General features: G+C 49.6%; 3 protein-coding genes, 1 long non-coding RNA gene and 1 other non-coding gene across 5 annotated transcripts in view; 3 read left to right on the top strand and 2 right to left on the bottom strand.

The window, feature by feature from the left end:
• AXDND1 (axonemal dynein light chain domain containing 1) overlaps positions 1-2,935 on the top strand; it is a 39,353-nt gene extending 36,418 nt beyond the window's left edge. The window contains 1 exon segment of the mRNA XM_049777585.1: positions 2,752-2,935. Within this exon segment, the coding sequence (XP_049633542.1) occupies positions 2,752-2,935 (184 nt within the window).
• A 2,969-nt stretch (positions 2,936-5,904) lies between these two features.
• NPHS2 (NPHS2 stomatin family member, podocin) lies at positions 5,905-18,334 on the bottom strand. The gene is given in 9 exon segments (XM_049776547.1): positions 5,905-6,192; positions 7,681-7,759; positions 8,948-9,003; positions 10,740-10,943; positions 13,601-13,683; positions 15,028-15,100; positions 17,114-17,131; positions 17,133-17,218; positions 18,043-18,334. Coding segments are annotated over 9 exon segments (1,179 nt in total).
• Positions 6,126-9,391, top strand: LOC126013559 (uncharacterized). Its single transcript, XR_007497536.1, has 2 exons — positions 6,126-6,243; positions 8,978-9,391. It is a non-coding gene; the product is annotated as an uncharacterized LOC126013559 (long non-coding RNA).
• Positions 18,335-28,078: 9,744 nt separating the features above from the next.
• TDRD5 (tudor domain containing 5) lies at positions 28,079-54,851 on the top strand. Its single transcript, XM_049777584.1, is given in 19 exon segments — positions 28,079-28,310; positions 29,000-29,407; positions 30,277-30,470; positions 33,064-33,147; positions 36,132-36,188; positions 37,801-37,954; positions 40,471-40,643; positions 41,902-42,099; positions 42,101-42,129; positions 42,802-43,014; positions 44,403-44,457; positions 44,967-44,996; positions 45,217-45,402; positions 46,519-46,616; positions 47,066-47,084; positions 50,916-51,002; positions 52,129-52,280; positions 53,403-53,457; positions 54,528-54,851. Coding segments are annotated over 19 exon segments (2,748 nt in total).
• LOC126015048 (U6 spliceosomal RNA) lies at positions 34,487-34,593 on the bottom strand. Its single transcript, XR_007497952.1, has one exon. It is a non-coding gene; the product is annotated as a U6 spliceosomal RNA (small nuclear RNA).
• Positions 54,852-55,908: the final 1,057 nt, after the last annotated feature.

Here is a 55,908-nt window from a genome sequence, read left to right as displayed (position 1 = left end):
TAGCGCCACCTTGCCAGCCCCCCTTTCTCTTTCTTTCTTTCTTTCTTTCTTTCTTTCTTTCTTTTTTCTTTCTTTCATTCTTTCTTTTCTTTCTTTCTTTCTTCTCTTTTCTTTCTTTCTTTCTTTCTTTCTTTCTTCTTTCTTTCTTTCCTTTCTCTTTCTTTCTTTCTTTCTTTCTTTCTTTCTTTCTTTCTTTCTTTCTTTCTTTCTTTCTTTCTTTCTCTCTTTCTTTCTCTCTCTCTTTCTTTCTCTCCTTCTTTCCTTCTTTCTTTCCTTTCTTCCTTCCTTCCTTCCTCCCCTCCCTCCCTCCCTCCCTCCCTCCCTCCTTTCTTTCTTCTTTCTTTCTTTCTTTCTTTCTTTCTTTCTGTCTGTCTTTCGTTCTTTCTTTCTTTCTTTCTTTCTTTCTTTCTTTCTTTCTTTCTTTCTTTCTTTCTTTCTTTCTCTTTTTTTTCTGTCACACCCAGCAGCGCTCAGGGGTTACTCCTGGCTCTACACTCAGAAATCGTTCCTGGCAGGCTCGGGGGACCATATGGGATGCCAGGGTTCGAACCACCATCCTTCTGCTGTGCTATCTCTACAGCCCCTGTTTTTTCTTTTTTCTTTTGGTTTTTGGGTCACACCCAGCAGTGCTCGGGGATTACTCCAGGCTCCATGCTCAGAAATCACTCCTGGCAGGCACAGGGGACCATATGGAATACTGGGATTTGAACCAGTGACCTTCTGCATGAAAGGCAAATGCCTTACCTCCATGCTATCTCTCCAGGCCCATGTTTTTTTTTCCTTTTAAGTTCTGTCAATACCTTGTTATTTTTTTAGATATTCGCACCCTCATTTGATGGGTATTGGGTGAATAATTCTCCCATTCTGTGGTGACTTTTGAATCCTAGGCACTATTTCCTTTGAGGCGCAGAAGCTTCTCAGCTTAATAAAGTCCCATCAGTTTATCTCTGCTTTGAATTATTTGGAGAGTGCTGTTTCCTCCTTGAGATGCCTTTAGTCTCAATGTCATGGAGTGTTTTACCTACAAGTTGTTCTATATACCTTATAGTTTCAGGCCTGATATCAAGGTCTTTAATCCATTTAGATTTGAGCATACAGCTAACCTTGGTTCAATCCTCAGCACCCCATAGAACCCCCTAAGTCCCGCCAGAGGTGACCTTTGAGTGCAGGGCCCAGAGTGAGTCATGAGTATCACCCCGAAACATAAAAATAAAAGAAAAAGAATAGAACCAGGAGAAAGTGCTGTGGGCTGAGTGAAATGCCACCCCATGACCTGGGGTCTAAGGGCAGCAGAGATCAGTGTGGCCAAGGAACTGGATTAGGAGGGCTGGTTCAGACACACACACACACACACACACACACACACACACACACACAAACGCACACATGCACATATACACACATACACACACTCAAGTATAAACACACATACAAACATGCATACACAGACTGTCATTGTCTCAGTGTCTCATTTAGGAGCATAGCTTAGGCTGGTTTTCTTTTTTTTTTTTTTTTTTTTTTTTTGGTTTTTCAGGCCACACCCTTTTGATGCTCTGGGGTTACTCCTGTCTAAGCGCTCAGAAATTGCCCCTGGCTTAGGGGGACCATATGGGACGCTGGGAGATCGAACTGCGGTCCTTCCTTGGCTAGCCCTTGCAAGGCAGACACCTTACCTCTAGCGCCACCTCCCCGGCCCCTAGGCTGGTTTTCTTGATGGACTGGAGTGATAGCACAGTAAGAAGGGTATTTGCCTTGTCAATGGCTGATGTGGGTTCAATCCTCAGCATCCTATATGGTCCCCTGAGCACTGCCAGGCATAACTCCTGAGCACAGAGCCAGGAATAATCTCTGAGCACCACTGAGTGTGGCCCCAAATCAAATAAAAAAAATAAAATATTTTTGTTTGTTCATTTGTTTGTGGGCTATACTGGTGGAGCTCCAGGCTAAGTGTGGACCATCATCAGTGCTAAAGACTGAAGCTGGGCCTCCTGTGTGCAAAGCCTGCCCACTGAGCTGTCTCTTGGGCCCTCACATTTATCTGCCTTGCTGGGTGCTGCAGAGAGGGGACACATTTGGGATGAGTTGTCAGGTGACATCCATGAAGAGAACCCAAAAATTAGGGAAAGAGGTACCTGAGTTCTTGTTCTCTTTGCTTGTTTTTGAGGCCACACAGCAGTAAGGCATTTGCCTAGCACACAGTCAACACAGGATGAACCCCAGTTTGAATGCCAGCATCCCATATGGTCCCGAGAATGCCAGGAGCGACTTCTGAGCACAGAGCCAGGAGTAACCAACCCCTGAGTGCCACTGGGTGTGACCCCAAAATAGAAACAAACAAAATAAAGTCTGATTTCATTAATAATTGGGGGGGGGGCAGAGATAGCATGAAGGTTAAGGCATTAGCCTTGCATGCAAAAGGACAGTGGTTTGAATCCCAGCATCTCATATGGTCCCCCGAGCCTGCCAGGAGGGATATCTGAGCACAGAGCCAGGATTGACCCCTGAGCACTGCCGGGTGTGACCCAACAACAACAACAACAACAACAAATAATAATAATAATAATAATAATAATAATAATAAGGGATTTTAGCCATAATACTTGACTCCAGAACCCCCAGACTTCCCAATTTGGGGGCTGCCTCCCCTCATGAGCCCTCTAGGGCTTGTCTACCCCTTTCTTCTGGGCACTGTCTTTCCCTCACTCTTCACAGGCTGCCCTCTGACCCCCACCCCCACTCTGCCCACTTCAGGCAGGTGGAAAACCGAGCCAGACAAGCTGAGGAGAATTTCGAGGAGGCGAACGAGAAGCTTCTTTACACCCTCATCAGAATCCAGGAACTGGAGAGTGAGCTGCGGGCACAGGCGAGGTGGTCGATGGAGAGAGAGAGAGAGGAGACTGAAGAGGATGCATGGAGCTGGTTGCCACAGCCCTGAGCCATGGTGAGGCATGCTTTCTCTGGGCCACTTTGGGCTCTGAATCCATCCCAGGGAGCAGTTCATGCCAGGAGCAGTATTTTATGGAAGAACATTGATATCTTTTGTGCAAGTGATTTCAGCATTTTCTTTCTTTGCTTTTTGGTTTTTGTTTGTTTGTTTTTGTTTTTGGGCTACACCTGGTGATGCTCAGGGGTTACTCCTGGCTATGTGCTTAGAAATCACTCCTGGCTTGGGGGACCATATGGGACACCGGGGGATCGAACCGTGGTCCGTCCAAGGCTAGCGCGGACAAGGCAGACAGACGCCTTACCACTGTGCCACCGCTCCGGCCCCTGCTTTTGTTTTGTGTCAATACCCAGGGCTGACTCCTGGCTCTCCACTCAGGAATTCCTCTTGGTGGTGATAGGGGGACCCTGTAGGATGCTGGGGATAGAACTGGGATCAGTGCCCTCCCTACTGTGCTATCCCTCAGGCCCCTTTTCCAGGAACCAGCCCCAGGTTGAACAGAGATGAAGCAGGGCCACTATAAGGATTAAAAAAAAAAAACACATGAGGGGCTGGAGCAATAGTGCATAGTGCCTTTCACGAAGCTGATCCAGGACAGACCTCGGACAGACCTGGCATCCCATATGGTCCCCCAAACCAGGAGCAAATTTCTGAGTGCACAGCCAGGAGTAACCCCTGAGCATCACCAAGTGTGGTCCCCCTGAGCATCACCAAGTGTGGCCCAAAAAACAAACAAACAAAAAAAAAAACCATAAGAGACAGAGAGAGAAAAGGAGGAATCAGGAAGCTCACAGCCTCATGGACTGATAGCCCTAACTGTTCTCCAAGTACACTATTATTTAGTACCAGAACCACTGGATGAAGAAGGGAAGAGGATAATTACTTGTCTATGCTAATCTTTCCTGGTCAGGATTTTCTCTTATCAAAGCTGCAGTTGATACTAAGTCTCTGGACCTTCTTCATCTGGGAGAAGGTGCAGATAAAAGAGTGATTACAGGAATCAAGCAATAACACAGTGGGTAGTGCATTTGCCTTGCAAGCAGCTGACCTGGGTTCTATCCCCGACATCCCATATGGTCTCCCAAGCCTGCCAAAAGTGATTTCTGAGAGCAAGCCAGGAATAACTTCTGAGTGCTGTTGGGTGTGGCCCAAAACAAAACAAAACAAAACAAAAATAATGATTACAGCATCCCACCAAAAGCGTGTTCCCTATGATGCCAGCATTCTGGTAACTAGAAATTTAGGGTCCCTTAGTCACGTCTTTTTGTTTGGGGGACATACCTGGCAGCACTTGGGTTACTCCTGGCTTTTCACTCAGAACTCACTTCTGGTGATGCTCGGGGCATTATATGGAATGCCAGGGACCAACCAATTTGGGGTCAGCCACAGGCAAGGCAATTTTGTTGTCCTGCTATGCTATTGCTCCAGCCCCTAACTCACTTTTTTCCACTGCTCTCCTGATACTATCTGAAGAGTCACATTCTCTAGGAGATAGATTGAGGTTTGATTCCTACCAAGCTCCCAGACAGGAAAGAAAGTTTCCATTCCTCTGTCCAATTGGGGCAGGGGGAATAATTCCAGTTGTAGAGATCCTCAGGAAATAATTCACACAGTGAAGAGGTACAAGAATGGGTTTAGGAAATTCAGTGCTCAAGCAAGAAATTCAAACCACCCAAGCTTTCTGTTCCTAAGAAGGAACACAGCTCCGTGAAAGAAGACCGAAGAATGAGCCCCTGCCTTCCTCAGACCCCTGCTTGTATTGACAAGAATCAGGTCCCACCCTAGGGTGGGAGAAGAATACCAAATAAGGAATAATCCCATATACTATCCTAGGGTAGAGTACAAATATTGATTAGGGTAGGATCAGTAACCCAACAACTATCATCTCTCCAGCTAAGCTTATTTTCTGGATGCCTGTATATCTAAGAGCATTGGAACATTTGTTTTTGTTTTTGGGTCACACCCGGTGGTGCTCAGAGATTACTCCTGGCTCTGTGTTCAGAAATTGCTCCTGGCAGATTTGGGGGACCATATAAGATGCTGGGATTCAAACCACCTTCCGTCCTGGATAGGCTGCATGCAAGGCAAACTCCCTACCATTTTGCTATCTCTCTGGCGCCAGCATTGGAACATTTTAAATGGAAAAATATCCTTCACAAGACTCTCCTGAGGAATGGGTGGACAGCCACTGGCAGAGGGCTGAGCAGCCTGACCAACTGTACTGGGAGTAGCCCCAGAGCACAGGCAGGGACAGCCCCCAAACTACAAGGAAAAGAGGGGCTGGAGGTTAGTATAGCTGGGAAGGTGTTTGCTATGCATATGCTCAGTGAATACAGCTTTTGCCAAGTTTGATCCCTGGCATCCCACAGGGTCCCAAGCCCTGCCAGGAGTTATTCCTGAGTGCAGAACCAGGAGTAATCCCTGAGCACTGCTGGGTGGGATCCACCAACCTCCCCTGCACAAAAAAAAGACAAGTACAAATATAGTCTCTGTGAAAACCATCTTTTAGGGATTCTTTCACTGGGTGAGTTTTTGTGCCATGTCTGGTGTGTGGGATACAGTTGTCCATATGGGGGGATGAAAGGGCCTCAGGATGGACCCCACGAGGCACTTGGAATCCCTGCAGAGGACTATGGGCCAGAGCCAGCCCTGGAAATTCGGGCCATTTATTTCCAAGACCAAATGGCACTTCCACAAGCCCTGCCTAGAATATTTCTTTCTTTCTTTCTTTCCTTCCTTCCTTCCTTCCTTCCTCCTCCCTCCCTCCTTCCCTCCCCCCTCCCTCCCTCCCTTCCCTCCTTCCCTCCCTCCCTTTCCTCCCTCCCTCCCTCCCTTCTCCTTCCCTCCCTCCCTCCCTCCCTCCCTTCCTCCCTCCTTCCCTCCCTCCCTTCCTTCCTCCTTTCCTCCCTTCCTCCCTCCCTCCCTCCCTCCCTCGCCTCCCCGCTCCCTTCCCGACCCCCCTAGAGCATTGGGGAGTCCTTCCTCCTGGCTTTCAGGGGCCCGATGAGGGGTGTGGAGGGACTGGGGAAGGGGAGGCTGTCGGGGCCCGTTGGTCTGTTTCCGGGCGCCGCGAGGCTGCTGCGCAGGTCCAGGGGCAGAGGCAGCACCAGCGTGGCTGGAGCCTGCGCAGAGAGAGCCTGCAGGGCCTGCAGACAGCGCAGCTGCACGGCCGCCGGGGAGCTGGCCAGGGTCTCAGCTGCCAAACGCAGGGACTCGGAGGCTACTTTCTCCCCTTCGGCCGCGATGACCTGTGAGGAAGGGCCGCCGTCAGCACGCAGGGGCCGGCACCGCTCTTTACTGTATTTTTTTATTTTTTGGATTTTTTTGGGGGAAGGGGTCAACCCGGCAGCGCTCAGAAGTTACTCCTGGTTCTATGCTCAGAAATCGCTCCTGGCAGGGCATATGGGATGTCGGGATTCGAACCACCGTCTTTCTGCATGCAAGGCAAACGCGCTACTTCCATGCTATCTCTCCGACCCCTCTTTACTGTATTTATTTTACTTGGGGGAGCCACACCCCAGTGGTGCTCAGGTCACATGGGATGCCTGTACCCGAACCCAGGTCAGCTGCGTGCAAGGCCAGCTCCCTCCCAGCTGTGTTATAGTGCTGGCCCCTCCGTCATTCCACTTTAGTTGGACACAATCCAGGGGTGCTGTGTATCAGCTGCAGTTGTCGGTACCCAACCTTAAAACCAAGGGGAAGGGGCCGGAGAGATAGCATGGAGATAAGGTGTTTGCCTTTCATGTAGAAGGTCATCGGTTCAAATCCCGACATCCCATATGGTCCCCCGTGCCTGCCAGGAGCAATTTCTGAGCATGGAGCCAGGAGTAACCCCTGAGCACTGCCGGGTGTGACCCAAAAACCACACACAAATAAATAAATAAATAAATAAATAAACAAATAAATAAATAAATAAAGATAACAAAAAAATAAAACCAAGGGGAAGAGGGCAGGAATGCAAATGCCCAGGGAATTATTAATCCTGTCTTATGGCCCTGGAAGACTTGGTACGAGGGTCCACTTCCAGCCTTCTAGAGAAGAGACTGGGGATGGTCCAGAGGCAGGCACTCCCACCGCTTCCTGCATACCAATTATGCCACGTGTGACCTCTGATACTACAGAAGGTAAAAGTTCTGTAGCAACAGCAGAGGGAAGCTGTAAGGAGAAGACCCAGGTTTGGAGCTGTCAAATCCCCAAAGAAGTGGGTTTTGGGGGTTCAGCTGGAGCCAAAGCACACAGGGAGGGTCCTGGCCCTGCATGTGAACAACCCAAGTTTGATCCCAGCATCACTTAAGGTCTTCAGTAATGCCTTAGCGCAGAGCCAGAAGTAACCACTAAGCACTATGTGGGGAGGGGTATGGCTCAAAAACAGAGAGGGAGGAAGGGAGGAAGGAGAAAGAGAGAGATGGGGTTTTCAATGCAGAATTTTCTAGAAAAAAGATGAGTCACCAGTGCAGCAAGGTGGTGGCGAACAAGTACACCATGAAGGGCCAAGTCTGTCAGAAAGGAAGGGAGCACCCCACAGACTCTCCTTCAAGTGCTCCAAGTACCCACCTTCCATGTGTGAAGCCCTGGGTTCAGTCCCTGGCACCACCTGAAGCATGTAGAAGGGTGGTCTGGAAATCCAGTGGGTCTGTTGTGTAGGAGTGGCTAGCTCTAGGGTTCTTGGGGCTAGTGGGACAACCCAAATGCAGGAGTGCTGGGGTTTGGGGGCCTGCGCACATCAGCATACTCACCCGCACTTTGGCCTGTCTTTGCGCTTCTGCTTCCACAGCCAGCGAGTGCTGGAGGCCAGCAGGCAGCCGCACGTCCTTACTGAAAGGGAAAATGGGGGGCTGAAGAGCTGGCCCAGTGACATAAGGCTATCAGGGACACACACTTGCCCTGCCTCTCCCCACCATGGGCTCCAGAATCCAGCAGATTCCCACTCTGTCTTGGAATGGGAGGCCAACCTGGGTTCTATCCCTGGCATCCCAAATGGTCCCCTAGCATTGTCAAGAGTGATTCCTTAGTGCAAAGCTAGGATTAAACCCTGAGCATCACTGGGTATGACCCCCCAAAAAACCCAAACCAAGCAAACAAACAAAAAAAAGATATTCAGAGCCTGAGAGATAGCATAGAGGTAGGGTGTTTGTCTTGCATGCAGGAGGACGGTGGTTCGAATCCTGGCATCCCATCCCATATGGTCCCCCGAGTCTGCCAGGGGAGTGATTTCTGAGCATAGAGCCAAGAGTAATCCCCTGAGCACCACCGGGGTGTGACCCAAAAACAAACAAACAAACAAAAATATTCGTATCTTTTTTTCTCCCCACACTCTCAACCATGTGGTACCAAGGATTAAACCCTGGGCCTTCTGCATGAAAACATGTGCTCCAGCCCTTTGAGCCGCCTCCCCTGCCCTACCACTGCAACTTTCAAAATATACAAGTGAGGGCTGAAGTGACAGTACAGTGGGTAAGGTGCTTGCCTTACCAGTAGCCAACCTAAGTTTGATCCCTGGCATCCCATATATTTATTTCTCTGAGCATCTCTAGGAGTGATCCTTGAATGCAGACTAAGTCCTAAGCATCTCTAGGTATGACCCCAAAACCAACACCCAAACAAGCAAAAAACAATATGCAAATGAATGAGAAATTAGAAAATCAGTAAATTGTTTTTCCTCTTTTCTCCTCTCCCCTACATTTCTGCAAATGTAACTCTGGGCCTCATTCACTGAGGATTTTTTCCCAGCAAGAATTTTCCCCTCTGGGGCCAGAGAGATAGCACAGTGGTGTTTGCCTTGCAAGCAGCCGACTCCAGGACCTAAGGTGGTTGGTTTGAATCCCAGCGTCCCACATAGTCTCCCATGCCTGCCAGGAGTTATGTCTGAGCAGATAGCCAGGAGTAACCCCTGAGCACCGATGGGTGTGGCCCAAAACACCCCCCCCAAATTTTTCCCTCAAATTTTCCCCACTTGCTCCCTCCATGCTTCCTGGCATCCTCTGTAGCCAGTCTCCTACCCACATTTCGGCTCTCTCCACTTTGATCCCCCAGGTACAAGCCACCGAGTCCAAGGCAACCTGTGGAGAAAAACTGGGCATCAGTGAAGCACTGCAGAGGAGACCCTGCGCTTCAGTATGAAATTCCTCTGCTTTGCCCTTAGTGAACGTTCCCTGACCTGTTCCTTCCCTGTGAGCCCCGCTCCACCAAGTCCCACTCCACCCAACCCTGCAGGCAACTCTCTCTGTTCATCAGACCCTGGACTAGTCAGTTCTGTCCTTTCTCCACCTTCTGTCTGCCCATCTTTCCATTCCTGCTTGGCAATTCTGGCTCCCCAATAGAAGGAAATGCGTGGCCTCTGACCTGCACCCCATCCTTGCCTTAGTCTCCCCAGAAACCTCTTTGTGACCCAGCACTGTGTGCTGATTTTCTGGGTCAGTGTAAGTAATAAACTTTGTTCTACTTTCAGCTCCTCATTCCTTCCCTTCTCCTAGGAGCCCACAGTATTTTTCCTAGTAGCAAAGTTAGCGCAGTGGCTCAGGTCTCACACAGTGGGTCAGTTTTCTCAGCTAAATGTCTGCTCCAGCCCAGCCAGGGCCCATCAACCCCACCAAGGCCTTGGGTCCTCTTGTGAGGGAGGGGTCCCCTTAGCTGCCTTGTTCCCTCCCAACCTAGCTTGGTGCCAGGGCACCCATGGATGGCCTCTAGTATCGCCCACGTCACCCTGGAATAACTGCCATGTGGCAGCTGGGTGCCCCTTGGTTCTCACCTGTCCTGGGTCCCCATGCCAGTGTGCAACAGGCAGCAGCACCAGGCCCACCCATGGGTGAGGCTGCTGAGAAACCCCTATCCCCCCCCTTCATTCCGGTCCAGTCAGTCTCAGTGGCTGGTTCCCCTTTTTTTATTTTTGTTTTTGTTTTTGGGTCACACCTGGCAACACTTGGGTTGCTCCTGGCTCTATGCTCAGAAATCGCTCCTGGCAGGCTCAGGGGACCATATGGGATGCTGGGATTCGAACCGCTGACCTTCAGCATGCAAGGCAAACCCCTTTCCTTCATGCTATCTCTCCAGCCCATGGTTCCCCTCTTTTTATAGAAAGTTTTATTTCAAAGGCCCGGGATGGGCTCAGAGCTGTTATTTTGTTGGGGAGGTACATCTGGCGATACTCAGGGGCTACACCTGGGTCTGTGCTCTGGGTCATTCCTGATGGTCCTCAAGGGGCCCATGTCATGGGTAGGATTGACTCTGAGACTTCCCACAGGTCAGAAACCTGCACTCAGCCCCTTGTGCCCCCTTACCCGTCTCTCTCATCATTTAACTTTGCTAATTCCCTATTTTTCTTTGGTTCTATTTTGGGGCCACACCTGACAATGCTCAGGGCTTACTCCTGGCTCTACGCTCAGGTATCACTTCTGGCGGTGTTCAGGGAACCATATGGGATGCCGGGGATCGAACCCAGGCTGGCCATATACAAAGCCTGTGCTCTCCCCACTCGACTATCCCTTGGCCCTTATTTCCCTTCCTAGACCAGAAGCTCCCAGGGTCTGGCCTCTCTTGTTGCTCTAGATTTACCACCCCACCCTGCTCCTCCTAGCTCCATCTTATACCACCACATGCTGCTACATGAACACTTAAGAATGAGTCTGAAAAAAATAAATAAAAAGAATGAATCTGAAACCACTGTGTCAAGGATGGGGGCAGACATTCCCTGAGAGCCCCCCCATGCTGATGTCTAGGATGGGCTGAGAGGGTGGTTTGATGACCTCTTCCTGAGCCTGCCCCCATTTGCACCAATCTCTGTTGGCTCCCCCAACACCTTCACTTCCTGGGCGATGCTCTTCCGCTCCAGCAGAATCTCAGCAAGAGTCCGATGGGCCAAGAGGCGCTTCATGGTGGTCTGTGCCAGGAACTGGACTGCCCTGGGGACATGGGCCAACCCTCGGAGCAGTGCGGAGGCGTTCTCCATCCGGTAGTAGCAGACGGCATCCACTTCCATGATCAGCAGGTCTTTGGTCACCACCTAGATAGGAGAACACGTCTTGGTGGCAGAGCCTCCTCCAGAGCGTCCTTGCCCTGTCTGGGCAATGGAATGTCCAGTATCTTCCCAGGGAGTCTCTCCAAGACAGATATTAGAGTAAGCAAGAAAAATAGGAGGAGACCAGAGAGATAGCACAGCAGGGATGGCGCTTGCCTTCACACAGCCAACCCGAGTTCCACCCCCGGCATCCCATAGGGCCTCCTTCCTGAGTCTGTCAGGAATGATCCCTGAGCACAGAGGTAGGACTAACCCCTGAGCATTGCTGAGTTGGCCCAAAGATCAAGAAAGTAATAAAGGGGCTGGAGAGATAGCATGGAGGTAAAAGCATTTGCCTTGCATGCAGAAGGTTGGTGGTTTGAATCCCAGCATCCCATATGGTCCCCCGAGCCTGCCAGGAGTGATTTCTGAGCACAGAGCCAGGAATAACCCCTGAGCGCGGCCGGGTGTGACCCAAAAGCCAAAAAAATAAACCAAAAAAAAAAAAAAGAAAGTAATAAAATAGGGAGAGAAGGAAACATCCCCAAGTAAGTTTGTAACAAACCCACAGCCAGTATTACACTAAACAGTGAGTCTCCAAACCTTCCCTCTGACACAGCACAAGGTGAGGATGCCCACTGTCTCCACTACTATTTAGTAAAGGACTGGGGGTCCCGGTGAGGCCATGAGGTGTGAGGCCACCTTAAAGGCACATTAAAGATTCAGCCAAGGGCCTGGAGAGATAGCACAGTGGCGTTTGCCTTGCAAGCAGCCGATCCAGGACCAAAGGTGGTTGGTTCAAATCCCGGTGTCCCATATGGTCCCCCGTGCCTGCCAGGAGCTATTTCTGAGCAGACAGCCAGGAGTAACCCCTGAGCACCGCCGGATGTGACCCAAAAACCAAAAAAAAAAAAAAAAAAAGATTCAGCCAAGGGCCGGAGCAATAGCTCAATGATAGAGCATATGCCTTGCACGTGGCTGATAAGGACGGATCCCCAGTTCGATTCCCAGCATCCTATATGGTCCCCCGAGACTTCCAGGAGCAATTTCTGAGCACAGAGCCAGGAGTAACCCTTGAGCACTGTCAGGTGTGGCCCAACAACAACAACAATAACAACAACAAATAAGGTTTGAAAAGGCACTTCAAAATACCAACATCTCTATTTGGAATAGGATTGGGTGCAAGTTTTATTTTGTGTGTTTTGTTTTGGAGCCACACCCAGCAGCACTTGGGTTACTCCTGATTCTGTACCCAGTAATCACCCAGGAATCACTCCTGGCAGGCTTGCAGGACCACATGGGATGCTGGGGATTGAACCAGGGTCAGCTGCATGCAAGGCAAACTCCCTGTTATGCTATGGCTCAGGTGCCTTAGAGGTGTTTAGATCCAGTTGAGCTCAACTGCCTGCAAAGTAAGTGCCTAACCCTCTGTCCTATCTCCCAGGGACCATGAAATTTCTTTCTTTTCTTTCTTTCTTTTTTTTTTTTTTTTTTTTTTTTGGTGTTTGCTTTTCAGGTCACACCCAGCGGTGTTCAGGGTTACTACTGGCTTGAGCTCAGAAATTGCTCCTGGCAGGCACAGGGGATTCAGACCACCGCCATCCTGGATTGGCTGCTTGCAAGGCAAATGCCCTACTGCTGTGCTATCTCTCTGGCTCCCCTTTTTTTTTTTTTTTTTTTTTTTTTTGGTTTTTGGGCCACACCCAGTAACGCTCAGGGGTTACTCCTGGCTATGTGCTCAGAAGTTGCTCCTGGCTTGGGGGACCATATGGGACACCGGGGGATCGAACCGCGGTCCGTCCAAGGTTAGCGCAGGCAAGGCAGGCACCTTACCTTTAGCGCCACCGCCCGCCCCCCCCCCCCTTTTTTTTTTTTTTTTTTTTAGTTTTTGGGCCACACCCAGCAGCATTGAGGGTTACTCCTGGCTCTGTGCTCAGAAATCCTGGACCGGTGGCACAAGTGATAAGGTGTCTGCCTTGCGCATGCTAGCTAGCCTAGGATGGACCGAGATTCAACCGCCCTGTATCCCATATGGTCCCCCAAGCCGGGAGCGATTTCTGAGCACATAGCCAGGAGTAACCCCTGAGCATCACCGGGTGTGGCTGAAAAGAAAAGAAAAGAAATTGCTACTGGCAGGCTTAGGGACCATATGGGATACTGGGGATCAAACCCATTTCTGTCCCTGATTGGCCACAAAGAAGGCAAACACCCTACACTGTGTCATAGGCCCCCTTGAATTTCTTTTTTGTTTATTTTTGGATCACACCCAGAGGTGCTCAGGGTTTACTCCTGGCTCTGTGGGCTCTGTGCTCAGATATCGCTCTTGGCAGGCACGGGGGACCATATGGGATGCCAGGATTCGAACCGTCGTCCATCCTAGATTGACTGCGTGCAAGGCAAACGCCCTACTGCTATGCTATCTCTCCAGCCCTCCCTTAAACTTTTTTATTTTGTTTTGGGGCCATGCCCGGCAGTGCTTAGGGCTGACTCCTGCCTCTGCATGCTCAGGGATTGCTTTTAGCAGTACTTAGGGGACCCTAAGGGATAGTGGAGATCAAAGCCCACAGGTCAGCCAGCTGTAAGCCCTACTCACTGTCCTATCACTGGGAACTCCATGAGTTCTGGTGGTCATTAGGGACCAGCAAATGGAGTTCTCTGCTTACCTCATGGAAAGGGATCTGCAAGGTCTGGAGCCGAAGGTCTACCGTGTGGCAAGTGTCCAGACAGGGCAAGAAGAAGAAAAGGCCTAGAAGAAGGAGTGATAGGTAACTGGCCAGAGTGATAGCTTTTTCGGGATGAACTTTTGAAGGAGTATCTGGCTGCATGTGGCATTGTTTTTCTTGGTCCCCGATGTTACACACCACATCATTCACCGTCAGCGTCCTTCTTGCAGAGGAACACATGTTCCCTATTGTTTGGGTTGGGACCCTTTGAGAGTAAAAGGGGAGCACTACTCCAACCAGACACGGGGATCATCCCCCAAAATGGGCAGTACCGTGTCTCATTCATCTGTCTCCTGCTGATTTATGGAATATCAGTAATCCTCAAACCTGGCTTCATGTGTATTGGGCTTCAGATAATTACTTCTGAGAGCCGAGAAAAGCTTAAGGGGCTGAAGGACAGGCTGGACATGTAGGAGGTCCGGGCCGAAACCTGGCACGACATATGGACCTCCAGTCTCAGCCAAGCCCAGACTAGCCAGGAGTAATGCCTGAGCAGAGCTAGGAGTGAGGGTCAGAGCAATAGCACAGTGGGAAAGGCATATGCCTTGTTTGAGGCTGACTTGGGTTTGATCTTCAGCATCCCGTTTGGTCATCTGAATGTGTCAGGAGTGATCCCTGAGTGAAGTCAGGAGTAAGCCAGTGAGCACTGTTAAGTATGGCTCCTCCCTCCTACTCCCCCTGCCCCAGAAAAAATCAGCCAGAAGTGAGCCCTGAGTACTATAGGGGGTGGTCTCATAACATAAAAACAAAACAAAACACCAAACAAACAAGGACTGGAGTGATAGCACAGCAGATAGGCATTTACCTTGCACGCAGCCATCCTGGGTTCAACCCCAGCATCCCATATGGTCCCCCAAGCTTGCCTGGGCTAATTACTTCTGTCATGAATAATTTCTGAGCACATCACTAGGAGTAACCAACCCCTAAGTGGGTGTGACCCAAAAACAAACAAAACTCATAAAAACAAATGCCACCAACTCAAGGCCAATCTGGTCGCAGGATGCAGATCTTGGTCTCCCTCCAAGTCTGCCATTGGAACCCTGGATTCTGGGCAAGCCAAGCTTGGTGAAGATAATTCACAGGATAGAACACATATGTGTTCTCGAACTAGTGTCCCCACATCAGCCATGGCATGTGGGTTCCTCCTGCCAACCTGCCCCTGCCATCTGATTCTTTGCCACCTCCTCCCAGGGCCCTTAGGGATTCCTGTAGCAGGTAGGGAAAAACTGCAGATTCCCCAAACTAAATTGGAGCCTTTCAGCTGAGGTCTGGGCTACTGGGCTACATGGATGAGGGGGTGGGGGGTGGAGGTGGGGGTGGGTGTAAGAATGTTAGTACGGTCAAGGGGGTGTCGTGGCACTCCTCACCTGGGCCTTTGGCTCTCCCTGGAAGAAGATGTCCCAGCCGGAATATAATTACTCTTTCATACTCCTGCGCAACCTAAAGGTAAATTTAATACTTGTGAGTACTTCTCAGCAAGAAAAATAAAAGCCTTCCTAACACCTTTGCATGGAGTAATCCAAAGTATCAGAACTCTTCGAGGATCAAGGAAAAACAAAGCAAAACCCTGTTAATTAAAATGTCAGGGCCTGGGGCCGGAGAGATAGCATGGAGGTAGTGTGTTTGCCTTGCATACAGAAGGTCGGTGGTTCGAATCCTGGCATCCCATATGGTCCCCTGAGCCTGCCAGGAGTGATTTCTGAGTGTAGAGCCAGGAGTAACTCCCTGAGCGCTTGCCGGGTGTGACCAAAAAAAAAAAAAAAAAAAAAAAAAAGATGCCAGGGCCAGAAAGATAGGACAGTGGGGAAAGCACTTGCCTTGCATGTGGCGAACCCAAGTTCAGTCCCAAAGAGTTCCTGAATGCAGGGCCCGGAGAGATAGCACAGCGGTGTTTGCCTTGCAAGCAGCCGATCCAGGACCAAAGGTGGTTGGTTGGAATCCCGGTGTCCCATATGGTCCCCCGTGCCTGTCAGGAGCTATTTCTGAGCAGACAGCCAGGAGAAACCCCTGAGCACCGCTGGGTGTGGCCCCCAAAAAACAAAAACAAAAACAAAAAAAAAAGAGTTCCTGAATGCAGAACCAGCCCTGAGCACTACTGAGTGTGACTGTGTTTGCCCCAAATAATAGTTATATCTCCAATGTAACAACAACAACAACAATAAACAGAGAAAGAACTGAGTCACCAGGACCCCCTAACATTACTTGGGAGGACTCTCCCCCAACCTGACCAAAAAAAAAAAAAGAATCATGCAACTGGGAAATGATGTAAAGAGCTGGAGCAAATGTTCTGCATTTTGGAGCCCCAGGTTCAACTCCGGTTCCATATGGTCTCCCAAACACTGTTGGGGACCCCCCCCCCCCCGCCAGCACTGAGGCAGAAGTAGTCCCAAGTACTGATGGGTATGACCCCAAAACAATTTTAATAAATTGATCAACGTATGTCATGGGAGACAGTGTATTCGTGGTAGAAAAGGCTTTTTCAATTTTTGTTTTGGGGCCACAACCAGCTGTGCTCAGGGCTAATTCCTGGCTCTTCACTCAGGAATCATTCCTGTGAGATGCCAGAGATCAAACCTGGATCAGTCATATGCAAGGCAAATGCCCTCCCCATTGTACACTCTTCCTGGCACTACAGAAAAGGCTTTTGGGAAACACACACCCTTTATAGAAGTGGAGAAGAGGACGTTCAGGAGGAGGCAAAGGAGAAAGTGAGCACAACCAGCAGCATCCCAGAATCCCTCCCAGTGCTCCAGACTGAGGGTTGCCCCTAGGTCTGGCTATTTCTGCCCCTGGGGGAATTTAGGGAATAATGTTTTCTCCAGTGCCTTCCAGACTGGCCAAGACTTCCACAGCAGGCATCTCTGAGATGCCCAACACCGCCTAGCTGCCCAAACTGTGATAGATGAATGGATAGACAGAGGGATGGATGGATGGATATACAAAGATGAAAGGATAATCAGATGGATGAGTAGATATACAGGCAGATGGGAGATGGAAGGACCAGGGATGGAGGGATAGACAGATGGATATACAGACATGGATAGATAGAAGGACAATCAGATGGAGGGACAGATAGGTGAGTGAACAGATGGAGATACAGCCATGGCTAGATGGAAGAACAAACAGATGAAGGAATAGATGAATGAATGGATGTATATACAGACATGAATTGGATAGATGAACAATCAGATGGAGGGACAGACAGAGGGATGAATGGACAGATGAAGATACAGACATAGATAGATGGCAGGACAATCAGATGGACTGATAGTGCCAGAGACTGTCCTGCCAGATTGTCCCAGAGTGAAGAGAAGAGGAGGTGGTAGAGGAGAAGGTCTGATATCTCTGAGGTGTAAGAAGATGGGGGACAGTGTGCCTCACAGAGCCAACAGGCATGTAAGACATAGCATAGCCTGAACAGGGTGTGGGCCCAAGAATTCCCCCCAATCTCACCTTCATGCAGAACCAGATGGGAAAAGGGGAAGGTGAGGACAATACACAGCAGAGCTGCCAGAACCAGAAGCCACTCGCAGAGCCCTAGGCCAGAGGGCTTGGTGCCTGCAGGAGGCAGAAGAATCAATTCTACTTATTTTCTTGTTCTTTTTCATTTTATTTTACCTGCTGGTGCTCAGCTCTGCTTGGTTACTTCTGGGGATTACTTTGGCCACTCCTGATATTTGGAGGATCGTGTGGTACCTGGAACAGAACCCAGGCCTGGTGCAATGCACCCTAACCACAATGCTATACTCCCAGCCCCTATAATCTCACGGCACTTTGAGGTGAGTGGACACATTTAGTTTACTTTTATCATTGGCTTTAGATGTACAGGGATGTACTGAGTTATGCTTCTGTCTTTAGTTATATTGGATGTCTTTAGCTATGTGATGTAGTTGGTGGGTATTACAGTATTTAGAAGCATTGAAAAGACTGAGTCCCTGTGACCTACAGAAGTGTTGGGTATATTTAATGCTCTTGTAGATGCATCAGGATATCGAATTTAAGGGGTGTGGATACAGTTAGCCCCAGATTACTGTGGTGAGAGGTTGTGAGTAATAGTAGGATGGAGTTAGTGGGTATTAGTGTCTATAGGGGTGTTGGATGTATTGATTTGCTGGTGTTAGAGATGGATGGACAGTTATTGTATTTAGTAGTTCCTGGGATGAAATTTGCTGTCTTTACAAGGTATAAGGTCTGACATCTGCAGTCAGATGTGGCCCGCTGTGGCTGTTACTGAATTTAAGGTGTAGGATGCATTGAGTTTGTGGGCTGCGGGTATCTTGGGTGCGAGAGTATTTAAGAGTGTCAGGTGCATTCCGTGGTTGTTACCCTGCTTCTTTCTACACTCTGTCCCCATCCTACCCCACCCCAAAGGGACACCCCACCTTCCTCCTGTCGCTCACTCTCCAGCAGCGCTGCCGCCTCGGTGCCTTCGTCCTCCGCCGAGCCCCGGACCTCGTCCACATCCACCACGGTGGCGGCAGCCGCGGGGGGCTCCCGCGGGCTCGCCGTGAGCCCCGAGTCCGAGCCCGGCCGCTTCTGCCCAGCTTCACGGCGGCCACGCTCCCTGCGGCCGCGCTCGGCCTGGGGCCTCCGGTGTTCGCGGTGTTCGCGGTGCGGGGACCCGCCGGGCCGTCCACGGGCCTCCCGGGACGGGCTCCGAACCCTGCGCTCCATCATCCAGCAAGCCCCAGGCTGCGGGCAGGGCAGGACCTTAAAGGCGTGGAGGCTGGAGGGGACGGTGGTGGGGGGGGGGGGCTTGGGGTCCTAATGAAGGAGGGTAGATGCTGGAGCCCTTTGGGGGGGATTTAATGGAGGCGGGATCTGGGAGGGCCTATTGATGGGGGAGGAGGCTGGGGTTCCTAATGAAGAAGGGCAGGTGCTGGAGCCCTAATGATGGAGGTCGGGGGGGGGGGCGTTGTTCTAATGGCCTGTGGGGCAGCAATCTGGGGGAGTAGGAATCACCCCCACTTTCTTCTTCGAAGGAGCTTGGAAGACTGAATGGAGAGCTCTCTGCTCTTTGATTTGTTTGTTGTGGGGCTACACCCAGAGGCACGCTCCTGGCTCTGCGCTCAAAAATCACTCCTGGGGGACCAGAGAGATAGCATAGCGCTTGCCAGGCAAACGCCGACCCAGGACAAACCTGGGTTCGACTCCCGGCATTTCATATGGTTCCCTGAGCCTGCCAGGAGCAATTTCTTTTCTTTTTTTTTTTTTTTGTTTTGTTTTTGTTTTGTTTTTGTTTTTGTTTTTTGGGCCACACCCGGCGGTACTCAGGGGTTACTCCTGACTGTCTGCTCAGAAATAGCTCCTGGCAGGCACTGGGGACCATATGGGACACCGGGATTCGAACCAACCACCTTTGGTCCTGAATCGGCTGCTTGCAAGGCAAACGCCGCTGTGCTATCTCTCTGGCCCCAGCAATTTCTTTTTAGTTTTTGGGCCACACCCGGCGGTACTCAGGGGTTTCTCCTGGCTGTCTGCTCAGAAATAGCTCCTGGCAGGCACGGGGGACCATATGGGACTCCGGGATTCGAGCCAACCACCTTAGGTCCTGGATCTGCTGCTTGCAAGGCAAACGCCTCTGTGCTATCTCTCCGGCCCCAGCAATTTCTTTTTAGTTTTTGGGCCACACCCGATGGTACTCAGGGGTTACTCCTGGCCCTGTGCTCAGAAATCGCTCCTGGCAGGCTCTGAGGACCTTATCAGATGCCGGGATTCAAACCACCGTTGGTTGGTCCTGGGTCAGCCGCTTGCAAGGCTCAAGTGTTACTGCAGTGCTCTCTCCGGCCCCATGCCAGGAGTGATTTCTGAGCGCAGAGCCAGAAGTAACCCCTGAACGCTGCCAGGTGTGGCCCAATAACCAAAAAAAAAATAAAGAAGTTGCTGGGCCCAGTCCCTGGCACCCCATAGAGTCCCGAGCACTGCCAGTTCAGAGCCAAGAGTCAACCCTGAGCATCGCCACGTGTTCCTCCCCCCCCCCACTTTTTTTCCTCATAGAATGGGATGTTCTTTTGGGGAGCCCTCTGACCTCTTAAATCAAAGCTGCTCCTTCATTTTTAGTTTAAGAATTGACAAGATTTCTGGTCAGGCTGTAGTCTCAGATGATACCCCACCTTTATCATCAAGATAGAGGAATTTTGGGGGCCGGAGAGATAGCACAGTAGAGAGTACACTTGCCTTGCACACAGCCAACGTAAGTTCGATCTCCAGTACCTACAAGGGTCCCCCTGAGCACTGCCAAGAGTGATTCCAGGAGTAAGCTCTGAGCACCCTTCGAGTAGGACCCCAATATCTAAACAACAAGCAGAAACAAAATTAGAAAGACAAGGAGAGGGATTTCTTTTAGGAGATTAGTGGACTTTAGAGCCTGTGCTGGGTGCTGGTTCTTAGTCTTCTTTGCAAGGGAGGCAGAAAAGCCAAATTCCCGTGTTTTCTACATCCCTAGAAGAAGAGGGTACAGGGGCTAGAGAGATAGCATGGAGGTAGGGACATTTTGCCTTGCATGAAGAAGGATGGTGGTTCGAATCCCGGCATCCCATTTGGTCCCCCGAACCTGCCAGGAGTGGTTTCTGAGTGTAGGGTCAGGAGTGGTCCCTGCGAGCTACCGGATGTGACCCAAAAACAAAAACAAACAAAAAAAGATAAAGAAAAGAGGGTACAAGCCCCTGCTGATAACACACATATGTGTTGGGTTTCTGAAACAGCAGCAACAATATCCAAGAAAGCTTCTCACATAAGATCAGCAGGCAAAGACAAGTAGTGAGCTGGTGCTGAGCCAGTAGTAGGGGTCAGAAACAGGGGCTGTTTGCTCTTAGATTCCTTCTTAATTGAAAGAACTGGCCCTCCCTTTGTGGGAAATTTTGTAGGGATGTATTCATAGCACCCCACCCTTGACTCCCAGCCCCTCTGTGTCATCTGTGGGCACTGACTGTCAGGGAGGGCTAATTAAAGTGGACCTTTGAGTTTTGTTTTTGAGACAGGTCACAGAATATGCAAACCTAAGAAACCAAGTGAGGAATGTGTATTTTTCTATGCATGGAAGAAGTTCAAGAGCATTTGGTTTTTTTTGTTTGTTTGTTTTTTGTTTTTTGTGTGTGGTTTTTGGGTCACACCCGGTAGTGCTCAGGGGTTTTTCCTGGTTCCGTGCTCAGAAATTGCTCCTGGCAGGCACAGGGGACCATATGGGACACCGGGATTCGAACCTTTGACCTTCTGCATGAAAGGTAAATGCCTTACCTTCATGCTATCCACAAAAGCATTTGGGGGGACTGAGGGCACACCCTCAGGTGATGCTCCTGGCTCTGCACTCAGAAATTGCTCCTGGTTTGGGGACCATATGGGATGCCAGGAATCAAACTGAGGTCTGTTCTGGATCAGCCGCATGCAAGACAAAAATGCCCTACTACTGTGCTATCTCTCCAGCCCCACCAGAGCATTTTAAGCAAGACATGTACACTTGAAAGAAAATGTCGGTTTTTTTGTTTTGTTTTGTGGCCAGACCCAGTGCTCAAGGGTTACTCCTGGCTCTGTGCTCAGAAATTACTCTTGGCAGGGGCTGGAGAGATAGCACAGCAGTAAGGCATTTGCCTTGCAAGCGGCTGACCCAGGACCAATGGTGTTTTGATTCTCGAAATCTGATATGGTCCCTATCCTTCCAGGAGCGATTTCTGAGTGGGGAGCCAGGAGTAACCCTGAGTACCGCCAGGTGTGGCTCAAAAACAAAAAATTTACTCCTGGGGCCAGATAGCATGGAGGTAAGGCGTTTGCCTTGCATGCAGAAGGTTGGTGGTTCGAATCCCGGCATCCCATATGGTCCCCCGAGCCTGCCAGGAACAATTTCTGAGCATGGAGCCAGGAGTAACCCCTGAGCGCTGCCGGGTGTGACCCAAAACAAAACAAAACAAAACAAAACACTCCTGGCAGACTCTGGGAAGCCATCTGGAATGCCAGGGATTGAACCCAGGTCCAGCCTCATGTAAGGCAAACGCCCTCCTTGCTATGCAATTGCTCCAGCCCTAGAAAAAAATTTTATAGAGAGCTCAGGCCTGAGATGTTGGAGGCCATCCCTGGTTGTGGTGGGGGTTTAAATACAAAACATATAGCCTAAGGCCTCTAATGTGTCAGGCTTGTGAATCGCCATTTGAGTTATTTTTGATGATACAAAGAGGTTTCAAATTCTATCAAACACTTTTGGGGGAAAAACATTTTAAAAGAATAAAATTTCGGGAGCCGGAGAGATAGCACAGAGGTAAGGCCTTTGCCTTTCATGCAGAAGGCCTGTGGTTTGAATCCAGGCATCCCAAAAAGTTCCCCCCGAGCGTGTCAGGAGCGATTTTTGAGCGTGGAGCCAGGAGTAAACCCCTGAGTGCTGCTGGGTGTGACCCCCCCCCAAAAAAAAAAGAATAAAATTTCACATTGGCAGAGGAGAGTGGTGAAGGGATTGGTGCTGAAACATTGTATGCCTGAAACACTATCTCAAATAATTTTGTAATCCACGTTGACTGTATAAACAAACAAACAAAAAGAATCGACAATTCTAGGGGCTCCCAGCAAGCCCATGAGTTAAGAGCAGTGAACCAGGGCTGGAGGGATAGCACAATGGGGAGGACACTTCGCCTTGCATGCAGCCGACCCAGGTTCAATCCTCACCAAGCTTGCCTGCCAGTTGTCATTCCCGAGCACAAAGTCAGGAGTAATCCCTGAGGACCACCGGATGGGGCCCCAAAATTAAAAAAAAAAAAAAAGTAATGAAACCCAAGATGTACTGGAAGCAAGGCCAGGGGAGTTCGTGGTCCTGCCACCATAACCCCATCCCAACCCTTCACAACAGCCTCTCTCGGGCAATTCCACTTACAGGCATGCCCCGCCCCTTATCCAGAAGACCCGCCCCTTGCCCGACGTGTCCGCCCATTAGCCAACACGCCCCGCCCCCGGAACTTCCCCGGGGGCCTAGTTCTGTGTCGCACCATGGCGATCCCTGACCCGGAACTTTTCACGCAAGCCTCAGGCTGGGCCTGGGGCGGAAGTGGTTGGCTGGCAACACCCCAACTTCCAGAAGCTTCTGGGTGAGTGTCGAAGGGCCCTTCCCTGCCTCCTGGAGGCCTGGGGTCCGCCCATTAGGGACTTCTGGGCCAGGATCCCCATCTCTGCTCCCAGCCTGCCTGGCCCAATAGCCTCTGTCCTAGTGGCCTAAATCTTGGCACGTGGGGGCCAAGGCGGAGCGATCCCCCTGACCCCAGAAATCTCAGGGTAAGACCACCCTTGATCCTGCCTACAGCCCCACATCCTTGGGCCGCAGGTGGCCAGAGTGGGGCAGGGAGTGGGGGGTGGTCTTGGGATCCTCCCTCTCCCAGCTCCCAACCCTTCTGCCCTGAGGGTTCTCCCCCTGAGCTACAGATCTCACCTGTTCAAACACCCCTGCAGGGCCCCAGCCAGCCCCATTTTGATTCGCATCTGGACCTGGGAATTTGCATCTCTTTACTGGGGGACCCTGGAGGTTGGAGCCACATCTCCTGGTGGGTTGTTCTGGGCCTCTTTTGGGCTCCACTGCTTCAGGGTCCTTCTTCTGGTGATGCTGGGGGGACCATTTGGTATGGGGTCCTGGAACTGGTCTGGGCCCAAGGCAAGCACCCCAACCACTATGTTTTTCTTCTTTACCGCAATCCCCTAGCCACCCGAATTTGCAGAATTTGCATTTCTTTCTGGTTTCCAGGATGAGGAGGAAAGCCAAGTGTTTTCTAAGTGTGCCATTTAGGTGGGTAGCGGGTTAGAGCACATGCCTAGCATGTGGGAGGCCCTCATGGCACCCCGAATCCATAACAACCCCCGCCCCGAATAAATCACATTCCAACACTCCCCCAAAAAGTAGCTCCTTTCCACTCCCCTGGCCTTCAATTATTGTTTCTTTCATTATTTCCCGAGCACTACTTGGGAGGATGAGGCCAAGTTCTCAATATTCTCGACATTCTTCTACCTTCTTCACCAAATTAAAGTCTGCTCATGAAAAATTTTTTTTCTCACTTCCTTGGAAGGTTTTCCAGCCCAAAGTAAGGTCTAAGAGATTGTGTTGAAGCTATTGGAACTTTTTCATTTTGCCTTTTTTTTTTTTCTCCAGTTTTGGGACAACATTTGGAGGTGCTCAGGAGTCACTCCTGGCGGTATTTAGGGAACACTATGCGGTGTGGGTGATCCCAAACTGCTTGTGCGCAAGGCAAGCCTGTCTTTCTCTAGTCCCCTTGAGTTTGCTTTTTAGAGGGAATAAAACCATAAAGAAGGGGGAAGGATGTAGAAAGAAGAGGGACCTGCATTAGGCCCAGGTTCCTAGATATTTTGTTTGTTTGGAGGCCATACCTGATAGAAGCTTAGACATTACTCCTGATTTGAACTCAAAACTGAGTAATTTTTTGGAGTCTGCAGGATTTGGGGCGCCATATGGGGTGCCCAGGATCAAACCCAGGTTGGCTATGTGCAAGGCATAGCCCTGTGCTATCCCTCCAGCACTGCCCAGTTTTTCTTAAGTAATCACCACAGGGGGCTAAAGGAGTATGGACTCAGTTTGTCTTACACCTGTACAGTCTTTCCATAAAGCTTTCAAAACAGCCCTGGGCCTACCATTATAGAGTGATTTGGAATTTAGTTCCTGTAATATCTTTTTTAAAATCTCTCCTGGGATAAACAGAATGATATATGGCATGGAAAGTAACATAGTATGGAAATAACAAACACTCAGAGGCAGCAGAAGCCAAGAACTAGGCCTTAGTAGGAATGTTTAGGGGGTGTTTAGGGGGTGGGAGAGATAGGCTAAAGATAGGAGTGGGGCCCCGGAGAGATAGCACAGCAGCATTTGCCTTGCAAGCAGCCCGATCCAGGACCAAAGGTGGTTGGGTTCGAATCCCGGTGTCCCATATGGTCCCCCGTGTCTGCCAGGAGCTATTTCTGAGCAGACAGCCAGGAGTAACCCCTGAGCACCACTGGGTGTGGCCCAAAAACCAAAAAAAAAAAAATAAAGATAGGAGTGGGACCTGATTGAGGGAAGCTGACACTGGTGGGGGATATAATCTTGTAAGGTTTTATGCCATGAAACACCCATTTCTTATCAATATTAACCGCCATGCCTAAATAAAATTTAAAAAAAATGTTTTGGGGGGTGGGACCAGAGAGATAGAACAGTGATAGGGCGTTTGCCTTGCACTCAACCAATCCAAGACTGATTGATGATGGTTTGATTCCCAGCATCCCATATGGTCCCTCATGCCTGCCTGCCAGGAGTAACCCCTGAGCACCACCTAGTGTGACCTAAAACCTAAAAAAAAAGACAAACAAACAAAAAAAACACCTCCTAAACTTAGAGCCAGGGTAACCCCTGAACACTGCTGGGTGTGACCAAAAACAAAATGAAAAGTTTTCTCTTGAACTGGAGAGGAAACTCAGTGGGCTGAGCTCATGATTGGCAATGAGGGAGACCCAGGTTCAGTCCTCAACACCCACATAGAGTCCCTGAAGCCTTGAGCACACTCCATGTGCAAATTCTCTCTCTTACATTATGTAGCATGACTTAGGGATTTAATTGTGGATTAAATTCTTTCATGGATTTTTTTTTCCTTCCTTTAAATTTAGACTGTCTCTTGTCATGCCTGTATTAATCACTTTTCTTCACTTTTGCCTTTGTGTGAAGAAAAACTTTATTTCATTGAAAGAAATTTATTTAGTTTGTGCAGGGAGAGAAAGAGGAACATGTGCTAAAGCAAGAGTGCAGATTTCTCCAGAGTGGAAAAGGCTGAGGAGGTAGAGAAATGTGTGTTCCAAAGAAAAAAGGTTCAGGGTGGGCAGCTTCTTTTTTAAAAACCTTTGTTTTGTTTTGTTTTTTGTTTTTGGGTCACACTCGGCAGCACTCAGGGGCTACTCCTGGCTCTAGGCTCAGAAATCGCCCCGGCAGGCTTGGGGGACCATATGGGATGCTGGAATTTGAACCACCGACCTTCTGCATGCAAGGCAAACGCCTTACCACTGTGCTATCTCTCCGGCCCCTAAAAACATTTTTTTGGTTTGGGGTTACACCTGGCAATGCTCAAGGGTAACTCCTGGCTCTGCACTCAAGAATTGTTCCTAGCGAGCTCAGGGGACCTTACGGGATGCGTGGAATTGAACGCGGTTCAGTTGTGTGCAAGGCAGGCATCCTCCCTGCTGTCTCTTTGTGTTTCTGCGTGACTTTGTCTGTCTCTCCCCCAGTTGTGTCTTGAAGCACTTTTGCTACATTTCTTTCTCTCAGGTGCAGTATTATGGTTTTTGAGGACCCTTGGTTCTCTTATTCCACCTGTGCAAAGAACTGTCCCCTTTTATGTCCCCCAGAACCGTGGCACCTGGAGTCTTTTGTTCCTCACCCATCAGGAAGCCCTCCCAGCCCCCCCCCCCCACCCCCGTCCCTTCCTGAACCCACAGTGATCTGCCTGCCACTTGCCCACCAGCATCAAAAAGAATCCCGGTGTCCCGGAGCTATTTCTGAGCAGACAGCTAGGAGTAACCCCTGAGCACCGCCGGGTGTGACCCAAAAACTAAAAAAAAAAAAAGAACCAAAATCTGGCCCTGGTCAACCAAGGAGTCCTCAGTCCCCCAGCTCCAGGGCTCATTCGGAGCTACGGGGCCCGCCCACCCTCATTCACCACCTTATCCCCTCAAAGCCCCCCCCCCATTGTCACAGTCTCTGTCCAGTGCACTCTGCCCTTAGCCCTTATTCCCGCCCAGAGAGGGGCAGCGGGGCTCTGACTACTCGGAGGAGGCCGGGTCCCAGACCGACTCTGCAGTCCCAACGGTCACAGGGCAACGTGCTCCATGGACTGCGGCTTCCCAGGGGCCCGGGGATTAGTGCGCAGGCGCGTGTGTAGCTGCTGGTATTGGAAGCAGGTTGCCAAGCGCCCTTGACCCTTCACAACTGCCACACGGGTGAGGGTGAGGGATGCCCCAGTGAAGTGCCCCACTGCTTCCAGCCTGTGGCCTGGCCCCCTTGTGGCCCTTTCACACTCAGCTGCCGGGCGCCTCCCTCCGCGGGTGGGGACGGTGGGGATGTGACGGGCAAGCAGTCACCTTCGGGGTGACCCTTCCTGGCAGGGCACCTTTTTTCCCTTTTCCGCGGGCTCACCCGCTGCACCCAGGAGTGGTTGCAGACCCTCCTTAAGCTTTGTGCTGCACCCCACAAACTAGCACAACGGCAAAGGGGCTGAGACTCCCAGTGGTTGCCAACTGGGGGCGCTCTGGAGACCAGGTTTTCTTTCCCTGGGTACTGGTGGAAGGGGAGTTGAGTAGGGACTCTCACCCCACACCCAACCCCTGCTGCTTTAAACACACACCAGCCTTTCTCACTTCTGCCCTTTATCCATTCTGCTTGTTTTTAATTTGATGGACCACATTCTGTGGTGCTCAGAGCCTTCTCTCTCCCCGTTGGCTGTGGGAGACACGAGGGGGGACCCTCAAAGTGGTACTCAGGGGGCTCAGATAAGCATCATATCCTGCTTGCAGCATTTGCTTGGCCTTTCGAGCATCTCTCTGGACCCTGCTGGGTCCATTTCTTTTTGTTTTGGGGACCATGTTTGTCTGTGCTCAGGGATCACTCCTGGAGGTGCTCTGAGGCCATGCATAATGCCAGGGATCGAACTCCGAGAAGCCATATGCCAGGCAAGCACCTTACCTGCTGCGCTTTCTTCATCCCCAAAGGAAAGGTTTACTTGGGGGGTGAGAAGACCAGACTATGCTAAAGAGTTACTCCCGGCATGGATCAAACCCTGGTCAGCTGCATGCAAGGCAAATGATCTACCTGTTACACTATCTCTCCAAGCCCAGTCTGAGTTTTTATTTAATTGATGTTTTAAATTTCTATTTTGTTTGTTTGAGCTACATTCAGAGATACTCAGGGCTTACTCCTCCTGGCTCTGTCTTCAGGGATCACTCCTGACAGTGTTGGACGATCCATATGGGATCCCGGGGATCAAATCTGGGTCAGCCACATGCAAGGCAATTGCCTTCCCACTGTGTCTCTCTCCAGCCTCTTAAATGTACTTTTTTTTTTTTTTTTCTTTTGGGACCACACCCAGCAGTGCTCAGGGCTTACTCCAGACTCTGCTCAAGGATCACTAGACCCTTGCTATACTGGGATCAAACCAGCTGTGTGCAAGGCAAGTGTCTTACCTCTCTCTCACACACTCTCTCTCTGGCCCCTTATTTTAATTTTCTTGGCTCCCAGCAGTGCTCAGGGAGCAAACCAAGGTGGGCATGGCACCCATCCACCCACTCACCCACCCACATTTCACCCACACTCCCCATCTTGCATGTGCTCCCACCAACTGCCTTCCTGCCTTGCTCCCCATACTGGGCTCCCTGTGGCCTTTGCTTCCCCCTGACTTGGGGTTCTGGGCCCAGCAGGGGGCCATGTCTGAGCAAGAGCACATGCAGGAATGCCTGCGCAAGGAGATCCGGGCGCTGCTCATCTCGGCCAAGGACGGCCTGAGTGCAACTCAGCTGGAGAAGGAATACCTGCTGCTGGTAGGCAGCCCACTGCCACTGCGGGCCCTGGGCTACCGATCCACCATGGAGCTGCTGCTCGACATGCCCGACGTGGTCAACCTCTGCCCCAGCCGGGATGGCACCATCATTCTTAGAGGTGGGTCTTGTCCCATTGCATCCTGTGAGTTTGGGGTCACTAGGCTGCGGGTGAGCAGAAGGCGAAGCAAGGGCATGGTAAAAGGTAGAAAAAGCAAGACAGAGAGGAAAGTGGGGCTGAGGGTCCCTGATGCTCCCTATGATCTATATTGATGGCTTGGTTTGAGTGGTGGTCACACTCCGGTTTCCTCCTAACTCTGTGCTCAGGCATCACTACTTGAAAATCTCTGAGGGGAGTTAAACAGCCTTTAGAGGCCGGAAGAATAGCACAGCACGGAAGGCATTTGCCTTGAATGTGGCGGACCCAGATTCCATTTCCAGCATCCTATATAGATCCCCCGTGCCTACCAGGAGTGATTTCTGAGCACAGGGTCAGGAATAACCTTTAAGCACCATTGGTTGTGGCCTAGAAAGAAAAAAAAATGCCTTTGGGTCATAGAGTTAGGACAACTGGGGGGGGACTCTTGCTTTGCACAAACCCAGTTCTGGATCAATCCCCGACATTCCACAGGGTCCTCTGAACCCTGCCAGGATTAATTCCTGAGTGCAGAGCCAGAAGTAAGCCCTGAGCACCTTCAGATGTTGCTCTACATCCCCTCCCCAAGGGAGGAACCCACACCTAAGCTTGCCTAGGCTCCCCCAGTGCACTTGATCTGATCTGAGCTCAGCTCTGGTCCTACCTGTCCACAGCAATCCCTGACGAGTCCACCAAAGGGATCGCCAGTCTGGTCGCCAAACAGAGGAGCAACCACAAGGTCCGCCCCTCAGGGTCCCGGTTCCGGGCCAGTGTCTGCACAGGCCCTGGCCTGCAGCGGCGCCTGACCTACCGTGGAAGGGTGCCCCCGATCCTCCCAGCTGTGGTGAAGAGTGAGCTCAGGGATCTCCTGGCGCTCTCGCCTGTGCTGCTGGCTGACTTCGAGCAGACGTTCACCCGGCGCTTCGGGCGCCCCTTTCAGTATGCCCAGTATGGCTTCCTGTCTATGTTTGAGGTGCTCAGTGCCGCATCCGATGTCATTTCCGTGGAGCAGACGAGGGCTGGGTCTCTGTTGATGCTGAAGAGGAGCAGATTGGAGGAGAGGCCCAGAGGGTGGCCAGTAGGTGAGTCTCTCTGTGAAGCTGGAGGATTGGGGAGGCACAGAGCTGATTGTGGGTCAAAACATTTCCCACCTTTCTGGTTTTTCTACTTATTATGGGGCCACATCCAACGATGCTTACAGTTCTTATTCCTGGGCCTGTGCTCAGGGACCACTCCTGATAGTGCTCAGGGTACCTTATGGGATGCCAGTGTTCAAGTCAAGCTTCATACCCACTGTACTATTGCTTCAGCCCCCATTTATGTTTTATTTTAACCTATCTTTGGGTCACACCCGGCAGTGCTCAAGGGTTACTCCTGGCTCTGCTCTCAGAAATCGCTCCTGGAAGGGGACCATATGGGTTTCTGGGATTCGAACCACCTTCTGTCCTGATCAGCTGCATGCAAAGCAAATGCCTACCATTGTGCAATCTTTCCAGCCCTAACCTATTAAATCTTTTTGGTTTGTTTTTTTGTTTTGTTTTGTTTTTTGGGTCACACCCGGAGCACTCGGGTTACTCCTGGCTCTATGCTCAGAAATCGCTTCTGACAGCCTCAGAGGACCATATAGGATGCCGGGATTTGAACCACCGACCTTCTGCATGAAAGGCAAATGCCTTACCTTTTTGCCATCCCTCCGGCCCTGCAACCTATTAAATCTTGACTGTTGTAGTTATATTCAAGTGGCCTGAAGTTAAGAGCCTCAGAAGAGGCTTCAGTGTCTTTACTTCTAGCAATGACTAATCACTTCTGTCTTAATGTGAATTTTACTGGCTTAAGAAGGAAACTCAGAATTAATTTTAGTTCTGAAGGAGAGGGCAGTAACTGAGAGCTAGAAAATAAACTATAAATTGTCAATGACAATTCCCCTGTCCTCTCCTTTCATCTGCAAAAGGTAAAATATTTTCGCAGCCATTTCGGATGAATCAGCAGGGGCCATGTATTAACTATGATCCCGGAGCAAAGGCCCGTTTCTCACAGCCCCCTTCCAACATGGACACGCCCAGACAAAACCTGAATCTGGACAGGACTTCTAGGGAAAATGGCATGGAGACTTCCAGGCTTAGTCACGCAGAGAAATTAAACCAGGTGAGATGTTTTGAGTCTTGGCGAAGGGAGGGAGGGAGAGAGTAGAAAGAGAAGAGAAAAATATAGCTCTCTTTAAAAACCTGACCTTCAATAAGCGATGTCAGTCATTTCTGTGACATTTAATCGAGCGTTTTCCTCTGGCTTTATGAGTGCATTAGAAGCGAGAGGCTGGGGCCGGGCGGTGGCGCTGGAGGTAAGGTGCCTGCCTTACCTGCGCTAGCCTAGGAGACGGACCGCGGTTCGATCCCCGGCGTCCCATATGGTCCCCCAAGCCAGGAGCGACTTCTGAGCGCATAGCCAGGAGTAACCCCTGAGCGTTAGGGTGTGGCCCAAAAACAAAAAAAAAAAAAAGAGAAGCGAAGAGGCCACAGTGAGGACAAGAACAATTTCTTCCGTGCCATGGTTTCTGCTGCGCTGGATGACAGCTGTCTCTCATTCCAGTTTTTCACCCTAGTAGTCTGGCAGTTTCTTCAGGAATAGCGTCGTTGGCATGGCTGGCCCTGAGAGTGGCAACCCAGGAATTTTGCTCTAACTACAATGCCTGAGTAAAAGTGTCTTCTAGTCTAAGAAGGCCTGCTTAGGTTAGCGGCAGCTTAAGCAGAGCTCAAAATAGTAAGCTCTGTTGTTACTAGTACCAAGTTCACCCTCCTCCCTACTTGTCCTTGGGGTTCTCTCAAACATTCCTTCTCCTCTGTACGTTTGACACTAAATAAGTATCTGCTGAATGAACACAAGTATCTTTTATAAGCAGAAGAATATTAGTAACAGAAGTCCTTTCTAAGTAATTTGACTATATAATATAATTGGGGGCAGATTGGGCTACACCTGGCAGCACTTGGGTTACTCCTGACTTTACACTTAGAATTTATTCCTGGCAGGCTCAGGAGAGTATATGGGATATCGGGGATCAAACCTGGGTCAAACACATACAAAGCCAAACACACCCTGCCTGCTGTTATACTGCTTCAGCCCCAAGAATATCTTTGGTATAGGGGTCAGAGCAGTGGTGTGGAGTGGTAAGGCGTCTGCTTTACCGACGCTAACCTAGGATGAACTTCATTTTGATTCCCTGGCATCCTCCAAGCCAGGAGTGATTTCTGAGCGCATAGCCAGGAGTAACCCTTGGGTGTCATCGGGTGTGGCCCAGGAGAAAAAAAAAAATCTTTGGTATAGAGTAGGGGCACTCAATCTTCCACACCTGTCAATTGGCCCCGACTTGTTGATCAGTGGTAAAGATAATGTTAATTGGGCCCGGAGAGATAGCACAGCGGTGTTTACCTTGTAAGCAGCCGATCCAAGGACCAAAGGTGGTTGGTTCGAATCCCGGTGTCCCATATGGTCCCCCGTGCCTGCCAGGAGCTATTTCTGAGCAGACAGCCAGGAGTAACCCCTGAGCACCGCCGGGTGTGGCCCAAAAACCAAAAAAAAAAAAAAAAGATAATGTTAATTGAGCCCGGAGAGATAGCACAGCTGCGTTTGCCTTGCAAGCAGCCGATCACTCCTGGCAGGCTCGGGGGACCATATGGGATGCTGGGATTTAAACCACTGTTGACCTTCTGCATGCAAGGTAAATAAATGTCTTGCCTCCATGCTATCTCTCCGCCCCCCCCCCCCCGCCCTTTTTTGTTTTTTTTTTTTTACTTTGAATATGTTTTTTGTTTTGTTTTGTTTGTTTTGGTTTTTGGGTCACATCTGGCAGTGCTCAGGGGTCATTCCTGGCTCCACGCTCAGAAATTGCTCCTGGCAGGCATGGAGGACCATATGGGATGCCAGGATTCGAACCACCATCCTTCTGCATGAAAGGCAAATGCCTTACCTCCATGCTATCTCTCCAGCCCCTACTTTGAATATGTTTTATATGGTATAAAATGCTATAGTACTTGGTATCTTTTGGGGGCTGTTGGTCGGTTTTGTTTTATTTTGGGGCCACACTAGGATTCTCAGCTTTTACACCTGGCTCTAAACACAGAGATCACTCCTGGAAGTGCTCAGAGGATCACAGGGATACCAAGGATTGAACCCTGGTCAGCCATTTGCAAAACAAATACCCTTTCCACTGTAGTATTGCTGTAGCCCCAGAACTTGATCTCTGATTGAAATTGATTTTCCTGAATGATTTCTTTCTGTGCTCTTTAGATGTATTTGGGTGGGGGGTTCGGGCTACACCCAGCTGTGCTCAGGGATTACTCCTGGTTTTGCACTCGAAACTGCTCCTGGAAGGCTCTGGGGATTATATGGGATACCAGGGCTTGAACCCAGGTCCATCCTGTTGCAAGGCAAATGCCCTACCACTGTGCTATTGCTTTGGCCCCTACATTTATTTACTTATTTACTTATTTATGTATTTATTTATGTATTTATTTATTTATTTTGGTTTTTGGGTCACACCCGGCAGCACTCCTGGCTCTATGCTCAGAAATCGCTCCTGGCAGCTTGGGGACCATATGGGATGCCGGGATTCGAACCACTGTCCTTCTGCCTTACCGCTGTGCTATCTCTCCGGCCCCCTACTTTTACTTTTTTTTTTCTTCCTACATTTCCTTTTGACTTATTTTCATTCAGACTCTGGAACTTTTTACCCCCTCTTTTGCAGTTGGAGAATACGTTCAAATCCGTTATTGCCCAGATCGGACCTGGTGGGGCTGTCAACCCGGAACTAAAGCATAAGATAAAATTTGTAAGTATATCCTGTTTAGAGATGCTTTATGATATCTTTAGACAGTGTGATCCAAATAATTTTGGTTAATTAGTTTATTTGTGGGGTTTATATGGGGGGTTGCTTTGTTTTTTGTTTTTGGGCACACCCGGCAGCACTCAGGGGTTACTCTTTGCTCTGCGCTCAGAAATCACTCCTGGCAGGCTTGGATCATATGGGATGCAGGAGATCAAACCCAGGGGGGTCCTGGATCAGTTGTGTGCAAGGCAAATGCCCTGTGGTTGTGCTATTGCTCTGGCCTATATTAGTTTTAAGTGAATACCTGATGCTTTTCAATATGCTGTGAACAGAGTGGCTAGTCTGTTAAGATCATAAAGGAAAAAAAATAAAGCAGGCAAATTACACACTAAAAAAAGTTATAGGGGCCGGAGAGATAGCATGGAGGTAAGGCATTTGCCTTTCATGCAGAAGGTCATTGGTTCAAATCCCGGCATCCCATATGGTCTCCCATGCCTACCAGGAGCGATTTCTTTTTTTTTTTTTTTTTTTTTGGTTTTTGAGTCACACCTGGCATCACTCAGGGGTTACTCCTGGCTCTACGCTCAAAATCGCTCCTGGCAGGCTCGGGGGACTATATGGGATGCCGGGACTTGAACCGAAGACCTTCTGCATGAAAGGCAAAGGCCTTACCTCCATACTATCTCTCCGGCCCCACCAGGAGCGATTTCTGAGCGTGGAGCCAGGAGTAACCCCTCAGCACTGCAGGGTGTGACCCAAAACCCACCCCCCCAAAAAAAAGTTGTAATGTTCTCAGAGTTATTCAGAAAATTGAGTCACTTTGAATTCTTAGCTCAATAAGTATTAGTAATAAATATTTTTCAGTATCACAACACATAGACTAAATAGTATGTCACGTGTGTTTATTACATGTATATGTCATGTGTGACTGAACAGTGCACATACCCATTATGTTGATGTTTCATATTTCACTTTCAAAACCTGCTTTATTAATCTGGGTCATTTTCAACCTTGGCTCTGGTGTTTTGTTCAGATTGTCACAACTCTTGGTTGGACCTGCAACTATTCTTCAGCATGTATTTGTGTTTTGTGACTTGGATGCGGTTGAGTCTATCTTCTTTTTTGTTTGTTTGTTTTTTGTTTTGGTTTGGTTTGGTTTGGGGCCACACCCAGCAGTGGTCAGAGGTTACTCTTGGCTCTACGCTCAGAAATCTCTCCTGGCAGGTTCGAGGGACCATATGGGATGCTGGGATTCGAACCGCTGTCCTGCATGCAAGGCAAACGCCCTATCCCCATGCGATCTCTTCAGCCCCTCAGTCTATCTTCTTGTTTTTTTTTTTTTTTAAATATGGAACGCTTCACGAATTTGCATGTCATCCTTGCGCAGGGGCCATGCTAATCTTCTCTGTATCGTTCCAATTTTAGTATATGTGCTGCCGAAGTGAGCACCAATCTTCTTGTTTTTGTTTTGTTTTGTTCTTTTAGGTTTTTGGGTCACACCCAGCAGCTGTCAGAGGTTACTCCTAGCTCTATGTTCAGAAATGGCTCCTGGCAGGCTCAGGGGACCCTATGAGATGCCGGAATTCAAACCACCGTCCTTCTGCATGCAAGGCAAACGCCCTACCTCCATGCTATCTCTCTGGCCCCTCAGTTTATCTTCTTGATAACAAAAAACCATAGGGAAAAATCAAGTTTTCTTTTATAAAGTGTTGACTAAATTACCCACCCAAGCTAGGGAATATTACATGGCTTGTTAAAAAGCTTACTTTGGGGTCCAGAGAGATAGCACAGAGATGCAAGCATTTCCCTTGCCTGCAGAAGGTTGCTGGTTCGAATCCTGGCATCCCATATGGTCCCCCGAGCCTGCCGGGGGCAATTTCTGAGCATAGAGCCAGGAATAACCCCTGAGCATTGCCGGGTATGACCCAAAAACAAAAACAAAAACAAACCAAAAAACAAAAAAACAACTTACTTTGAGCAACCCAGGAATCCAACAACAGATTAATGGATGATGAAGATGTGGTACATATACGCAGTAGATAGTACATATAACTATGCAGCTGCAAGAAAGGATGAAATCGGGGTCAGAGAGAGAGCACACCAGTAGGGTGTTTGCCTTTTCTAATCCCAGCATCCCATATGATCCTCTAAGCCTGCCAGGGCATAGAGCCAGGAGTAACCCCTGAGCGCTACCAGGTGTGACCCAAACTGCCCCCCCCCCAAAAAAAGGATGAAATCATGAATTTGCTAAAAGATTGTTGGAACTGAAAGATCTTGTGTTGAGTGGAGGAAGCCAGAAGGAAAAAGACAAACACAGGATGAATTCCCTTATCTGTGTTATATGACATAATTGTATTAGGAAATGGAACGGAATACAGGGAGGATGCTGAGAGCCCCATGGGCCCCAGAGCTTAGGGAGGAGAAGAACAGAGAAGGAAAGAAATCAAAGGGGAGAAAGAAGATGAGGAAGAGAAGTGATGGGGGACTAGGGGTCAGGGCTTCAGTTATGCTGAGGGTGTAGAGAGTCTGGTAGTTTACACCCAAAGCACAGACTCAATAACTGACAACATGAAATCTAAGCTGCAACCACTGAACTTTGTAATGCGCAATTACAAATTACAAATAAAATTTTTATTTTGTCTTTTATTTATATTTATACTATATATTTTTAAATTTTACCTTATAAAATAATCGTGGGGGCTGGAGATATAGTACAGCATTGCCTTGCATGCATATAACCCAGATTCTAGCCCCAGCCCTCAAATCCTGCCAGGAATAATTCCTGAGAGCAGAGATCTAGGAGTAGTGCCTGAGCACTGCCCACCCCACCCCCATCTCCCACATAAAAATAATTTGACTCCGGTTCTCTCCACACCAAAGTTACTATCTGCCTGTGTTACTAGCCTACAAGGTCTTATTTTACCATTTTCCCCAACCAGAATTCTAGTGGGGCTCTCTATATAGTTTTTATTTCTTCCAATTATTAGGTTGTGTCCAAATTTCCAGATGGTTTGCTTATTTCTAAGCTGCTCGGCGAGTTTGAGGTGAGTTTCTTTTTCATCTGTGAGTTCTCAACATAGACAAAGGTCTGGTTACCACTTCTTCTGTCCCTTGTGCCTCTGGTCTTTTGTTTGTTTGTTTTTGTTTTTGGGTCACACCCGGCAGTGCTCAGGGGTTATTCCTGACTCTGTGCTCAGAAATCACTCCTGGGGCCGTCGAGGTGGTGCTAGAGGTGAGGTGTCTGCTTTGCAAGCACTGGCCAAGGAAGGACTGCAGTTCGATCCCCTGTCCCATATGGTCCCCCCAGGCTAGGGGCAATTTCTGAGCATCAAATGGGTGTGGCCCCAAAAAAACAAAAAAACAACAACAAGAAAAAGAAAACAGAAATGGCCCGGTGAGGTGGCTCTAGAGGTAAGGTGTCTGCCTTGCAATCGCTAGCCAAGGAATGACCGCGGTTCGATCCCCCCCTTCCCCCCCCCCATATGGTCCACCCAAGCCAGGGGCAATTTCTGAGCCAGGAGTAACCCCTGAGCATCAAATGAGTGTGCCCCCCCCCCAAAAAAAAAATCACTCCGCTTGCAAGGCAAACACCCTACCGCTGTGCTCTCTCTCTCCGGCCGGAGTCTATGGTCTTGAACCATTTGGTTTTGTACTTTGGTATGGTTCTCCATCCTGGAGAGCATGAAGTTCACCATCCTTAACAAGACTCACTTCTTCTGAGGAGGAGGGGTCTTAACAGCCCTGAGGGTCCAACAATGGCTGGGGCCAGAGCAATCATGCTGGGCTTAAGGTGCTTTCCTGGTACATGGCTACCCCGGGTTCCATTCTAGCATTGCATCTGGTCCAGGGGTAAATCCTAAGTCGAGAGTCAGGACTGGACACCACCAGATCTGCCTTCCTTCACAGAACCACCCACAAAGGAAGATAAAAAAGGGTGTTGATGATCTGCAGAATGCTGAGGAAATGCTTTCTCTGAAGAGAGAGATACAACTCTTTCATGATGATTTTATATTTCATGTGTCCATGATCTTTTAAAAAGAAAACAAGAGGGCCCGGAGAGATAGCACAGCAGCATTTGCCTTGCAAGCAGCCAATCTAGGACCACAGGTGGTTGGTTCGAATCCCGGTGTCCCATATGGTCCCGCGTGCCTGCCAGGAGCTATTTCTGAGCAGACAGCCAGGAGTAACCACTGAGCACCGCCGGGTGTGACCCAAAAACAAAAAAAAAAAAAAAAAGAAAGAAAACAAGAAAGATATTTTCACTTTCTGCTTAAAAATGAGAAGTAAACTGGCTTCACTGGTCACACTTTGATTTGCCCTGTTGGATTGATTGCCTGAAAAGAGACTTGAAGGTGCTAAGAAGTCTAGGGGTAGTTCTCCAAACCTTCCAAATCTAGTTTGACTGAGAACCTGTTTCAGCACTTTGGGTGTTTCATGGATGCCATCTGCCATTTTGTTCATGTTATAAACAATAGCTTTGGGGCCTATTTGTTTGGGGCCACTCCCAGCAGTGCTCAAGGCTTACTCCTGGCTCTGCACTCAGGAATCACTCCCATTGGGGCTTGGAGGACCTTTTGGGGTGCTAGGGATAGAACCAAGGTCAGTGATGAGAAAGGCAAGTGCCCTCCCAGTTGTCCTATCACTCTGGCTCCTCAGATGACTTTCAAAGAGCAGCTGTCACCGAAAAGCCTGGGCTTCTTAAATGTGATGGAGCTGGTAGGCGCACTCAGTGACATTCTGCACGTGGAATTCCGGGAAGGGGAGCAGGATCTGCTGGTGTTTGATGCTGACAGGAGGCCACCCCCTGCAGGTGAGTGACCCTCCCATTCCTCCAACCATGGCCACAGATCTTCCTTGCTCAGATTTTCCTGGCATCAGTATTCCCCGTGTGTTCAGCATCAAGCAACCCTCTTCCTGGTGTTCCTGGCTTGTGCTAACTAACTTGTATTAGTCATGAAGACTAGGTACCTGCTGTTAATTGTGGGGACTGTCCTTGGGATCGGGGAGGCCATGCATGATGCAGGGGATCGAATCCAGGTTTCATGAACACAGAGCAATACTCCAGCCCTTTGATCTCTCAGTAAATATTTAATGTGACCAGATTAGGGTTCATGTCACCAATTTTCTGTTAGTGGCTTTATTAGGTTTTATTCATGTCTTAAACATTACAAAAATACAGTGACAAATATTTTTGGTTTTCTGGCCATATCTGACAGTGCTCAGGGCTGACTTCTGGCTCTGAGCTTAGGGATCACTCCTGGAGGGGCCCAGGGGACCCTATGGGATGACAAGGATTGAACCTGGGTTAGCTACATAATAAGCAAGGACCCTCCCTGCTGGACTATCTCTCTAGACACCTCCATTTTAAACTATTTATTTATTTATTTATTTGGTTTTTGGGCCACATCCAGCAGTGCTCAGGGGTTACTCCTGGGTCTATGCTCAGAAATCTCTTCTGGCAGGCTTGGGGGACCATATGGGATGCCGGGGATTGAACCCAGGTCCATCCTGGGTTGGCAGTGTGCAAGGCCACATCACTATGCTATTACTCTAACCCTGACACCTCCATTTTTTTTTTTTTTGGGCCATGCCCGGTGATGCTCAGGTTACTCTTGGCTCTGCACTCAGAAATTGCTCCTGGCTTGGGGGACCATATGGGATGCTGGGGGGTAAAACCATAATCCATCCTAGGTCAGCCACGTGCAAGGCAAATGCCCTACTGCTGCGCCACCACTCCAGCCCCACACCTCCATTTTTTTTTTGTTTGGGTCACACCCGGCAGCGCTCAGGGGTTACTTCTGGGTCTATGCTCAGAAATCGCTCCTGGCAGCCTTGGGGGATCATATGGGATGCTGGGGATTCAAACCACTGTCCTTCTGCATGCAAGGCAAATGCACTACCTCCATGCTATCTCTCCAGCCCCTCTATTTTTAAAACATTTTAAAAAATTGGGGAGGGCGCGTGGATGGAAAAAATATTTTAAAAATTGGGGGCCAGAGAGATAGCACAGTGGTAGGGCATTTGCCTTGCATGCAGCAAGACGGTGGTTCAAGTCTCGGCATCTCATATGGTCCCCCATGCCTGCCAGGAGCAATTTCTGAGCACAGAGCCAGGAGTAACCCCTGAACGCTGCCAGTGTGACCCAAAAAAATTATTTATGACCAATAACCCTACCAGCTTTGTGTGGGGATCTCTGTGGTTTGAGGGTCCTCCAGGGATTACTTTCAGGAGCCAGCATTATGCTCTCATCCTGCATGTGTAATTCAAACCAAATGTAACTGACTGGGGAAATTAAAGCATCACCTTAGGATCATTTGTCACAGCATCCACTGTCCATTGGGCAGCTTTGACTGCTCACAGCTAACTTTGGAAGAGAAATGTGCTGAAATCTTGATTGTGGACAAAGAATTATCTCTTTTTTGGGGGGGAGGAGTCACACCCAGCAGTGCTCAGAAGTTACTCCTGGCTCTGGGCTCAGAAATCGCCCCTGGCAGGCACAGGGGGGACCATATGGGATGCCAGGATTTGAACCATCACCCTTCTGGATGTAAGGCAAACGCCCTACCTCCATGTTATCTCTCTGGCCCCGACTTACCTCATTTTAAGAATGTGACCAGGGGCCAGAATGATAGATAGCACAGTGTGGAAGGCACTTGACTTACATGAAACTGATGCAGGTTTGATTCCTGGCATCCCATATGGTCTTGATTTTATCAAGGGTGATCCCTGGTAGCACAAATCAGGAATAAGCCCTGAACATCACTAGGGTAGTCAAAAAATAACAAACAGAAAGAAGTGGGACCAGATTGCTTGAAAGCTCCCACCACCACATAAAATTATGTTTTATGTAGAGCCTCTCGATTTCTGTCCATGCAATAGAGTTGACAGGGACCCGTGACCCCTCATTTGTCTGATCTCCCTCATGCTCAGCATCCTGTGCGTTTCCTGGATTTTCCCGAGCTGCTTCCAGTCGTTGCTGTTTGTACTTCCAAAGCAGAATCGGTTCCAGAGTTAGAAATTCCTATTCAGGGGGTCAGAGCAATATCACAGCTGTAGGGCATTTGCCTTGCAAACAGTTGAGGTCAGAGCAATACCACAGCTGTAGGGCATTTGCCTTGCAAACAGTTGAGGTCAGAGCAATACCACAGCTGTAGGGCATTTGCCTTGCAAACAGTTGACCTGGGTTAGATCCCCAGTATCCCCTAGAGTCCCCCGAGCACTGCTAGGAGTGATTCTTGAGTGCGGAGCCAGGAGTAACCAACCCCTGATGAGCTCTGTTGGGTATGGCCCAAAACCAAGAAATTGAAAGAAAAAAATCATGTTCAGTGCTGGCAGATCAGAAAGTGGAAGGCAAAGCTCAGGTCTCCAGTTCCTCCCAGAACTTGCTGTCTGCTGCCGCCACCAAGGAGACCCCGTGGCACTGCTCCCGGAAACCCACGCTGGAGCCCGAAGCGAAGCTTTGCAAGAAGCCCAACTTGGTGGTGAAGCCCCTACAGCTGGTAAGTGAGGTGGACGAATGGGGCTCCCCTGAGGGACAGAATCCAACTGGGCTCAGCTACATGCCCTAAAGGCAGGCAGGTACCAAAACTCAGGAACTGAACCTCTCTCCAACAACCAGCCCCTGCCATGTGCCTGAAAACCAGAATCCCATTTGATTTGTGAAAAGTCTGATTTCCAGAGAGACTGTTTCTCGCTTTGGTTTGAAGTTCCCCACCCGGCACTGATTATACTTTTCCACTCTTGACCCAAGGAGCTTTACCCTCCAGCCCCTTGTTAAGGTTTTTTTTTTTTTTTAACTTTATTGATTTATTGATTGATTGGTTGTTGGGCCACACACAGTGGTGCTCAGGGGTTACTCCTGGCTCTGCCTTCAGAAATCACCCCTGGCTTGGGGGAACCATATGGGATACTAGGAATCCAACTGTGGTCCGTCCTGGATCAGCCTTGTGCAAGGCAAACCCCTACAGCCGCTATTGCTCAGGCCTCTGGGTTTTGTTTTTTTTTTAACTTTATTGATTGGTTGGTTGGTTGATTGGTTGTTGGGCTACACCAAGCGGTGCTCAGGGGTGACTCCTGGCTCTGCATTCAGAAATCACCCCTGGCAGGCTGGAGGATCATATCGGTGCTGGGACTTGAACCAGGTCCCTCCCGAGTTGGCCACATGCAGGGCAAACGCCCTACCACTGTGCTATTTCTCCAGCCTCCATGAGGCTGGTGAACCACCCCTAAAGTTACCTTTGCTGGGATGTTGGCAGGGTAGAAATTCTGCCCTGTTTCCCCCTGAGTCCTAGAGGCTGCAAGTCTTTCTATATTGAGAGAAACCTCTTCACTGACCACCATGCAAGCCCACAGTTGACTCATAGCTTCTCATTCTGCTGGGACCGTTGTGAAGCCCTGAACTTGACAGAAGAGGGCATTTTCCTGCTTGAGCTGTTGGCAGGGTCCATCTGGAGTGTTGGGTTTGATTTGGGGGCTGAACCTGGTTCTCTGTCCACCACTATGCTGGGGCTGCTCAGTTGTGCCATAGGGATCAAACCCCAGTCTCCCATGAATCTTTTTTTAGGGGCCCCGAAGTAGTTTTCTAAAACTCCAACCAACCAACTGTGGTCCTGACTCGGCCTCTGTGTATCTGGGGACATGTGTGGAGAAAAGCCAAGAGAATCTATGGGGTTCCAAGACTGGGTAGCATAGCCGCAGTCTGGAATGTCCCCCAGGGGTTCACTGGACTCTCTCTACTCTCTCTTGTCCACCCTGAAGCAAGAAGAAGCAAACAAAGCCCCCCCGCTGGAACCGGCCTCGCCCATACGGGACCTGCCCCCAGACGCCGTTCAGGACAAACACCTGTGCCGGCTGCCCCCACTGGAGACCAGCACCTTGGTGGGGGTTTTCGTGGAGTACATCGTCTCCCCCAGCCAGTTTACATACATCGCATCTACAAGCCCAGACTCCTCCGAAGCTGCTGGAGGACATGATGATCGAGATGCGGTATGGGTGGGTTGGAGTCAGCACCAGGCAGCTGCCATGACCGTCTCTGTCCTCTAGATGGCACCAGGGAAAGGAACAGAAGAAAGTGGATTCTAGCAGAACATATCTTGATGAAAAAAAATTACAAAAGTTGGGCCTGGTGAGATAGCACAGGCGGCGTTTGCCTTGCAAGCAGCCGATCCAGGACAAAGGTGTTTTGGTTTTGAATCCCGGTGTCCCAGATGGTCCCCTCGTGCCTGCCAGGAGCTATTTTCTGAGCAGACAGCCAGGAGTAACCCCTGAGCACTGCCGGGTGTGAAAAAAAACAAAAAAAAAAAAAAAAAAAAAAAGAAAGAAAGAAAAAGAAAAAATGTACAAAGTTTATGGGGTCCAGGGGGAATGCAACAGGAATCTCCCAGATCAGGGTGTCTGAACAATAGTACAGCACTCAGCTAGCCCAGTGAATCCTCAGACGCCAACTTTAGCAATACCATGGAGAGACAGAACATTTGGATAATTCTGTTGGCCTTTGTATTGTAACAAACAATGGAAAGTCAGCTTTTTTATGCTTGCAAAGGGACAGAGTAGGGGTGTGGGTGGGAGATTGGGGACTCTGAAGTGACTGTGAACAACTTGGTGCAAAGATGTGCTTTCCCGGTCCCTGGAAGTCAGGGTGATGTTGGCTCCTCATAGGCGCTGCTATTCCAGCCAGCTGGTATCTGACCGCTATTCCATGTCGGAGTGTGACATCCAGCCAGGCCGCCTGTGCTGTGTGCGCATCTCGGAGGACAAGTGGTGGTACCGTGTCATCATCCATCGGCTAGTCGGGAAACAGGAGGTGGAAGTGTTCTACCCTGACTTCGGCAATATTGGCACTGTGCAGAAATCCTCCCTGTGCTTTCTCAAGTGAGTTGGCCGAAGATCCTGGATTGGGAATGTAATTGCAGGGTTGGGAGCTTTCTCTTCTCATCCATCCTCTTCCCCCCCCCCCCCCCCCCCATCCATCTTCTTCCCCTTCTCCTCCTTCCTCCTCCTTATTGCAGGCTTGGCAGATTGTCATTTAGTTACACAGATAAATAATCATCTCTTCTGTCTCCTTTCACGTGGCTATGACCAGGATAGACTCTGACACACCTTTCCCCATCCCCCCCTCTCCAGTTCTCTCTATCTCCCCTATCTTTCTCACTCTCTTTTTTCTCTCTCTCTCCGCTCTCCCCCTTTCCCTCTCCTCCTCTCCTTCCTCTCTCTCCCTCTTTCTTCCTCTCTCACTCTTTCTTCCTCTCCCTCTTTCTCTCACCCTCTCTCTTGCCCTCTCTCACCTCTCTGTCTCTGTCTCTCTCTCATTTTTGAGTGACACAGGAAAGTGTTTGGGGTTCATTTCTGTTTCTGAGCTCAGGGATCATTCTGGTTGCTTAGGGAACCATAAGATAATGCCGAGGATTGATCTCCAGGTCAGCTGCATGCAAGGGCAGTACCCTCCCCACTGTACCATCCCTCTGCTCCACCCAATAGCAATCTCATATGAAGAAGTTTTTATTTGTTTTTGAGTTTTGGGTCACATCTGGCAGCGCTCAGGGGGTTACTCCTGGCTCTACGCTCATAAATCGCTCTGGCAGACTAGGAAGACCATAGGGCGATCCCCGGGATTCAAACCACTATCCTTCTGCATGCAAGGCAAATGCCCTACTCTCCATGCTTTCTCTCTGGCCCCATCTTTTTTTTTGGGGGGGGGTTGGGCCCACACCCGGCGTTGCTCAGGGGTACTCCTGGCTGTCTGCTCAGAAATAGCTCCTGGCAGACACAGGGGACCATATGGGACACCGGGATTCGAACCAACCACCTTTGGTCCTGGATCGGCTGCTTGCAAGGCAAACGCCACTGTGCTATCTCTCTGGGCCCCTCTGGCCCCATCTTATGAAGAAGTTTTATTCTGGAAATCATGGTAGAAGATACACTGAGAAGCTCAATGATTGAGCTCAAATATACACACATGTAGATTTTAAACTTTTAAAGAGGTTGATATTAGGGTAATGCCCAACAGTGCTTGGGGCTGATTCCTGACTCCCATGCTCAGAGTTCTTCCTTCTATCAGGACTCAGGGGGACCTCTGTGCAGTGCCTGGATCGAACCCTGGGTTAGCTGTGTGCAAGGCAAATGCCTTCTCTGCTGTATGATCTCTCTAGCCCAAGACATGGAGTTTCCTAGTGCAGGAAAGAAAGTGCATTGAAATGACACAACAGGACTGATTTGGGTTTAGAGGTGATGAAATGCTGCTGTGTTCCTTCTGGTCACAGGTGCTGCTACAACCAAGCTGCGGCTCAAGCCATCCCATGCTCCTTTGGCCCTTGGGTGAGAACCAGTCAGGGTATGTTGACTTATTCCCCGGGAAGAAGTGCTGGGGTTCTTGGGTGCATGAATTAGCCCATGAAAGAGCCTCCAAAGTAGTCCCTGAGGTCAGTATGAATGAGAGACCAGGACAAAGCGCTCAGCTATGTGGTCTTTATTGAATTAAAACAATTTTCTTTTTAGTTTTGGGTTCACACCCTGGCGATGCTCAGGGCTTACTCTTGGCTCTGCACTCACGGATCCACTCCTGGTACTCATGGGGACCAATATAGAATCCCCATGTGGGACTGCTGGAGATGGAAACCCAGGTTAGCCATCGTGCAAAGCAAGTGCTCCATCTGTTGTACTATTGTTCTGGCTCCTCTCTATGGACTTTTTGGGGGACATACCTAAAAAAAAAAATGCCAGCAATGCCCAGTTTACTCATGGCTCTGTGCTCAGCGGTCACTCCTGGCAGAGCTTGGGGTTCTATGTGTGGTGCTGAGGATTGAACCCAGATTTGCATGTCCAAGGTGAGAGCCTTCACCACACACTGGACAAGTTTTCCAGACTTTTTCTTTTTATTCTGGCTCTTCCATTCCCTAATCTGAACATCCTCCAAGGTGTTGGTGGAGCCCTTTTATGGCTTCCCTTCTCCCCTCACACCTCAGCGCTGGGGCAGATACCTGCATGTGGGTGGTCTCAGGCTTGGTCCCTAGCATTGCACACAGAGCACCCCGGAGCATGTGTCTTGACTGCATTTCAGGAACGCTGGAACACCCAAGGCCATCGTTGCAGTTTCAGAAGCTGTGTGGGCTGAAGCCATTGGTGGGGGTGGTAGACGAGTATGTGGACGGGATCCTGAACATCTTCCTGTGCGACACATCCTCCAACGAGGACATCTACTTCCACCACGTGCTGAGGACCGAGGGCCACGCTATCGTCTGCCGAGAGAACATCCCCTCCATGGTGTGCTTGGGGGCCCGGCCTCACCCCCATCTTACTGCTGAGTCCTCTCTGATAGCCGCTTCTGGCCCCATCAACACTGAGCCTAGTGCTTTGTCCTGTACCTTCTGAGTGTCTGGTTTAAAAGAGGCTGACTGTTTTCTCATACTCCCCAGTATTGACCTCTCCACTGTCTTCCTGACACTTTTCTGACTTTGACTTGGTGCTTGTGTTTGTAAAACATGAGTTTTGTGTTTGTGGGGGGGACACCATCCAGCACTGGTCTCCAGCCCAGGGGATGCTACCAGGGTACTTGGAGGTGCCATGTGGTGCCAGGGGCCAAAACTGGGGTCAGCTGTAAACCTGGCAAGTACCTTAACCTCTGAATTGTCTCTCTACAGCCTGTCCTACGTAATATTCAATAGTGGTGTTCGGAATTTTTTGTTTTGTTTTGGTGATACTTGGGTTACTTCTGGCTTTACACTCAGGGATTACTCCTGGTAAGGCTCAGGGGGCCCTATGGGATACCAGGGATCAGTTTGGATCAATCTTGTGTAGGACCAGGCTCCTCCCCATTTGCTATGGCTCTGAACCTTGATTCTTTTTGTTTTTATTCTTTTGTTTGTTTTGGGGCCACACCTATTGATTCTCAGGGGTTACTCCTGGCTATGTGCTCAGAAATCGCTCCTGGCTTGGGGGGACCATATGGGACACTGGGGACTGAACCACAGTTTGTCCAAGGCTAGTGCTTGCAAGGCAGACACCTTACCTCTAGTGCCACCACTCTAGCCCGATTTTTTTTAAAAACTAGGAAAAACAGGGGCCAGAGAGATAGCATGGAGTTAAGGCATTTGCCTTGCATGCAAAAGGATGGTGGTTCGAATCCTAGCATCCCATATGGTCCTTCACCTGCCAGGAGTGATTTCTGAGTGTAAAGCCAGGAGTAACTCCTGAGTGCTGCCGGGTGTGACCCAAAAACAAAAAACAAAAGACAAAAAAAAAAAAAAACTAGGAAAAACTCACTGTGGAAATCATTCTCACGTAGATTTCAGACAGTGACAAATTGCTATACAACTTGGGAATGCCAAGTGCTTTTTCCCTTGAGCATGTCATGAAACTGCCTTCTCTGTCTCACCTCAGGGTTTCCGGGAACTCAACCCTTTGGCTTTATACACTAAGCCCAGCACCAGACTGGAAGACGCTGCCTTGACAGAACTGAGTCATCAGTCCCCACTCCAGTGATGACTGGGGTGTAATGTCTGCAGTCAAAGGAGAGGGAATCATACACGCTGGTAGTAAACTTTGCAAATATTTGTCATTTTTGTCGTCTTTTGGGGGAGTAGTTTTTGGGTCACACATGGCGGAGCCCATGGCTGACTTCTGACTATGCTCAGAAATCCCTCCTGGAAGGTGTTGGGATCCTATGGGATGCCAAGAATTGAACCTGGCTGTGGTTCACATGCAAGGCAAGTGCCCTCCCCACTGTACTATCAATCTGTCCCCTCATTTCTATTACTGTTAATCCTGGGTACTTTATGCAGAGTTGATGTGTTGCAAACCCTTTGAGCGTGCCACATTCTTCTTTAACCCTCCAAGCATTCCCCTCAGGTAGTTACTGTCATTATCCTCATTCTCTAGAGAAGGAAATAGGCTTTTCAGCCCTAGAAATCTTTGTCCTTCTACCCAGGGATCTAACCATCATCTGGGTCTCCCCCTCTTTGGCCAGTTGAGACCTTTGCTGTCCTGGCCAGTTAAATTCAAACGCTGCCTGTGAACTCACCCACATGCACCCAGCCAAGTGATTCTCTTAAGTGCCTCCTATTTGCTGTCTTTGCTCAGGAAAGCTCTGGAAATCTGTTGGCAGCTCCCACTCACAGTAGCTGTATCATCATGATCATCCTCATCCTGTATCATCATGATCATCCTCATCATCCATGTTAGCCATCATTCCAGTCCCCCCAGTTAGCAGCAGGAGCTGCTGCAGTAGGAAGCACCTCCTGAAACCCATGGGATGCCAGGCCCCAGTTCTAGTTCTAGTTCACTTGAATGTGACTCTGACTTGACTGACCTGTAAGCCTTTCCAAAGCACCTTAGGCATTCTTTTTTTTTTTTGTTTTTGGTTTTTGGGTTTTGGGCCACACCTGCGGTGCTCAGGGGTTACTCCTGGCTGTTTGCTCAGAAATAGCTCCTGGCAGGCACGGGGGGACCATATGGGACACCGGGATTCGAACCAACCACCTTTGGTCCTGGATCGGCTGCTTGCAAGGCAAATGCCGCTGTGCTATCTCTCCGGGCCCTAGGCATTCTTTTTTAAATAATTTTATTATGACCAAAAAGTGAATAACAAATCTTAAACAGTAATATTTAAGATTCACAGTGACAATGAATTAGGGCCATTCCCACCACCAGGGTTGTCCTCCCTCCACCCCTTTTCCCAGTATGTGTCCCATATCTTCCTCCTTTGCCCACCCCCCCAGGAGTGCTAGTGTAACTGTTCCCCTCTGTGTATAGCTTGTTGTAGATAGGGTATTGATTCTGTTGTTGTGGACTTTGGGTTTGGTGTTTAAATCTGATCATTTTTTAATTCCACTCAATGTTCATACAGCTATTTGGTCCTGGTACCGTTCATTTTTATTTTCCCCCTTAATTCATGAAGCAGAACAAGATGATTCAAGTTGTATGGTCAAAGCACCTTAGGCATTCTGACAAGGTTAGAATTGGGCCTGTGGTTCCTGCCTGCCTGCTCCCTGTTGAATTGAATCCAGTCTGGAATCTCTCAATCTCTTTTTTTTTTTTTTTTTTTTTTTTTTTTTTTTTTTTTTTTTTTTTTTTTTTGGTTTTTTGGGCCACACCCTGTGACGCTCAGGGGTTACTCCTGGCTATGCGCTCAGAAGTTGCTCCTGGCTTCTTGGGGGACCATATGGGACGCCGGGGGATCGAACCGCGGTCCGTCCTAGGCTAGCGCAGGCAAGGCAGGCACCTTACCTCCAGCGCCACCGCCCGGCCCCTCTCAATCTCTTTTGATCCTGCTGTTTTTAGTTGTTGTGTTTGTTTTTAAATTTGGGTGTTTTTTTTTTAGGGGGGGGGGTCACACCTGGCGGCACTCGGGTTACTCCTGGCTTTGCACTTAGAAGTCGCTCCTGGCAACCTCGGGGGACTATATGGGATGCCACTGTCTGTTTGAATCAGCTGTGTGCAAGGCAAACACCTTACTGCTGTGCTGTCTCTCTAGCCCATGATCCTGCTGTTTTGGTGTTGTCTATAAAGAATCACCGCTCAGGGGCCTGAGTGATAGGGACAGTAGGGAGGGCGCTCGCCTTATACAGGGTCAGCCTGGGTTCCATCCTGGCATCCCATAGGGTTCCCTGAGCCCCAACAAGAGTAACCCCAGAGCCAGGAGTGCGTCCTGAGCTTTGGTTGTAAGCCCCATTTGCTCACACCATCCCCACACTAAATCACAGTTCAGTTCTGAAAAACAAATAAAGCTATTTTTGTACAGATGGCATTAGGGTTAGACACTCCCCTGATGCACATTTTATTTAGAACTTAACTTTGAGGAGCGGGTGGGCCCCTCAAGTGTTGCTGTGGGGTCCCTGGTTATTCAGTTCATTGGTCTGATGAGAGAGCTTAGGGGTGTAGTGCTGTAGTTGCTCTGGGTCCTGGGGGTGCTCAGGTGCTCTCTTTTCTTTTTCTCTCTCTCTCTCTCTCTCTTTCTTTCTTTCTTTCTTTCTGTTCTTTCTTTCTTTCTCTCTCTCTCTCTCTCTCTTCTTTCTTTCTTTCTTTCTTTCTTTCTTTCTTTCTTTCTTTCTTTCTTTCTTTCTTTCTTTCTTTCTTTCTTTCTTTCTTTCTTTCTTTCTCTCTCTTTTTTTTTTTTTTGGTTTTTGGGCCACACCCAGTGGTGCTCAGGGGATACTCCTGGCTGTCCTGCTCAGAAATAGCTCCTGGCAGGCACGGGGGACCATACGGGACACCGGGATTTGAACCAACCACCTTTGGTCCTGGATCGGCTGCTTGCAAGGCAAACACTGCTGTGCTATCTCTCCGGGCCCTTTTCTTTCTTTTCTTTTCTTTTCTTTTCTTTTCTTTTCTTTTCTTTTCTTTTCTTTTCTTTTCTTTTCTTTTCTTTTCTTTTCTCTTCTCTTTTCTCTTTTCTTTTCTTTTCTTTTCTTTTTTTCTTTTTTTGGTTTTTGGATCACACCAGCAGTGCTCAGGGATTACTCCTGGCTCTATGCTCAGAAATCGCTCCTGACAGGTTCAGGGGACCATATGCGATGCCAGGATTCGAACCACTGACCTTCTGCATGCAAGACAAATGCCTTACCTCCATGCTATTTCTCCGGCTTCCCTGCACTGTTGTTTTCTGTTTTCAGGGCACCATGTATCACTGGGAGTATAGCTGGGACTTCTGCCAGTGCCCTCACTCCTGTGCCTACTCTCTAACCCTTATCTGTCTCGGGTTGGTTGTATGCAAGGTAAATGTCCTACGACTGTGCCCTCTCTCCAGCTCCATTTTGTTGTTGTTTTGTTTTGGGGCTATATCTGGCAGTGGCAGTGTTCAGGAGTTATTACCAGCTCTGCTCTCAGAAATTGCTTCTGGCAGGCTTGGGGTACCATATGGGATGCTGGGAGTGGAACCTGGGTTCTCCAGCCCTCATCTACATTTGAGTGTTGATGGGCCTCCATATGCAGCTCAGGACCAATCCCCGGGAGGGCCCCCCTCTCAGAACCCACATTCCGAAGATACTTCAGTGCCCTGATTCACAACCTTGGCTGCATCTCAGTTCACACCCACCCCTATCTGTGTTCATGAGACTCTGAAATGATCCCTCTGAGTCCTAGGGGCCATGCCTGACACCTCTGGCCTTGCTTCCTACAGAACTAGGCTGAGGGGCCTGTGAGAAAGGACAGTGGGGAAGGTGCCTGCAGGGCTCCCTGGCATGTTCCACAAGCTCTTCCAGGAGTTTTCTCTGAGCATAGATTTAGGAAGAAGCCCTGAGTCCTGCCAGTTGGCTCCAAAATAATACAAACCAAAAAAGGAACTGGGTCTATTGCTTTTCCAGGGAGTAGCCACACAACTGACACACCTTTTTTCATGTGCTCAAGAAAGATTGGCCTGAGCTAGGTGAGCTAAGGTGAGCACCTTAGTTCATGGATGGTGGCAGAAAAGAGTGTTGTAGAGCCAGAGCAACGGCCCAGCAGAGAGGGCATTTGCCTTGCATGTGGCCAACTGGGGTTTGGTCCTTGGCATCCCTGAGACTTTGGCCCCCAAGACTTTTGTCTCCAATTCTGTCAGGAATGATTTTGGAGCACAGAGCCAGGAGTAATCCCTGAGTGCTGCTGTGTGTGGCCCAACCCCTCAAAAAATAAAGAAAAGAAAGGAGTGTCATGTGTCACACCCTGCAAGGAATATGCCAGTGCAGTGCAGATTCTGCACAGCACACAGCAAACAAAATGATTCATTTCTCTTTCTTGCTTTCTTGCTCTAGCAAGACACGAATGGCACAAAGTCTCTGAATCCCCGGACTGCTATGGGTCAGGATGTGCAGAAGGGCCCTGACTTCAGTCTTATGAAAGTGGGTACCGGGAACGCTTTAGTGGCTGGGCCACTAAAGGATGAAAAAGAGGTAGGAGGAAGCATTCAGCCCCCTGAGAAAGCCCAGGAAAATGACTGTCTACCCAGCTTTCCCAAGGCCCCAAAGAAGCTCCTAAGTCCCAGGCAAATGTCAGAGTTTTTCCCTGAGGTAGCCAAGAGCAGAGCTGGGGAGTCCTGTAAGGGGGGGACGTGGTAGTGGAGGGGAGGGGTATTCATCCCCTGCCCTTGAGAGCTCCTGGTTGGGGGAGAGAGAAGGAGGGCCTCACTGATGTGCACTAGGAACAGCCCACGGGGGAAGTGTTTACAGGTTTTGGGTAACATCTGTTTTCTCTGTTGCTCGCTTTTCTGTTGTCCTGGCATGGCTCAGGACCCTATGGGGTGCCAGGGATTGAGCCCAGATCTGCTGTGTGTGCCCTGCCCACTGTGTCACTACCACCCCTAAATTGTCATTCCTCTTCTCTCCTCCTGACATCTTTCATCCGCTTGGAGCTGGTGTACAGATAAAAGTTCATAATCTGGTTTTGTTGTTGGCTTTTTGGGTTCTCTTTAGTTTTGGGGCTACACCTGGAGGTGTTCAGAGCTGAAACCTGGCTCTACACTCAGGGATCACTCCTGTCAGGCTCAGGGGACCATGTGGGATACCAGAGATGGAACCTGGCTCAGCCCCATACAGAGCACATGCCCTCCCTGCTGTGCTATGGCTCTGCCCACCATTTTTTCTCTTTCATGTGCAGTGTTAGGGCAATTTGAGTTGACTTTGGTCTAGTGGGTCAGGTGGGTTTTCCCCTCTGAAGACTTCTCAGGAGAATCAGGGTGTTTTAAGACCAGCAGGGGGTCCCTAGCTGTGATCCAGGCCATGCCCTCTGCTGCAGTCCACTCCCACTGCCTCCCCATGTCCTGAGTTATCTCCATTTCTGTGCCTCAACTGTGGTTCCCTCTTGCTTCATCCGTTGCAGGTGCTCAGGGGCATCACATTCTGCTTCCTGTGTCCTGGTGCCTTCCCCCCCCCCCCAGTAGCGCACGTGTACCTCCCCACTCTCTCCTCTCTCGGCCTTATGTCTAAGAATAAGAAACTGTAAAAAACAAAGTGCTCCTTTTCTGTGGGTTTAATGATGCTCCTGGGTATCCTGAATGTTTACATCTCTGATGCCCACCAGGACATCCCGGATGGAATGCCATGCCTGGAGTCCGTGACCCTTGGTGACGACATCTGGGACGAGCACTGGCTGCCTTTGCAGACAAAAGTGGGGAGAGGAGAAGCCACTCCTGGTGCACTCACTGTCTCCCATCTTACCAGGCCACCATCACCGTGTCCTGCATGTGAAGAAGTACCACAGACAGTAAAGAGTCTCGAGGAACAGGGGATTGGGCCCTTCTCAGGAGGGGAAATGGGATTGTCAGGGACTCGCAAAAGCCAGCAGGGACCAGGGAATGTGGCAGTGTTCCTATAGCTCCAGTGTCATCCTTCCTGGGGTTGTGCCAGTACCACACATGTGAGGTGTGAGGAACTGGCACTATATGTGGGACCCTCCCCCTGACATCTCAGCAATGACAAAGGGAAGGAAGGAAACCCCTTCTTTTTCCTTGGGAAAAGACTGGGTCAGAGGTACATAGGGGTGTAGTGGGTGTAATCTACCGCCCTAGGCCCACTTGCCCATTCGGTCATTGGGCTTTTTGTTTGTGGTGGTAAGGCTCTTGACTCACAGGTACCCATCCCAGGTCACATTCTGGTCCATGTGTTCATTCCTGAGCCAAGAATAGCTCTATTGGGTATGACCCAAAACCAAAAAGAAAGACTTTTTTTTTTTTTTCAGGAACTTTTTGTTTGTTTGTTTTTGAGCCACACCTGGCAATGCTCAGGGTTCAGGAATCACTCCTGGCAGTGTTCTGGGGACCCAATGGAATGCCAGGGATCAAATCCAGGTCAGCACATACAAGGCAAGCACACACTCTGTTGTGCTATGGCTCCAGCCCTGTGATTCTCCCCCCGCCCCCAATCCCCATCTGAAAATAGGCAGAAGACCTTTGGGAACCTCTGATCCAGCTTCTCAACCATATGATCAAAAGCCACCACTTAGTCTTTGCTGTCGAGTTTTTGTTCAGCCCTGACAGCATCCCTCATATTTGCAGAGAGGTAGAGATTTGCTACGGGGGGTGGTTGGCTGCCCCACTGCACCCATCCCTGCTTCTTCAGAGAATATCCTGGTTCTTCCACATGACCTCCCTGTGCCAGCAGTTGCTTGTCCTCTGCCAGCGGGTGACAGCCTCTCCTGCACTGACTGACTGATGGTCAATCTTGCTTCATCAGCATCTTGACTCACGGGATTCCCTGGACTTCTCGCTGCCACACCTGGAAGAATTCTATGACTCGCTCAGCCAGAGCAGCCCTCTGGAGCCTTCAGACCTGCCTCACCTGCCCTCGGCTCTACAGCCCACCATGGACCCTCTCAGCTCCTCTCCCTCTTCGATCGAGGCCCCCAGCTCAGGTAGGCAGATGGCAAAAGCCTGAGGCCTGGCTTCTCTGAGCCTAGCCTGGGGCTCTTGTTTTCATTTTTTTTTTTGGTGGTTTTTTTCTGGGTCACACCCCTCCTGGCTCCATGCTCAGAAATTGCTCCTGGCAGGCACGGGGGGGGGGGGGGGGGGGGGGGGATATGGGACGCCGAGATTCGAATTGATGACCTTCTGCATGAAAGGCAAACACCTTACCTCCATGCTATCTCTCCAGCCTCTTGTTTTCATTCTTTCTTCACTGTGAAAACTTAGGCCCTGGGACTCCTATCAGGCTGACTTTTCAACTGTGGGACTTAGCCAAGAGTTTTGGCTACCGTTCTTTTCCAAGTGGCAGAGATGCCATTGGTGACCCTGGGGTGCACCATTTATACTTTTGCTGCCAGGAAACTAGGGAGCTTTGGAACCTCTCTTGGAAAAGGACTTCTATTTTTTTATTTTTTGGTTTTTGGGCCACACTTGGTGACACCCAGGGGCTACTCCTGGCTATGAGCTCAGAAATCGCTCCTGGCTTGGGGAACAATATGGGACACCAGGGGATCAAACCACAGTCCATCCTGGGTCAGCTACATGTAAGGCAAATAAATGCCCTACCACTGTGCCATTACTCTGGCCCCTAGAATTGGACTTTTATCCAAATTTTTTGTCTTATTTTGGTTTGGGGGCCATACCTGACAATACTGAGGTCTCACTCCAGGCTCTGCACTCAGAAATCACTCCTGACCATGCTCAAGGAGCCTTAATGGATGGTAGGGGGGCTCAAACCCTGGTCAACCTCATGCAAGGGAAGTGCCTTCCTCATTGAGCTGCCTCTCTAGTCCTTATTTGTTCTGAGGATCTTCTAGAAAGCAATCTAGGAATGGAAGTTCCTTGTTCAGAGGTGGGTTTCCTATCAGTTCTGCCACCTTCCTGACACTATGGATTTGATCTTAGTTTCCCATGCTCTGCCCTTACTTCTCTTCCCCCTCTGTTACTTCTCTTCCCCTTTGAAGCATCTGTCTGGCTCATCCCAACTTGCCTCTGCCACCATCTACCTTTTGTCTCCCAGGGTCCGGTCAGCAGGGCCTGGACAGACCATGGGAAGAGCAACTTTAGCCAAGCAACATGTCTTCCTTCATTTTCAGAGGAAAGTTCCCCCAAGAGCCCCACAGAGGCAGATGCTGGCAGCAGCCACACCATCAAGCTCTTCAAGGACCAGAGTCAGGGTGCCGTGGATCAGCTCTCACTCATACTGTCCCCTGAGCACCAGATCTCACACAAGCTCTACCTCCCTCAGAGCACTGCCACAGCAGCCCTGGGTGCTGCCGCACGCTTAGCCATGTCCAGGAGCCTCCTCCACTGGTTCCCCAGTGTGAAGAGGACGGAGGCCTGAAGAGGGGGCGAGGGATGAAGGTGAGGGAGGAGTTGAGGAAAGAAGTATGGACCATGCTGGGAGGAGCAGAGAAGCTGAGTGCTTCGAGGTTTCCTAGACCCAAACAAGGAAGGCTTGAGTCTACACAGCCCTCACAGTCAACGAGTGTGCCCCCCTTCCCCCGTGAGTGTGAAGGAGACATGTCGAGCTGAGCTAACTGGCCACTGTGTCGTATAAGTATTGGTGTTTGATGTTTGTTTTGATTTTGATAGTTTTCTTATTCTTATTCATCTTTGTTTAAAGTAGTAATTTAAGAAAGGTGGATTTAGGGGCCCAAATGACAGCGCAGCAGTTGGGTGTTTGCCTTGCACATGGCTACCTAAGATGGACCGCAGTTCAATCCCCCGACGTCGCATAAAAAATATTTGAAAAAAAAAAAAAAAGAAAGAAAGTAAAAAAAAGATGGGACTGGTGTGGTGGCGCTAGAGGTAAGGTGTCTACCTTGCCAGCGCTAGCCTAGGACGGACCGCGGTTCGATCCCCCGGTGTCCCATATGGTCCCCCAAGCCAGGAGCAGCTTCTGAGCCAGGAGTAACCCCCTGAGCGTTACCGGGTGTGGCCTAAAAACCAAAAAAAAAAAAAAAAGAAAAGAAAAAAGAAAAATAAGGTGGATTTAGGGACCGGAGCAATTAGGGAGGGCATTTGCCTTGCACACGACCAACCTAGGTCCGATCTCCGACATCCTATAGGGTCGCCTTAGCATTGCCAAGAGTAATGCCTGGCTTCCCAAACAAAACAAAACCAAAAAAAGAAATATATACAAAAAAGAAAAGGAAGATTTGTGGGGGATTTCTTCCTCCAAATCTTCTTCTTGGAACCTATCATGATTGATAAAAAGAAACTTGGAAAACCAGTGTTTGTGACTTGTATTTAGTAAGATGAGCAGCCTCGCTCCCTCATTCCAAGGGCCAGAAGCTTCCAGTTGTCCTTCACATTGGCTGCGTAGGAGGCTGAATTTAAAAATCGAGTGGCGGTTGGTCTGGGATGGGCCTCACTTTGGGCTCCTGGGAGTGGGAGTA

This window comes from Suncus etruscus, chromosome 7 (genome assembly GCF_024139225.1).
Source record: "Suncus etruscus isolate mSunEtr1 chromosome 7, mSunEtr1.pri.cur, whole genome shotgun sequence".
NCBI classification, from domain to species: domain Eukaryota; kingdom Metazoa; phylum Chordata; class Mammalia; order Eulipotyphla; family Soricidae; genus Suncus; species Suncus etruscus.
Note: the sequence above shows the minus strand (reverse complement) of the source record. Positions and strands in the feature narration are given on the sequence as shown.